Source organism: Ipomoea nil, unplaced genomic scaffold (assembly GCF_001879475.1).
Source record: "Ipomoea nil cultivar Tokyo-kokei standard unplaced genomic scaffold, Asagao_1.1 scaffold3314, whole genome shotgun sequence".
Lineage (NCBI taxonomy): Eukaryota > Viridiplantae > Streptophyta > Magnoliopsida > Solanales > Convolvulaceae > Ipomoea > Ipomoea nil.
The window spans coordinates 7220985-7293073 of NW_017619742.1; the positions used below are offsets into that span (position 1 = coordinate 7220985).

General features: G+C 38.1%; 5 protein-coding genes across 6 annotated transcripts; all 5 read left to right on the forward strand.

Moving 5' to 3' along the window:
• Window positions 1-6375: 6375 nt before the first annotated feature.
• LOC109169485 (uncharacterized mitochondrial protein AtMg00310-like) lies at window positions 6376-6915 on the forward strand. Its single transcript, XM_019318367.1, has one exon. It carries the CDS (start codon window positions 6376-6378, stop codon window positions 6913-6915), a length of 540 nt encoding a protein of 179 aa, XP_019173912.1.
• Window positions 6916-9795: 2880 nt separating this feature from the next.
• LOC109169342 (GDSL esterase/lipase At5g62930) lies at window positions 9796-12973 on the forward strand. Its single transcript, XM_019318226.1, has 6 exons — window positions 9796-9999; window positions 10205-10282; window positions 10993-11133; window positions 11390-11466; window positions 12088-12252; window positions 12482-12973. Exons 1-6 carry the CDS (start codon window positions 9901-9903, stop codon window positions 12660-12662), a joined length of 741 nt encoding a protein of 246 aa, XP_019173771.1. The 5' UTR covers window positions 9796-9900; the 3' UTR covers window positions 12663-12973.
• Window positions 12974-16046: 3073 nt separating this feature from the next.
• Window positions 16047-28051, forward strand: LOC109169323 (putative disease resistance protein RGA4). Of its 2 annotated transcripts, none has more exons than XM_019318197.1 (2): window positions 16047-19537; window positions 27975-28051. In XM_019318197.1, exon 1 carries the CDS (start codon window positions 16104-16106, stop codon window positions 19473-19475), a length of 3372 nt encoding a protein of 1123 aa, XP_019173742.1. In that variant the 5' UTR covers window positions 16047-16103; the 3' UTR covers window positions 19476-19537; window positions 27975-28051. The 2 variants fall into 2 exon arrangements, with proteins under 2 accessions (XP_019173742.1, XP_019173741.1); XM_019318196.1 differs by lacking the exon at window positions 27975-28051 and adding an exon at window positions 27869-27917 and having other exon boundaries at window positions 16047-19542.
• A 25624-nt stretch (window positions 28052-53675) lies between these two features.
• On the forward strand, window positions 53676-59572 carry LOC109169486 (transcription factor MYB98-like). Its single transcript, XM_019318368.1, has 4 exons — window positions 53676-54304; window positions 54401-54527; window positions 57473-57673; window positions 58714-59572. Exons 1-4 carry the CDS (start codon window positions 53676-53678, stop codon window positions 59083-59085), a joined length of 1329 nt encoding a protein of 442 aa, XP_019173913.1. The 3' UTR covers window positions 59086-59572.
• Window positions 59573-69652: 10080 nt separating this feature from the next.
• Window positions 69653-70189, forward strand: LOC109169487. Its single transcript, XM_019318370.1, has one exon. It carries the CDS (start codon window positions 69653-69655, stop codon window positions 70187-70189), a length of 537 nt encoding a protein of 178 aa, XP_019173915.1.
• The last annotated feature ends 1900 nt before the right edge of the window (window positions 70190-72089 follow it).

Consider the following 72089-nt stretch of genomic DNA (forward strand, 5'->3'; position numbering starts at 1 on the left):
GCGTTTAGGCGTGTGGGCAGTTCTAGGTGTCTCCTAAGTCCCTTATTTATATATTTAGGAGTCCTAATTAGGAACTAATATTATAGGCTTGCTAATTCTATTCCTTTTGGAACTAAGGATTGGGTTTAGGGATAAGGGTCCATGGTCCATAGTGGACCATATTAATTAATTAAAGGGAATCCTAATCGTAGTCTGAATAGTAAAAGGCCTACTTCCTTTATTCCTAATAGATAACTAGGTCTAGGATTCCTAATTAGAATCTGAATAGTAAAGGGTTTACTTTCTTTATTCCTAATAGGCTTAGGACTCTAATTTAGGCAAGGGTCCATGGTTCATGGTGGACCTTTATTAATTAATTAAAGGAAACCTAACCGAATTAAATCATATTTAATTATTATTAACGGGATTAATTTAATAATTAATCCGGGATTGAAGGCCGTAACACGGGGTGTTACATGAATCCCCTGGGAATAATTTCGTGTAATATAACTATGGGTGGTAAGGGTTCTAATTGTTTTCTAATCCCCTATTTATAGAGTTAGGAATCATAATCGAAGTCTGAATAGTAAAGACCTACATTCTATTCCTAATATGTATATAGGTCTAGGATTCCTAATTAGAATCTGAGTAGTAAATGCCTACTATCTTTATTTCTAATAGGTCTAGGATTCCTAATTAGAATCTAAATAGTGGAAGGTCCACTCTCTTTATTCCTAATAGGCTTAAGACTTTAGTTTAGGCAAGGGTCTACGATCCATGGTGGACCACATTAATTAATTAAAGGGAATCCTAACCAAATTAAATCCTTTTTAATTATTATTAACGGAATTAATTAAATAATTAATCCAGGATTAAAGGCCGTAACTAGGGGTGTTGCACTAACCATCATAATTCAAAACACTAAGGAAGCTAACATTAAAGTATGGCGATGTCATGCCACATCTAGGCCATCGAACCTAGATGCACAGGCTAAAAATATAATTAATCATTCAACAGTCATCAATATCCAAAAGGCTCACAGGCCAACATCTAAGTACTAAAAGGAAAGAATGCTAAGACTAGGTAGTTGGCTCCAACTAGCGCACTCTTGAACTGCCTAATCTGTACTTGAAATCATTTTAAATAACCGTTAACGATAATGCTAAGTAACCTCACTCCAATGTGTAAAGATACATAGATATACATTTAGTACTTAAAATAGTTTTGAGACTTGTGAATACATAAGTATATCTCTAATCAACTCTAATTAGTAAAATCACGAGGAATGGACTCAAGACCAAACCACACAAGAGATATACTCAACAGTACACAATACACCACAAGATCGATAGAATGAACTGAATCAACGAGATAACGATAAAGGATCAAGAATAAAGATCAAGGTAAGACAATCATAGCAAGCAACAAAGATAGTTCTCATCAAGGTTATGCAATCAACATAAATCTCAAGTTACCAAGTCCGCAAAGGACACAATCAACAAGTATACATCACGGAGTCAATCCCAATGACTCGAATAAATGGTGAATCAGTGTGGAGGGTTCAAAGTCAGCAAGTAACATAAGAGGTGCACTCAAGGTCATCGCAACGACCCTATTGTGGTAAACCACCATCTCAAAAGATTCCGCAGAGTCATCGCAACGACTCAACAGGATATAATCGTCGTTTCGCGGGGTCAAAGACCCTTGGAGATAGCAATAAATCCTTAAGTGTATACACCCCTATTGGAACCTCCAACCCCCAATAAGTAGAAATAGGTCTGACAACCTAGATTCGTTTCGACAGGTTGTCCGTAAAACCAACATCCCGAATCTGTAAGAAATCCCCACACTGTCCACCGTTCCAACTCAATCATCACAACACGAGTTCAATACACAAGAAATCATAAGAGATCAAACAAAGGAATAGATTTCACAAGAAGTGTATTCAACAACGAATAAGCTCAATAGATAGCTCAATTCATGGAATTCTCAAGAATATAAGATACAACAAGAGTACAAGCTCACAACAATAGTTCAAACGGATATCAAGAGAGATTACAAGAAGGGTGTAACACCCCGTGTTACGGCCTTTAACCCTGGATTAATTATTTAATTAATCCCGCTAATAATAATTAAATATGATTAATTATGTTAGGTTCCCCTTTAATTAATTAATAGGGTCCACCATGAACCATGGACCCTTGCCTAAATTAGAGGCTTAAAGCCTATTAGGAATAAAGATAGTAAACCTTTTACTATTCAGATCCTAATTGGGAATCCTAGACCTAGTTATCTATTAGGAATAAAGGATGAAGGCCTTTTACTATTCAGATCGTGATTAGGATCCGCTTTAATTAATATGGACCCTTATCCCTAAAGCAAGTCCCTGAGTCTTATAAGGAATAGAATTAGTAAACCCATACCATTCAGGCCCTAATTAGGAGTCTTAAAAATATAAATAGGGAACTTAGGAGACACCTAGAACTGCCCACACGCCTAAACGCCCCATCGCCCCAGGAGAGCTACAAGAATTCCCTTAGAAGAAATCAAGAAAGCAAGAAAGCTTAAAGAAAGATCCTTCATAGCCAAGGAATTAGTTAAGGCTAAGAGGTAATCCATGTCTCAACAAAACCTATTTTCATAGCTATGATTTCCCCTTAGGGTTTCCCCCATATTGTTGTAAATGGCGATTGATGATGATTATTATTGATGTCGATATAATGATTCCGTGAGGAATCTTGATAATCTTGATATTGGGAGGTTCTTGATAATTATGATGTTCTTGATGATCAATTGGGGCTTTGATGATTATGTGTTGTTCTTGATGATTATGATGTTTTTGATGATTAATTGGTATCCTTGATGATTATGTGTTGTTCCTACCGAATCTTGCAATTAGAAGACGAATTGTATTCGTGATTGATATAAAAGTGATTAGAACCCTAGGTTGTATCGTATGATATTATTCTTGGATTATCGGGTGGGGAAATCGCATGTTTGGGTGTTGATTATGATTAGAAAAGCATGATAGGTTATGTGCCGTTCGTTTATCGTATTTGATCTGTTAATTGTCTATGTGTTGTCGTTGATTACGTTGAAAAGTGTCTAAGCATGGTTTCGGGTTCCACAATGGTTCCCGGGACGAAAAGTGGTGAAAAGAGTCAGTGGGGGGTAGGTGGGGGGTAGGGGACCCACCACCTACCCGCGGCAATTCGGGCAGCTCCGGCAGCGGGCAGCCGGCGGGCGGGCAGCTGCCCGCCGGGCACCCGCTGCCCGGAACAGTGATGGCCGGCGGGCAGCCGGCGGGTGGACCCCCACCCACCGGCTACCCGCTGGAATCTTTCCCCCTCGGGACCCCGGCTTCCCTGTTTGATGTTTCCCCGATCCCTGTGGTGTCCCAACGGACCCCGTTTGTCGTGCCTATGTCTAGTTTGATATTTCGGGTACCGTTCGTAGGTTTATGAGTCTATTATATTGCATGCTAGTTGAATTGGTATCCCGTTGACCTAGGTGGAAGAAGTATGAACCCCTTAGGACTATTCTTAGTACGTGATGGATCACGCATAAGGTTGTTATACGCTTTATTCCCCTTCCCAATGTGTAATGTGGGTTGCATGTGCTTGCTACGTGTTATGTGTGCGTGTTATCCCAATTCGGTTGCGATCGGATTGGTTATCCTGAGCTGCGGTTCAGAAGCCGGCTACAGTCAGATGGGAATTCCTGGCTATAGTCGGATGACGGTATCCTGGGCTGCGGTCCAGAAGCTGGTTGTAGTCAGACGGGAATTCCTGGCTTCAATCAGGTGACATCTTTCCTGAGCTGCGGTTCAGAGGCTGGCTGTAGTCAGATGGGAATTCCTGGCTACAGTCAGGTAACACACACTCTTGGGCTGCGGTCCACTGTTTGGTTGCGATCAAACATTATGATGAGCTGCGGTTCATCGGTCGGTTGCGATCGACCCCTCCGTGTTGCGATACGGGGCAGGGTGCTGCGGGGCCGTGTCAGAGCTATATGCGCTGACCCTCATGTATGGGCATGCGATTAGTCCTGTGGCGCCAGCAAAGTGTGCTATGTGTTGTGATACGGATAAGCTGTGATTATGAGTATCTTGGAGAAATGTGACTGTGGGATTTGTGTTGGGGATTGATTATGATGGGTGGTGATCATTGTTTATGCTTTGCCTTATCTGCCTTATCTGTTGTGAACTGCATATGCTCGTTATAACTGTGCTCGTGTCTGGCCTTATCTGTCGAGTCATTCCCGGTCTTAAAGCTAGTGTTCGTAGGATATATCTTCATGCTCAAAATAGTTTTCGTATATCTATATATATCTCTATATGTATTGTATTTCAACGCGTTGGTGTGGGTTACCAGCATCTCTCGCTGAACAGATATATTTGGCTTTCAGGCACAGAGGATTAGAGCACTGGAGCGCGCTAGAACTGGAGCGTAGAAGTAGTATAGTTTCCCTTTCGGCCTGCGTGCCATGTTATGCACTTATATTTCAGAGGATAGTAGTTAGACAGCCTGTGCACCTGGGTTCTCTAGCCCAGGTGTGGCATAGCACCCCGTACACTTATGTTACGCTTTGGGATTTAATGAGATTTTACCTTTATTATTGAGTTTTAAATGTCTTGAAAATCAGGGGTGTTACAAAGGGTATTCCAAAGACAAAGGTTCAACGACAACGGATTCCAACAAAGTGTCACAACGAATAGATAAGCTCACGTTATCAACTCAATCAAGAATCAAGCAAAGGCTATCACAAGGAATTATACTAGCATCAAGAAACAACATGCTAATACACAAGTCAAAGAGTAATCACAAGGATTCATATGAACATCATAAACTTTGTCAAATAATCCAACGAATAGCAAAATTAGATATTGATCACGATTCAAGACTCCAAATCCTAACCATTGGGTTCATAATACACCGCTCTAGACTTATGAAATATCAATAAATACTCACAAACACACGGGGAACAACAAATCAAGGAATCAACAAAACGTACCAGTGGGCGGTTCGGGTGGGGCCTAAAGTGCTCGCCAAAAGTACCCACGGGGAACAAGGAACCGACGGGGGGTTCTGGCGGGTGGCAAACTGCTCGCCAGATGTACCCGTTAGTACCGAAACTGGAGAAAATTTCAACTTCGGGAAAAATTCTAAGAATGTGCAATCCATGTCCAAATACATCAATACACTCATCAACAACAAGCTCTAAAATGAACAAAAACACAAGAATATGCTCATACAACACAAGAACATCAAGAATACACATTGTATAGTTTAAAGTAGGTTTTCATGGACATAGGGTTACCTCTTTAGCTTTGCAAAACCTCAAAGCAACACCACAAACTCCTCTAGATCATCCTAGCATCTCACCAACCACTTGATCTTCATCAAAACCCACAAAAACCCAACATAGAATAAGATGAAGATTTAGAAGAATAAGGAAATAGAGTAGGAAGAGGTGTGAGAACTTAGATCTTACCATTCATAAGCTTTGTAAGATAGAAAGATGGAATCTTGGTCTTGATTTCTTGATTAGAAAATGAAGAACAATTTTGGTAAGGTAGAGGGAGGAAAATGGCGTGAGAATGAGTAGGGAAGAGAGAGGGTGGAAATGTGTAAGTCTTATCTAGGTTATGTAGTAAAGATGAAGTGTAGTGTATATATGTATTCATATGTATATAATGTAGGGTTGCAAGACTTAGTTAATGGGTTTTATTATATGGGTGGGCTTTGTATAGATATAATAATATTTATGTGGACTTGGGCTAGAAGAACTAATATATATATATAAATTTTATACAAGGATTATTTATATAAGAAAGTCCATATCTAGGACTCATCTATATATATTTATATAAGTAAGGCTTAGTATTATTTGGGCTCAAAGAAATTAATAGGCTAGGCTAAATCAAATTCATTAGGCTAGAATTATAGAAGAATTGGGCTTTTCAAATAAAAGGATTAATCCCCCACTTAGAAAATAATCGTAGGAGTAAATTCGGGACTTCTAGAATAACATCTGTTATTTGCTGACAACTGTTTTCTTTTCCTTCGTGCAAATAATGTGGAAAACCTTCATATGAAAGAGGTCCTAGATAAATACGTTATTGCCTCGGGGCAACAGATAAATTTTGAAAAATCTCTTGTGTGCTTTAGTACGAATGTGACACAACAGTGTAGACGGGAGGAGGTAAGTATTCTTGGATTGAGTCAAGGTGATACAACGAGCAAATATCTTGGCTTGCCATCATTGGTAGATCGGAATAAGAAGACGATTCTTGGTTTCCTTAAGGACAGAATCTTGAGCCGGGTTCGCAGTTGGAACTCAAAATTTCTTTCTCGGGATGACCGTGAAGTTCTACTAAAAAATGTACTCCAAGCGATGTCGTGTTATGCCATGATGGTTTTCTTACTGTCGGGGGGTTTATGCAAAGATATCGAATATGTCCTAAACAAATATTGGTGGTCTGGCTCCACTACTAAAGGGAAGGGCGTTAAATGGAAATCATGGAATGGGCTGTGTGCACCAAAGAAAAAAGGAGGCTTAGGCTTCAGATGCATAAGAGAGATGAATTTGGCCCTATTAGGCAAGCAGGTATGGCGTTTACTCACGAGACCTGAATCTCTTGTCACAAAGGTGTATAAGTGTCGTTATTATCCTATATGCTCTTTGTTTGAGGCCACTGCTGGTAGTAACCCATCCTTTGTCTGGCGGGGGTTGCTTGAAGCTCTGGATGCAAGGAAGTCGGGGTGTTATAGGAGTATTGGTGATGGCAGAAGTACTATAATCGGACGTGACCCTTGGCTGCCTTGTGCCGAGAATTCATATGTCACGACTGATCTGCATGATTCGATTAAGGACGTTCTTGTTTCTTCCCTACTAAATGTGCAGGGTTCTAACTGGGATGAAGAGTGCTTTTAAGATACATTCAATGAGCACGATGCAACGGTTATCCTTAATATCCCGGTAAGTCAGCGCAAACCTTCTAATGCTTGGGTTTGGATAGGGGACCGTAAGGGAGTTTACACAGTTAAATCTTGTTATAGAAAGTTGAGGGGCGAATTTCAGGAGGATAGACCATGGCGTCTGATATGGAATTTGCAGGTACCTCCAAAAGTGAAGATTTTTTGTTGGCAATTAGCTATGTCAATTCTTCCCACTTGCGAAGCACTGAACTCAAAGCACGTTGCATGTAGCCTGCTATGTCATTTGTGCGGTGCAGTGGGGGAGACGACCAAGCATTTATTCATGGAGTGTCCCATTATTAAATCAGTCTGGACCTCCATGGGACTGGCAGTATCATCTTTCGCCCAAGGTAACATCACAGGGTGGTTTTTTGCATTATTGTCTACGTTGAATGATGATTAAAATGCATGTTTGTAATGGTTTGTTGGGGCTTATGGGGCAGCAGAAATGAGCGTGTGTGGAAGGGTAAGCCTTTTGAATGTATGGCAGTGGTTAACTATGCAATTAGCTTCTGGAAAAATTGGATGGGAGCGAATGAGATGGGGAATGATTATGTGGCGCCGAATGTTGCTGTTTCTCGTTGGCAAGCACCGTCACCGGGTCGACTGAAGTTGAATATGGATGCAGCATTTGATGAAGGTAATAACTTAGGGTGTGTTTGGAAACCTGGAAAATGAGTTCTGGAAATCATTTTCCAAGTTTTCACTGTTTGGATGTGCCTGGAAAATCAAGTCAACGGAAATCATTTTCCGTTGACTTTGGAAAATAGGCTTGTTTTGGAGGAAAATGACTTCCCCTTTTTTTGGGGGGAAGTCATTTTCCAACTTTTACACCAACATCACACCATCACCAACATCATCAACACCATACCACCACCACCACCACCACCACCACCATACCACCGCAACCACCGTCGCCGCCACCACCACCACCGTGCCACCGCTGCCGCCACCACCACCATACCACCGCAACCACCACCACCAGATCACACCACCACCGCCACCACCACGACCATACCACCGCTGCCACCACCACCACCACCATACCACCGTCGCCGCCACCACCACCACCACCATACCACCGTCGCCGCCACCACCACTACCACTATACCACCGCAACCATCGTCGCCGCCACCACCACCATACCACCGCAACCACCGTCGCCGCCACAACCACCACCACCACCATACCACCGCAACCACCACCAACATCACACCACCGCCGCCACCACCACGACCATACCACCGCAACCACCGTCGCCGCCACCACCACCACCACCATACCACTACAACCACCGTCACCACACCACCACCACCACCACTACTACCACCAGTTATTATTATTATTATTATTATTATTATTATTATTATTATTATTATTATTATTATTATTATTATTATTATTATTATTATATAACAAATAACACCACTACCACCACCATAATATTTTTGATATATTATTAGTTTTTTTTTATTATATTTAAAATTATTATTATTATTATTATATATTATTATATATGTTGTAATATTCTAAATAAAATAATTAAAATGTTTAATTATACAATTCTACTCATTTTCCAGAAAATGAACCAAACACACAAAAACAGTTTTCCAGAATACAACCAAACACTGGAAAGGAAAATGTTTTCCGGAAAATGACTCATTTTCCAGAAAACATTTTCCAGAAGTCATTTTCCTGCTTTCCAAACGGACCCTTAATGGGAATGGGATGGATTTCACGTGACCACGGTGGCCGATTCTTGGCTGCTGGAGGTTTGTCCATGCCAGGTCAATATTTTGTTGAAGTGGCAAAGGCAATGTGCATCCGGGAGGCCCTTAGTTGGTTAAAGGGAACCGGAATGGGAGATGTGGATGTTGAGACAGACTCCCAGCTAGTTTATTTTGCTTTACGTTCGGACTCTTTTCATTCTTGGGTTGGCTTTACTATTGATGATGTCAAAGAAGTGGCATCCAATATAGATGGTGTTGACTTCTGTTTTGCTAAACAATCTGCAAATTGTGCTGCCCACATTGTTGCACGGAAGCCGTTTCTATGTCAGGTTGTGGGGAATGGTTTGATAATCCTCCTTATTTTCTTATTGATTGTATTCATTCTGAATTAATGCATGAAGTTCTTATTTATAAAAAATAAATAAATAAATAAATATTAGAATCATTTATCAAGATGAAGAGAGTTCATACCTCCTAATATAATATATTTAAAACTTAAAATAACACAATGGAAAAAATGTAACTTTAGTCCTTCAATTATTTTTTGCTAGTTGTTTTAGTCCCTAACTTTTTACTATTGCAATATGCACCCCTAATTTTTCAAAAAAGTTACAATTTTAACCCCTGAAACAACAAAACTATTACACTCTATTAAAATTTTACTTAATACATGTGTATTTTATTACTTTTTAATATTTCTTTTTTAATTATAATATTATTTATTCTCGATATTCCATTTGTAAAATAAATAACATGATTTTAACTGGGTTGTGTAGGAAAATAGGGAAGGTGTACCACAATTGAAAAGGAAAAATTTACGAAAGAATGTTGTTACTTTTTTATTTTGCAGATTAAATGCCAAAATTAACAATGTTATAAAGAACAAATAATCAAATATAATAAAATTTTAAAATAAATATGTATTAAGTAAAATTTAATAGAGTTTAATAGTTTTGTTGTTTCCGAAATTACAAATATAATTTTTTTAAAAAATTAAGAGTATATATTGTAACAGTAAAAAGTTAAGAACTAAACTGCTATCAAGAAATAATTGTGGGACTATAATTGTATTTTTCCCATACACTAGTTACGAGTTATAACAGCACCATTTATTGTTGAACGGCAACAAATCGTCAGGAGGGAAGTTTATCGGGTGAGTTAAACACTTGAACCCAGCCGTCAAGGGAGTGATCTGTGGAGAACGAACAAAAATGAGGCCTCAGATAATACTATTCGGGGACTCCATCACTGAGCAATCCTTCAGATCAGGAGGATGGGGTGCTGCTCTTGCCAACAATTACTCTCGCAAGGTCAATTCTCTCTTCCCATTTTCATTCTTTCACATCTCTGAATAATATATATATATATATATATATATATATATATATATATATATATATATATATATATATATATATATATATATATATATATATATATATATATATATATATATATATATATATCGCTTTTGTTATGCATTTGATTCTTGAATGTATATCTCTGTATGTATAGGCTGATATTCTGAATCGTGGGTACGGTGGATACAACACTAGGTGGGCTTTGCTCTTGATGCATCACCTCTTCCCTCTGGTAATTATACTCTAATTTCCCAATTTGTTTTTAAAGAAAATAATTTCCTAGACCTTTACTGACTATTGTAGACTATTGTATGTATTCGTTCATGTGTATATTCTAATAAAATTTGGTGGTTGGAGATTCTGTTAGTACTTTGATCATCTCAATATGTGCTGCTTTTAATTTCTGTGGTAAATAAATTTGATCATCTTTATACTTTTGGAGTTTTCAAGGACTCTACTGAAAACTCCAAAAGTATAAAATGAAGAGATGGTTGGAGATTCTCTGTTAGTACTTTGATCATCTTTATACTTTTGGAGTTTTCAAGGACTCTATTGGTTAGAGTGGTTAGAGATAGTGTCATTATGGGATCAAGAAAATTCAGATTTTGAAAATCTGGAGAGAGAGAGAGAGAGAGAGAGAGAGAGAGAGAGAGAGAGAGGCTCTGTGATTTTAAGTCTATGATTGTGGAGATGGATCCAAAACTTTGCCCCTTTGTGTGCTGTGGGGGTATGGGGAGCAGGGGGATGTGTATATCTATAATTATGCATGATAGACTGAATGAAGAGAAGCGGTAAGTGCAATCTGAGGAAGAATTGGCCAATAGGCAATTCTCGGCAATCATTATGAGTCTTGAAATAATAACAACTAACAATAATAATTTCATGGTTAAGATTTGAGGTCAATCTTGGGCTTTAATTGATGGTTTCGTTGGCTTGTTGCAGCAATCTATCCAGTATCCTGCTGTTACCACTATTTTCTTTGGGGCAAATGACGCAGCGGTTTCTGGGAGGACAAGTGAAAGGCAGCATGTGCCTCTTGAGGAATACAAAGAAAATTTAAGAAAAATGGTTCAACACCTCAAGGTTCTAATTTTATTCTTCAGAAACACCATTTTACTAGATGCTACTCTTTTCAAAGCCATTGTTTGGTAAATAGAATGAATTATGGGAATCTCTATGTAGTTCCTATTTCTGTTTCATCTTGCTTTTATGCATTTGTTCATCTTTCTTGTTTGATGCTAATTATGTTCATGACCCCCCAAATTCAAGTCCTATATGTATACTTTGAAACCGTCAAGTAATTTGTCTATTTCTCACTGGTCTTCACAAACATTCACAGAAATGCTCACCCACCATGGTACTTGTGCTTATAACTCCACCACCAGTTGATGAGGAAGGCCGCTTAGAATTTGCTAGGTATGAACCATTTTAAGTTGATATGTAAATTCTCAATAATTAATGCAGTTGCTTTTCTTGATTTATTATTTTATCTGATAGAAATATAAACTCATTCACATGAGTTTCAACTACCTACTTGGAATGTTTATCAATGCCTTCCTATGACACTATAACATCATAGACTTGTCCAAAAAAAAAAAAAAAACAATGCCAGTATAACATCTTTTAGCTGTTTTGGTCACTTAGCACTAGTGTGCATCTATATTTCCTTAATTTTGTGTCCCGCATCTATTTATTTTTATTTATAGTCTCTCTTCAACTATAAACAGCTGCAATAATAACTATGTTAAGAATGGAGTTAATATCCAAAATGGTCCCCCAACTGTCATAATTCCCATATTGGTCCTTGATTATTAATTTACACAAAATGGTTGCTTAACTATGCAAAATTTTACTCACTTTAGTCCTCTGTTATACTGAGGACTAGATTGAGTCCTATGTGGAAGTAGTCTAAATAAAATGAGAGGGAGTATTTACAACAAAAGCTTTAACCTGCATATTTTCAGCATTGATACCTAAGGGAAATGAGCCTACCAATCAATGTTATTCCTAAAAATAGTTTTCTAATTTTCCAAGCAGGTCTTTATATGGCGACAAAGCAACGGAATTGTCAGAAAGGACAAATGAAGTGGCAGGAGAGTATGCAAAGCAGTGTGTTGAATTAGCCAGGGAGTTGGGTCTCCCGTCAATAAATCTATGGTCCATAATGCAGGAAACAGAGGGTTGGCAGAAGAAATTCTTAAGGTCAGTGGTTATACGTACTTCTTTAAACATGTATAGACAAACAGTTCATGTTCAATAAGAAATTCAGTGAAGGGTAAGGGTTAACGGTCTTCTGGTTTAGTGATAATTGTCTTTCAAAATGAGAATATTTCTACTTTTGATTCTTTTATCTGGACCTGAAACCTGGCTGTGAAGTGTGAACTATGATGCACCTATTAACTTGACACACCAACTTTTCGCCATTTTGCAGTGATGGTTTGCACCTTACGCCAGATGGCAATGCTGTTGTCTACGATAAACTTGAGAAAGTTCTCAGTGAATCTTGGTTCTCTGCTGCACAGTTGCCCTATGATGTTCCTCACCACTCTGAAATTGATGGAAAGAATCCAGGGAAAGCTTTCCAGATACAATGTCCAGGACTACAACAATAAACTTCTCTAGAGGAGGTTGCGGGTTTCCATCGTCACTCAAAAGAAAAAACAATAAACTTCTCTAGAGGATTGATCTTCAACATGTCTGTGCCTGTTTGCAATAATCTTGTGATATTTCTTGAGCTGGTGCAATGTAATTGCAAAGCAGAGCGACAGTGCAAAAACTTCATTTCAATTGAGATCATCATTTGTTATCTTTTCTGAAAATTTTTCCAGCACAATCTGAATGCTGGTGTGCTCTCATGGGATGGAAAATATTGTGTATTCAAAACCAATTTGAAGTTTTAATTACACCATTCTTTTGTTTTTAATTAGTTTAAATTTCGTTGATTTTGAAAAGTTATTTTTAAAACTATTTTTTTTTATGGCAATATGGAATTTAAGATTGAGGTATAGTGACATATAGATACCCTACCAAAAAAAATAGTGACATATAGATAATACTCTGTCTGATACGATTAATACTACGTAATACTTAACTAAGTTATTTATAATCCAATTTCTTATAATATTAGTTTTTTACGCGCGATTGGGATAATGCCCGATTTTTTTTAATTTTAAATAAGTACTTTAAAGTATATCAAGGTAAGATTATATTGGAATTGTTCATGCATAGATAATTGAATGTTAAATTTACATATTTAAATAGGTAATTCTAAATTTATAAATGCAACATAATATAGTCAAGATTGATTATATTGTCAATAAAATAATTGTACAGGTATGGTTGAAACCAAATACGGGACATAAACATTAGGGCATAAAATATTAAATATATACTAATATTGAAGAGCTAAGTACTGATTACCAAACAAGGACATTGCGAGGTAGTTTCCCACTTCAATTTGTTGTATGATTTGAATACTCTTTTTATCAATAAATCCTCAAGTAGTTAATATGATTGGCTATATTATATTTTTTTATTATTTTTTATTTTTTTAAACAATTATTATTATTATTATTATTATTATTATTATTATTATTATTATTATTATTATTATTATTATTAAATATATGTATACACTTAGGTCATTTTACATGTTAATCTAAACAGCTAATTTTTTCAAATATCTTTTTATCAACCGTTGATATAATTCGCTGGTCAAATCTGCTAATATAATCCGCTAACTGCTGATTGTCAAACAAGGACATTGCGAGATATTCTCACTTCAATTTGTTGTGTGATTTGAATGATCTCTTTGTCAACAAATCTCTCAAGTAGTTAATATGATTGACTTTGTTAATTATATTTTTTAAAAAAATTTCATGGTATTAATAAAATACTTAGTAAATAAATATATAGCATTATTTTGTATTATAACTTTGATATTTAATTTAAAAATAGTGCACAAAAAAAGATAATAGACAATGTAGTGAATATAATCAATTGATGAATTTGAATGTAAAGAATTTTTACATTGGAGAAAAATAAAGACAATATAACTAATAAAATTATTTCTCTTAATTAATTTATTGATAATGAATAATTTTTTTTAATAAAAACATTGTAGGGACAATGTAGCGAATATAATCAATTGATGATGAATTTGAATGTAAAGAATTTTTATATTGGAGAAAAATAAAGACAATATAACTAATGGAATTAGTTCTCTTATTTTTTTTGAAAGCTATTGGTTCTATTACATTGTAGTATCTGTTCATATACTTTCTCAACCTACTAAAACACAAAGAACCTACTAAAACTTAAGGAAAAGTTAAAATCTGATCAATCTGAGCAATTCATTTGATTAAAAAATTTTACCGCCATTTTTTCTACCTATTATAGGCCTAACTCTCTTGGGCTCTTATTAGTATAGTAGATTTAGTTTATTATTAGTATAAAATTTATGTATTTAAGAATTACACTAAAAATCATTAAATATAAAAATTAAATTTAAAAGAAAAAAAATATTAAATAAAATAAGTAAAGAAACAAAAGTTAATTTAAATAATAAAAAATGGCATTTAAAATCAGAACAAATGCTATATTGTAATAAAATCAATAGTACTACTAAAACAAATAAAAAATTTTCTTTAAAATCAATAATAGAATAAAGTGTTCTTTAAAATTAGTAACAGAATAGGAAAATATGAAAATAGTTTCTTATATATTAGGTTTCCTAGCGTTAGACTAATCTTAAGGCCCGAGAACGATCTTATCTTCAATAAACCCCAATTCTCAGGAGGAGATAAATCGTGAATCATCCCGTAGTCTTTAATTTTTCACCACTTGTATACTTTATGCACAAACAATTTTCAAACGATCATGATCTCCAAATTACCCTCCGTTCTCAGTGAAATTCGAGGCCAAGTTTAATTGACTTTGAACAGACTTTGAACAATCAGTGACACTTTGAAGTTTGAACAATCAGTGTACACTGAATCTAACTTGTATACGTTAAGTTTTCTAATGTTAGATTAATCTACTGCTTAAGAGTCGTAGAAGGAAGTAAATCACATCATATGAAGAGGTAAATTGCAAATTGTCTTATTAGTCTCTAAATTTCATCCCCTACTTGTATACTCAGTGTACAAGGAGTCTTTAACGAGTTACAAATTGTCGGGTGATTTTTTCAGTGAGGAGAGAATTAAGACCGGGATTCGAGATCAGGAAATTGGTAAGGTGGGTTACGGGGGAGGGAATATCGTCTTTTTGGAAGACGATATATGGGAGACGGAATGTCGTCTTTGGGAAAGACGATATACCTTTTCCATTAATTTTTTGCAAAAAGTGGAGTAAATACGGTAAATACTGTATTTACTCCACCTACCCGTATGTACAATGATGCCAAGATTCCCATGCTGCGAAATTTGACCTAATCCAATTTCAATGCGGTGAAGATTCTCAAAATTTGACCTAATCTAATTTCCAGCCATCCCACAAGCTGAGGCTATAGCTCCTTTATTGCGAAATAAAAAAAATAAAAAAGAATCTGTATTTTGTTGTGTATAATTCTATATATCTGTATTTCGTTGTGTATAATTGTATATAGTTGATATTTTATTTTTTTTTCGTATAAATTAATGTCGCCATTGCTGAAGACACTTTTCTTGTTATTGAATGTCGCCTTTATCAAAGACACTTTCCTTATTTTGTATCCCAGCTCAGAGATATCCCTATTTCAAAATCCGTGCAAATCCTTTTTCTCGACGAGTAAATGATTCCAAATTGTCTTAGCAATCCTTAAATTTCACCCCTTACCTATTAATTTTGTGCACAAAGAGTCTTTAACCGGTCAAGGTTTCCAATCACCCTAAGTCCTAAGTTCTCACTCTCAGTGGGATTCAACGCCAATCTTAGTTGACTTTGAACCATCAGTCTGTTCACTTTTCACTTCTTATCAACGCCAATTTAGTGGACACTGAATACTCTGATCACTTGTTTCACTTCAGCTTTACATACATATCTGCTACAGTCTTTATGCACCAGGAAAACAGAAGATGGCAGAAGCAGTTCTTATAAGCGTCGTTGCAGAGGGAGTTCTGAGCAAGCTATTTTCCCTTGCCGCAGAAGAGCTATGCTCCCTTTGGGGCTTCAAGGAAAGCCTCAAAAACCTCGCTCAAAACCTAGAGATGATCCAAGCATTGATGATTGATGCAGAGAACAAGCAATCAGATTCCAGGGCAGTACGGCTTTGGCTCAAGAAGCTCACGGCTGTCGCATTTGATGCCGATAATGTTTTGGATGAGTTCGCCTACGAAATTCTGAGAATCAAAGCCATAAGCGAGAACAAGGTTCGGGATTTCTTCACTCTTTCTAACCCACTTTTACTTCGTGTCCAATTCGCTCAAAAGGTCAAGATTATTGATAGGAATGTTGAGAAGCTTTATAAAGAATCGAATGATATAGGGCTCAGGGTAATTGAGGGTTTGGGTAGGGATTCTGAAGCTCAATTATTGAGGAAAACTGATCCTTGTGTTGTTGAATCAGAAGTTGTGGGTAGGGCTAGTGATGCTGCCAAGATTGTAGACATGTTAATCAGTTCTGATAATCAAAGAGATTTAGCTGTGATTAGCATAGTGGGAATGCCTGGGCTGGGAAAAACAACCTTAGCTCAACTTGTTTACAAAAATGATTCTGTGGTGAGAAATTTCGATCACAGGATGTGGGTTTGTGTATCTGATGATTTTGATGTTGATAGGCTCTTGGTTGAGATGGTGCAGTCTCTCACCCTAACCAGTTTCGAGGTCTCGAACAGGGAGGCGATCGTGAAAAAGCTGCAACAGAATTTGAACGGGAAGAAGTATTTATTGGTTCTTGATGATATCTGGAATGAAGATAAGTGTAAATGGGATAGTATGAGGAGGTGTTTGATGGAAATCGGTGGTTCTAGAGGGAGCAGGATAATGATAACCACTCGGAGTGAAGAAGTTGTTACAGCAATGCAGTCGTTTTTAGCCCACAGGCTGGAAGTGTTGCCGGATGAGGATGGATGGTCACTGTTTACGCAAATAACATTTTCGAGTGGAGGGGCGGAGGAGACTCCGGGGTTGAGGGCTATTGGTAGAAGAATTTTGCAAAGATGTCGTGGTGTGCCATTGGCTATAAAGACATTGGGAGGTTTATTGTACTCTAGGAATAGCGAAAGCGAGTGGTCCATGATAGAGAACAGCGTGATGTGGAGTTCATCCAAGAGAATGGATGGAGTACTATCAACATTGATGTTGAGTTACAAACACTTGCCCTCGTTATCCTTGAAGCAATGCTTTGCATATTGCGCAATTTTTCAAAAAGATTTTATAATGGAAAGGGATAAATTGATTCAACTTTGGATGGCGCAGGGGTGGATTAAGGGTTCTAAAGAAGACCAGATAGAGATGGAGGAAGTGGGAAATAACTTTTTCAATATATTGCTGAGAAATTCGTTGTTCCAAGATGTCGAGAAGGATGAATATGGTAATGTCAGAACTTGCAAGATGCACGATCTGGTGCATGATCTTGCATTGCACGTATCAAAACACTTCTGCTTAAATGTGGATCCTAGAGATATGAATGATGATATCGAGACTGTACATTTATCACTAATTTGCAGAGAAGGGGTTAAATTGAATGTTCCAAAGGGTCCTCTTCTCAACCTAAGAACTCTGTATATAACGGCAGGTTTTAATGCAGACATTTTGACGAGTGCTAAGCATCTTCGCGTTTTGATTTTAGACGGTTTTGGAATTAAAGAATTGCCAAGTTCGGTAGGAAAGTTGAAACATCTAAGATGCCTTGACATCTCAAAGACTTCCATCAAGAGATTACCAAATACCATCACGCAGCTTTACAATTTGCAGACACTGCGATTGAATATCTTGGAGGAGTTGCCACGAGATTTTCATCGTCTTGTTAATTTGAGGCATTTTTATATGGAAGACATTCGTGACAACAGGCGGCCTTGTTTATTTCTCGGGATAGGGAAGTTGGTTTCTCTCCAGACATTACCTTTCTTTGTTGTGAGTTCTGACAGTCGATGCCAGATTAGTGACCTGGGATGCTTGCCCAACCTGAAAGGTCACTTAAACATTTACAGCGTCGAGAATGTCAAAAATTACAATGCAGCACGAGAAGCAAAGTTGTACGAGAAAGAGAATATTCATACCTTACAGATCCGTTGGCATCCATTGGATCGAAGAAGGAAAGAGTTCGTTGATGAAGGAGTATTAGAGGGCCTTGAGCCGCACTTCAATTTGAGAGACTTGACAATCGAGAGCTTTAAGGGTGCAAGGTTTCCATCGTGGCTTGTGGAAAATAAACTACAGAACCTAATGAAGATAACATTGTGGGATTGCAACTGGTGTGAACAAATTCCTACACTTGGACACCTTCCCAGTCTAAGGATTGTTTCAATAACCGGGATGCACAGTGTGAAAAAGATCGGCCCGGAGTTCTACTGTCAGACAAATATTGATCGCAAAAGCAGTAGTGTTACCTTATTCCCATCCCTAAGAGAACTCACTTTGAGTGGAATGGCAATGCTAACCCAATGGTCTGAAGCAAAATTACCACCAGCTTCACGAATGAAGGCGTTTCCTCACCTGGAAATATTGAAAATCGAGGGGTGCCCAGAACTGTCAAGTCTACCAGAAATGAACGGCCTGACATCTCTTCGTTACTTATCCTTTGTGAGATGTGATAAACTGGCTTCTTTACCAGAGCGGCTGGGAAGTTTGGGTCTTCTCGAGGAACTAGAAATAAGGAAGTGCTCGAATCTGGCTGCATTGCCCGATGTAACTGGCCTACAATCTCTGCGCAAGCTAGATATTTCAGTGTGTGAGAAGTTGATTGTGTTACCAACTGGTTTGGAACACTGCAAAGCACTCGAGAACTTGTGCATTCGTCAGTGCCCATCTTTGTTCCCCGAGGGTCTGTCTCAGCTTGTTCACCTCAAGGAACTAAGGATAGGCCATTTCTCACGCGAGCTCGATTCTTTCCCATGGCCATCGACACCCTCTGGGGCAACTCCTTTTGCATCTTTAGTCTCCCTAACACTGTATGGATGGGCAAGGCTCAAATCTCTGCCCAACCAACTCAAAGAACTCTCAGCTTTGAAGCATCTGTCCATAAGAGAATTTGGGGTGGAGACTCTTCCTGACTGGCTTCGTTGCCTCTCATCTCTTCAATCAGTCTGCTTTACATTATGTGCAAATCTTGCTTATCTGCCCTCCGTGGAAGCGATGCAATGTCTCAACAATTTAGAGGCGTTTGAAATTATTGTTTGCCCTCTTCTGGAAGAAAGATGTTTCGAAGGGAGCCGCCCGGAGTGGCACAAGATTTCCCACATTGCTAAGATCAGGACAAATTACCAGACCATTCAATGCCTCTATTAGACTTGCTTCCATGGCAATTGGCTCAAGCTTCTTGTTATCTCACTCTTAACATCTGTTTAGCCCAGTTATTTTATTTTATTTTTTTATTTTTTATTTTTTTGGAGTACTAGTGACCCTGTTACAATATAGTATCGGCAAATTAAGCTGTGGAACATAACTGTGAATATATAGTTCAAAAATTATAAACATAGAGTTATGAACATAGAGTTCTATAATTATGAACATAGAGTTCTGTAATTGTGAATATAAAGTTCAATAATTGTAAATATGAAGTTCAAAAATTATGGACATAGAGTTTTATAATTATGAACATAGAGCTTTGTAATTTACATCTACATATACAATTCTAATAAGAGTCAATAATGTTAGGCCCTTAATTAGAACAAAAAAAAAATGCATGTAGTATTGTTTCTTAAAATGAATGATTCATATTATTTTGATTTTAATATTTTTTTAAAATAATTTTTCCTTATTTACCATCTATTATATTATTTTCACCCCTTAAATAACTTAAATTCCGTTAGTATAAACTTTAGTAATGGAAGATTCCGTTAACTATTTATAATTTTTAACTTACTCATTAATTTCTATAAGAAAAGTCTTAGGGGGGTGTATTCAATCATGACTTTCATAGAGTTTTAAAGACTTTTATGAACTTTAAAAGTTTGGAGGTATTCAATTCAAACTTTTAGAGAGTCTTTAAAGGTCAGGCGGTATTCAATCAAGATTTTTAAAGAGTCTTTAAAAGTCGGGTGGTATTCGATTAAGACTTTTAAAGAGTTTTTTAAAAGTCACGTGGTATTCAAAAAGTTATGAACTTTAGTAGACTTTTTAATTTTAAGACTTTTGTAGACTTTGATAGACTTTTCCTTCTCAAATATAAATAGTTGAAATCCAACCATCAACCCCAAGATTTCAAATTTTCTTTCTAACAACTTTGAATGTTTTCTCTCTCTATTTAAACTTTATTTTTTTCTCCCTATTTAAACTCTATAAACCTATCTAAATTCAATAAAAATTATTTTTTTCTTCATTATCCTATATTTTTAAACTCTACCAATTTCTCTCTCTCTCTCTCTCTCTCTCTCTCTCTCTCTCTCTCTCTCTCTCTCTCTCTCTCTCATAAACTTTATAATCTTCATCTAAAAATTCGAAATAATATTATTTTTACTTCATTATTACTTGTTTATATTGATTTTTATTTTTTATTTTTATAAATTTTTTATCCCGAACTTTCTCTAATTCTCCTTAAATACATGAACAAAGCAAATTTTTCATCGTCAAATTTTAGTATATGTTTCATAATATTCATATAAATACTTGTATATTTTGATTTTATTATTTTTATGTTTATATTCGTAATATATATATATTTTTTCCTTTTTTTTAATAACAAGTTACTACGTATTGCGAATTACTATTCGCAACAACAATTTGGAGTTGCAAACAGTAGCACCTTGTTGTTGTTTGCAGTCTCAAATTGCTATTGCAAATAATAGTTCTTTGCGTGATGCCTAGCTAGCAATATATCAAGGATAATTATATATATATATATATATATATATATATATATATATATATATATATATATATATATATATATATATATATATATATATTATTAATATTAGATTTTTTTATTTTATGCAACTTGTAATTATATTTTTAAATATTTTATTTGATAAGTCTTTTATTATAAATTTTGTTGTCTAATATTGTTATGAATTTTTAATGAAATAGTTTTTTTTTGTTGATGTTTATTAATAATATATATAAGTAATTAGTGTTAGTAATATAATTAATTGTTGTTTTATCTTATACTATATGATTGTATTTCTAGTGGTTGAGATTTAGTCTAATTGTCTAGCCTACAGGATAGGAGAATAATGTGTAGACTTTAGTATAGTTAGACTCTCTCTGTAATTCAGTTCTATCATTTCAGATTACTGTTATCTCATCTGGTATCAGTTGCGATAGGTTAGCCCGTTTTCTTTCAAACAATCCCGACAATTGAGATGTGGACTAACTCCTCAGAACGGACCATCACCACCGTCCCTGCCGGTGCTCCGCCGTCGGTCAATACTCTCACGGCGGCGCATCACTTCGTTTCTACTCGGCTCACCATGCGGAATTACTTGTTTTGGCGCACCCAGGTGGTTCCATTCTTGCGTGGGCAGGGACTACTCGGTTTCGTTGATGGCTCCAAGCCATGTCCGGCCGCTACCATCACCATTGCTCCGGAATCCGGCAACTCCGCCGTGACCACGACAACCACCGCCCCGAACCCTGATTATGAAGCGTGGATACAACAGGATCAAGCTATCCTATCCACGATCATCTCGTCCCTTTCCGACGAGGTGATGCATCTAGCCGTTGGACGAGACACCTCCCGTGAGGTGTGCGATTCCCTTGCGTCTACGCTAGCTTCCACGATGAGAGCGCGGTGCCTAAGTTTGCTGGGGCAGTTTCAAACCCTCCGTCAAGGCCCAGGTTCACCGGCCGACTATCTAGGCCGTTGCAAGGTGATTGCCGAATCCCTCTCGCTTGCTGGCAGGCCTCTGTCGAATGAAGAACAGATTCTCTATGTTCTTCGCGGCCTACGCTCGGAGTTCCGAACCATGGCGAATTCCCTCACTGCAACCGGCGCACCCGTGACTCTGACGCAGCTCTCCGACTTTCTCCAAGCCCAGGAGTTCATTCACGAAGATGATTTTGCGGTGGGTGACTCTTCTGGAGGAGGCGGTGCACCGGCCGCATTCTACGCTGGGCGTGGACGTAACGGCGGCGAGCAGTCGCATAACAACCGCGGGAGAGGGAGGCAGAACCGTGGTGGCAGAGGCGGTGGCGGAAGGCAGGGCCGTGGTGGCGGACCGAGGTGCCAAATATGCAGATCGCACGGCCACACTGCGCTTTATTGCTACAAACGCTACGCGGATCGCCCTGCTGGTCATGCAAACGTTGCTGTTTCCGGCGAGTCCACCGTGCATGGTGCGGACGTGTGGTATCCGGACACCGGAGCATCATCGCATGCCACTCCGGACGAGCAGATGTTGAATCACTCCGACACGTATACCGGCGGGGATGTTCTAAAAATTGGCAACGGTACAGGTTTGGACGTTTCTCGTATTGGACACACGGTTATCCCATCTAATTCTAAGTCTTTGTCAATGTCCAATATTCTGTGTGTTCCCAATTTAACGTTACCGTTATTATCCGTGTATCGTTTTACAAATGAAAACGATGTTTACTTTGAGTTTCACAAAAATCTGTTTTATGTGAAGGATTGCAAAACTCAAGTGGTTCTTCTTAAAGGGTCTACCTCGGGAGGACTGTACAAGTTATTGGTTCCCCAGTCATCACCTTGTGCTTTCCTGTCTGCGCGTGCGTCCACCGAAGTCTGGCACCAACGCCTTGGTCATCCCCACAATCAAGCCTTGCAAAGAGTCCTAAAACACTGTCCGGTGGTCAACAATAAAACTAGTTTGTCAAAAGTTTGTACTTCGTGTCAATTAGGAAAATCCTCACGATTTCCTTTAAATAGAGTTTTGAGCACTAGTAATAATATATTGGATTTGATTTATACGGACATATGGGGTCCGTCTCCTGTAATTAGTGCGTCAGGATACCGCTACTTTGTACTGTTTGTGGATGACCACTCCCGCTTTTCCTGGTTTTATCCGTTAAGGCTAAAATCGGATATATATAAAATTTTTGAAGTGTTCCGGGCGATGGTAGAACGTCAATTTTCCCGTTCTATCATCGTCATCCAGTCTGATCTAGGGGGTGAATACCGCCGCCTTCACAAAGTTTTTGAGTCTCTCGGGATTATCCACTGCCAATCATGTGCCTACACACATGAGCAAAACGGGCGAGTTGAGCGCCGGAATAGACACATCGTCGAAACCGGCTTAGCACTTCTTGCTGAAAGCTCAACCCCTTCAATCTACTGGGACTGTGCGTTTGAAACTGCAACGTACTTGATTAATTCTCTACCATCTTCCGCTATAAACAATCAGAGTCCTTACTATCGACTATATAAAACTCAACCACCATACACTTTCTTTCGTGTATTCGGGTGTCGCTGCTATCCCTATCTACGACCTTATAATCGGCATAAGATGGAATACCGGTCGATGCCCTGTGTCTTCTTAGGTTACCCAGTTTCCTATAGGGGATACCGTTGTCTTGATCCAATTACGGGAAAAGTCTTTATCTGTCGGCATGTCCGATTTGACGAATCCATATTTCCCTTTGCTATGCAGTCTGATGAACAGGTTGCTGCTAGCCCATCAACTCCACCTTGGGGATCCGGGCCAATAGTTGTGGGTTCACAGTCCGTGCCCACTGCTGTGGAGTTGCCTTTAGCACAAGAGCCGAGGCCATTAGCTATTGCGGCTCCGCCAAATTCACCCACCAATGCCAGGACAGAACCACCGGCTAGGCGGGCCAAAGGCACTCGAAGGCGGGTCCAGGCTATTGTACCACATGTCATGCGCACGAGGCGCCAAACACAAGGCCGGGGCGAAGAGTTCTACGCCCTAACTGCATCCACCGACCCAACTTGTTACTCACAAGCTGTGGGTCACCCAGAGTGGCGTGAGGCCATGGACCAAGAGTTCAATGCCCTCCTACATAATAGCACCTGGGAGCTCATACCGGCTACACCGGATATGAACATCATCGGCTGCAAGTGGGTTTTTCGCACTAAGCGTAAAGCCGATGGCTCGATAGAACGCTATAAAGCACGTCTTGTTGCTAAGGGGTTCAATCAAGTTGCGGGCGAAGACATCTTTGACACTTTTAGCCCGGTGGTTAAACCAACCACTGTTCGCATATTATTTTCCCTTGCTCTCTCTCACAGGTGGACTATGCGACAACTTGACGTTCACAATGCCTTCCTCAATGGCCATCTTTCAGAAACAGTATACATGAAACAACCCCCCGGCTACGAAGATCCAACGCATCCTGATCATGTGTGCCGACTCCAGCGCTCACTATACGGGTTAAAACAGGCTCCGCGTGCATGGTTCAAACGGCTCCACGACTTTCTCATCACTACTGGGTTTCGAGCCTCTAAAACAGATGTCTCACTTTTTCACTACACTACGGGTTCGTCACGTGTCTTTCTCCTAGTGTACGTAGATGACATCATCATGCTGGGCAACGACACGGGTCTAGTCACCACATTGCTGCACCGACTCTCCGCGACATTCAAGATTAGAGATCTTGGACAACCCCGGTTCTTCCTAGGTATTGAAACACTACCAGTTGGGGACACCTTGGTTCTTTCTCAACGTAGATACATGAAGGATATTCTCATACGCTCCGGAATGACGGACTGTAAAGCTTTGGCCACTCCAGCAGCAGTCACGAAACCGGTCGCTCCCTCGTCAGATCCGTTTGAGAATCCCACACAATACCGCAGGATTGTAGGGGCCTTGCAGTATTTGACTATCACCCGTCCAGATCTTGCCTACTCCGTCAACAAGTTGTGTCAGTTTATGCATACACCGACTATTGAACATTGGACTTTGCTTAAACGGGTCCTACGGTACATAAAGGGCACACAGGACCTAGGGTTACGACTTACACCTTCGGCTTCCTCAGATCTACATGCCTACTCTGACTCAGATTGGGCTGGGTGCCCAATAGACCGTAAGTCTACCAGTGGCTACGCTGTGTTCTTAGGTGACAATCTAGTCTCTTGGGTCTCGCGCAAGCAGCGCACCGTGGCTCGGTCCTCGACAGAAGCTGAATACAAGGGTCTTGCAGATGTCTCAGCTGAAGTGACATGGGTTATTTCCTTACTCCGTGAGCTTGGGTTACATTCAGGTACTCCTGCAACGCTATGGTGTGACAATCTGGGAGCCACCTACCTAGCGGCCAATCCAGTTTTTCATGCTCGCACGAAGCACGTGGAGATCGACTACCACTTCGTTCGTGACAAAGTTGCAAGTGGTGATTTCCTAGTTAACTTTGTTTCCACCAAGGAACAGCTTGCGGATATCTTCACCAAACCGCTACCGGCCCCACGCTATCAGCTGCTTCGAGACAAGCTCAATGTTGTTTCCCTCCAACCTTGTGCTTGAGGGGGTGTGTTAGTAATATAATTAATTGTTGTTTTATCTTATACTATATGATTGTATTTCTAGTGGATGAGATTTAGTCTAATTGTCTAGCCTACAGGATAGGAGAATAATGTGTAGACTTTAGTATAGTTAGACTCTCTCTGTAATTCAGTTCTATCATTTCAGATTACTGTTATCTCATCATTAGCATATAAGTCTCAGCATACTATGGATAAAAATAATAATATTGAGAATGTTGATGTGGGTGAAGAACTATATAATAAGAAGAATTTTATGATATATTATAAATGTTTTGTAAGAAAATTGTAAATGATAAGAATCAAAATCATTGAAAGTTTGTAAGGATGTATTAAATTTAGAATTTCAATGACTTTTGTAGACTTTTTAAAATAAAAAGTTGATAAAAGTCTATGAATGTTTTTTATATAAACTTTTACAGAGTCTTATAAAGTTTTAAAAAGTTTTGAACGACTCTATGAAAGTCAATCAAAGTTTATTAAAATCTATCATTTTAAAATTCTTTAAAACTCTACAAAAGTCATGATTGAATACACCCCCCTTAGGTTCGAACTCCATCTCAATTAGAGTTGACATAATTGTTAAACATATACTACGAATATGTTAAAATGTATTAAAAAATATATAATATAAAATTTAACATAAACTTCGGTCAAATAATTAGTCCGACTAAATACATAACATTGAAAGTTAAGCGATATACATAGATAAATTCAGTGATAAAGAGATGAAGAGAGAGTGGATTATCTTTCCTCGCTCTACGGCTGCGGCAGAGGGTAGACAGGATGAGCGTTTGCAGGAGCGAGGAGCGGAGCAAGAGGAAGGGTACTGAGGCAACAAGGAGCTTATATGGAATGGCTGAAATCCATGAAGAGTATCTACAAATCGTGCATTGAGGAGCTCGAAACGGAGAAGATCAAAGAGAAAGTGACGGAGGAGGTGGCGCGGCTGATGCGGGAGATGGAGCCCATCTCTGAGATCGCCTTGGCTTTGTTCAATTTTGCTGTGCTTGTTGTGCTTCTCACGATCTCCTTCCTCCTCCTAACTCCGGCGGAGGACGATCCCCGGCCCTCCTTTTGTCGATTTTGCTGTGCTTGTTGTGCTTCTCCTTACTGCCATTCAATTTCATTAAAACTACAAATTTGCCACCGCCAACTTCAATTGACAGAAGCTGTTAAATTTAACATTGTAAGTTTGCTATTAGTAAGAAGAATGAGGGTATATTAGGATTTTAATTTGGTGATGTACAATTAAATGAGCATAAAGTATGATCTTGTAGAGCATATTGTTGTACCGACATTTTTTTAGTTCCAGTTAAGGGTCTAACAATATTCGCTCTTATTAAAATTGTAGATTGTAGATATCAAAGTTATAATACAAAATATGTTATATATATGTATTTACCAAGTATTTTATACAAATATAATAAATATTAATATTTTGTTCAATACTTTCACATGATAACCTGCGACACACATCTCACAACGTATGAAACATGTAGGGGAAAAACTACCACTACCAAATATCAATAGGTGCTTGTAAGTTAAAGAATTAATAGTACAACTAAGATCTCATCATATACACAAGACAAATCTAAAGCTTCCTACACCATAATCTCATTGCACGATGAATCCATCTATGCTACTATCAGTAACCCAATTGCATATGACACACTACAAATAAAATATATAAAAAAGGGACATGTATTGAAGATGAAGACAATGACAATGTTACCCAAAAGAGAATTAAGAAAAATTAAAGAAATTTAAAACAAAAGTAGTATTTATTTAGACTATCGTTTTTAGACTAAGTATTTAGACTATCGTTATTACAAAGGTGCAAACATTTATTTTAGTGACAATATAATCAATCTCTCATATATTATCTTGCATTTATATACTTTAAATTACCGATTTAAATAAACAAATCCAATATTTATTTACCTATGCATGAACATCTTCGATATAATATTGCATTGATATACTTTGAAATTCTTATTTAAAAATAATCATTGGGCATTAGGCCATTCGCGCTGAGCACGCGTAAAACAACTACTTGTGAATATAGAATTCAATAATTGTGAATATGAAATTCAAAAATTATGAACATAGAGTTTTATAATTATGAACCTAGAACCGTGTTCACCTTGTAAGGTGATCATGGTTCCACAACATAACAATTGTGTAGTATCTATCTATACATACTTTTTTAACTTATTGAAAAACAAAGAGTCACTGCTCCTACAACGGTTTGAACCTGTAACCTCCTATTTGGGAGAGCCTATATTATTTAAGAAGTAATACTACATCATTACATGCACCTTTTTTTTTTTTTTTTTTTTTTTTTTTTTTTTCATTTAAGTAAATAAAAAAAGAAGAGAAAATGGATATGTTCCGGGCTGACTCTAAACAAGTGCAAATTGAGCGACTGCACAATATTTTTAATTTGTAGGGACCCAATTGTATATTTGGTTATCTATACTATTAATAAAAATAAATTCTTTCATTTTAACTTTCCACCCAAAATAATCATATACTATTAAAGTTTATTTAATATTGTAAAATAGTGTAATACAATTCTTAATAAAATATATTGTTTAAAATTTCTATTCCTATTCAACACTATTATTCCGTCACTACTCCAATTCGTATAAAAAAGCAAAACCTCCCCATAATACTTGTGAATCTGCAAATATAAACAACAATACTTGTGTTTGCGTAATATGGTAAAATAGTGTAATACAATTCCTAATACAATATATTGTTTCCTACTTTCCTATTCGTACTACAATTCTACGTTAAAATTCCTATTCATAATACAATACAACAATATTAAAATTCATATTCCTATTCAACAATACTATTCCATCACTACTCCAATTCGTATAAAAAAAAAAGCAAATTGAAACCTCCTCATAATACTTTCGAATCTGTAAATTATAAACAATAATACTTTTCTTTCGATTCTTCAAATCGTGAACAACAGTATTGTTCTTTTACTAATGGGGTCTGTTTTTATCTCTGCTTCCGACCTATCCCCCAAGACGAGAAAAAATTGTATAAAGTTTTGGCTAATGCGTTGTTATTTGTCCGGAGAATATCCACGTTCCACAGTCAACCAACAAACACCGGAGTGCTTATTAAAGAGAAACTTTCTTTCAAAATTAATTTAAAGGCGTTAGTAACTTAAAAGGAAAAAAATGAAGGGTATAATTATAAATATTTTTTTAGTGTATAATAAAAATCAATGTTACAAAACACGCTAGGCGCCCCCTAGGCGCCGATTAATCGGCGACTAGGCGCCGATTTTTATTTTTATTTTTTATTATTATTTTTTTATTTTTTTAATTAAAAATAAAATTTAAAATTTAAAATTTTTAAAATTTAGTAATAAAACATAAGGTTTCTATAGTTATTTCTTAGAAATTATTTACGAAAGTGGTTGTAAAAGTGTTCAAAAGATTTTTTAAACCATCTAAATACATAAAAAACTAAAATTAAGAGCTAAAGAAGCATTTTTTTGAGAAATTAGTGGACCAAACCACCTATTTAATGAAAAAATACGCGATTTGAAAAAAAAAATTGTCCAAATTGGACAACCGAGTCAAAAGTTATGCCTTCCGAAACTTTTCCGACATTTTCAAAAAAAAAAAAAAAAAAAACCCGCCGAACCGGCCGGTTAGGCGGTCTAGGCGGCCGGCCGCGGAGGAGGCTGCGGAGGCCGTTCCTCGCGGCGGCGCAATGGCGCCTAGCGCCTAGGCGCGATTTTTGCAACATTGATAAAAATCACAATGTACAAATTATCACTGTAACATGTTATACTAACACACTTTTTATTTTTATAGAGACCCTACCCACATTAGTATTTAATTATTGAGTTAAATCCATTTTTGGTCCTACATTTATTGCACGTTGGATACATTTTGCCCGCTTTTATTAATTTTGCCACATTTTATCCAGACTTAATAAAAGTTGGACACTTTTAGTACATCGTTCAAATTGGCGTTAAGTCTCTGTGAAATTAAAGGGCATTTTTGTCATTTTAGTGGTCTTCTTCATCAGTCCTGATCTGAAAGGCAAGCACATGTGCCAAAAAATAAACCTCCCCAACGGAGATGAAATTATCCTAGAAACAAGAAAACTATAGCAAAAAACAAGAAAATAAATACTGTAGAAAAATATTGTGTTGAGAATGGCTATGGTGCTGTGTTGATCGTCGATAAGGGCCACACTACTGGACTCGCCGATCCGACAATCTTCTCCGCCGTTCTCTCCCTCCTCCGTACCAACCGCCTCCCGTCCACCGGCCAGACGTTCTCAAATCAGGAGCTCATCAACGAAGCACTCTATTACGGCATCGAGTCATAACTCATATATGTTCTTGCTCCGATTCAACTTAGCGAAATTGACGCTTCACTGTTTACCACCATTAAACCGTCCTCCGACAGTGTCGTATCGGACTTCAACGCCACCGACTCCTATGGATCAGTTTGGATTGCTCAAGGTGGTCGGATATTGCAACGATGGGGTCGGAATTTGAACATTGGGTAACAGCCCAGGAACATTTCAGTGTTCATAATCCAAGCCCAAATGTGTTGCCCTTCTCAGAAACAGGGCAATGGAAAAAAGATGAAAATGCTTCTACGTTTGGCTCGGACATCCGTCGTCGCCGTGCGCCACTTCTCGGCGGCTGCGACGAAGCCCACGGCTGCAGGAGGCGACAGCGGAAGTCCCACGACCACGAGTAAGGGCGGCAGAGACACTCTGGGTGGAGGTTTCTAAGTCTCGTGTACGCTAAGCGTAGTGTAGTCATTACTATACGGGAGTGAAAGGAGGAGGGCCATGCCGTCCGCAAATACGAGCTCAACCGCGTAGTAAAGGAGCTCCGGAAGCTCTGGCGCTACAAACACGTCGTCGAGGTATTGCTTCTGTAACCCAAACATAAATTCAAAATTTTTAAAAAAATTCTTTAAATTTGGATCGCTAGTCTCTTTGTTAATTCATCGATATATGCATTTATGTTGCTCAATATGTTATATAATGCTTCATTTCTGCTGAATGCAAAGGATTTTTGTGGACTCGGTTTGCTGGTGATCTTGGAGTAGATGAAGAATGAATCTACATTTTATGTGTCTGTTGTTTTGTTTCAACGAAGAAATACTGATGAAGACAATACTGTAACTCAGCTAATATGGGGTAATACTGATAAAGAATTGACATGAAAGGACAAAATTGCCCTTCTATTTCACAGATGTTTAACGCCAAAAGTAAGGGTGGACTAAAAGTGTCCAACTTTTATTAAGTCTGGACAAAATGTGACAAAATTAATAAAAACGGGCAAATTGTGTCCAATGCGCAATAAATGAAGGACCAAAAGTGAATTTAACTCTTAATTATTTATATATTTAAGTAGAAATATTAATGAGCAAATACAAATTTTAGTCTCACGAGTATTAGCAAAATGATAGTTTTGGTCCATATGTTTAATTCCTTTAAATTTTCATCCACGACTATTGTTTTAGTGTCAAAATTTATCATGTCGGTCACTCCTCCTTTTAAGACATGCCGAAATCTGAAATTTGTAAGGGTATTTTCGTCCTTATCAACTTAAGATCCCATTTTGAGCATGAATAAAGGGATTTAAGCTAGCGCTGGGCACTTCGGTTCGGGTTACCCGAACCGAAGTACCGATCGGTACTCAGTTTAGGTAACCCGATCGGTTTATATATATATATATATATATATATATATATATATATATATATATATATATATATATATATATATATATGTTGGAAAAATTAGCTTAAAATGGCATATTAAGTGGCTATTTTGTGGTACAATTATCAGTGGGGTCTACTTCCCATTTGGGTCGGGTCAAAGTGGATTCGGGTTCTTCGTAGTGAGACGAAGAGATTGATATATTGTACGCTCAAAACGGATAATGGGTGAATGAGATATTGATTCTCAAAGTAGACCCATTTGAGTTGGGAAATGAAGGGAAAATAGTGGACTTTGTCCCACATTGGTTTGGAAACAAGATTTGCCCCCCTTATATACATGAGCTCTTTTGAAGCTTGTAGAATTGTATAGCATAGAGGCTCTCTCGCGTGGGGGGGGGGGGGGGGAGGGGAGTGCAAATCAAAATCTAACTAGAGGAGATCGAAAAGGCTTGATTCAAGCCCGAGCTCGCGTGCGCCGGCACCTGCGGGCACGAATGTCGTCTGAAAATTGGCTGGCCTTGCGGGCTAAGTTATGCCAAACTTCGGTATCATTTTCCAACTGGTATAGTCACTTGGTTCGGCCAGAACCGAACCGAGAGCACCTACTCTCGTGCTATAGAGGAGCAAGAGAGGCAACACGAGAGCACAACTCTCGTGCATCTGTAACCACGAGAGTAGTGCACTCTCGGGTTGCACCACAGCGCGCACGAGAGATGTACTCTCGTGTTGCCTGGTTCGTGTGCTCTCGTGTGAACCTGCACCCCAACGGTCTGAAACCCGAAAGTTCAGCCTGTTGTACAGATTAAACTCATCTGTTACGGAATTAATACTGTTTAATTCCAATTTTAACTTCTGAGTTTAATCCTACTTAGTGGGTGACCGTTACAGGTGTTATACAATTGGTTTAATACCAATTAAAGGCCATGTTGAATGCTATCCCTTCCAACATCCCTATATAAAGAGAGGTAGAGCAGTAGCTTTTTAACACAGTACAACAAAACGAAAGGAATTCCAGTAGCTTTCAGCTTCTCAAAACTCTGCTTCTACTCTCTTCTTTACCAACTAGTGTTCTCTACTTTGCTTTGTTTGCTGGGTTCCTTGTTTATTAGGTGCTTAAACAAGGAATCGTAGCACGTTTTATCCTGGGAAACCTAGGCTACAACGCTCCTAGCACTTGTGGGAGGTAGCAAATAAGGTTTTAAGGAAAAGAACATTGTGTTCGAACTCGTGCTAAACTATATCCAAACATTCTACCTTTTCCTTCCCAGTTTTCTGTTTTTCCCATATAATATTAATCTTTCCGTAGGATTATTATTATTTTGGGATTTTCCACCTTATTACCCAACAATATATGTATATATATATATATATATATATATATATATATATATATATATATATATATAATGTACTCTTGGTCACCAAGTTATTGTTAGAAATCAAGAGCTTTGCCCATTAAGCTATAGGCACATTTATGGCAATGCTTACATTTGTATGTTAATAAAGGTATACATTTTTTTATTAAATGTTGTACACTTCAATTGTAATGGACAAAATTGTCCCTACTACATTCTTGTTAGACTAAAATACCCTTATACCGTTATAACACCGTTACTATTTAATTCTAAAACTTTCATAATTCTATCATTATTATCATACACCTATATCTAATTATCTATGATATCTTTTTCCTATTCTTTAATATTATTTTATTAAAATCATTATATAATTACTTTAATTGTTGATTATATTTTAATTAAATTTCTATGAATAGTAAATCATATATGTGTGTATATATATAGGCACGCACACACACCAATATATGTGACCAGGTACTAGATTAGTATTATAGATATTTTATTTATTTATTGTAAAAACAAAGTATAAATTATATCAAAATTGTTTACATTATTAATAACCAAAATATAAATTTTGTTCATCTCTATAGTTTTCAAATACGATGATTAAAATTTACTACTTTAAGGAATTGCGAAATATGATTTGAACTATAATTTGTAATTATTTACATTTATCAATTTTTTAATGTTGTGCATAAATTTTCGCGCATCACGCATACAAAATGCTAGTATTATATATAAATATTATAATAATTAATAATTTCAAGTCCTCATATCTCAACTCTAAGTCGTAAGTCTCAACATTTGGTGTTTTAATAATTCTTATTTTTTCAAATATTAACTATGGATGGATGATTCTTCATCTTGTCATCAATAAAACTCTTTAAGTGGCACTCCAAGTGAGCCAACTGAACAATCAGTCAGGCAAAAAAGGAAACGTTCTAATAATGGACTTCCACCAAAACAGAACCGAATACCGAACCGAACCGAAACCGAACTTTTCAAACCGAAACCGAAACTGAACCAAACTCTATTTTTAAATCGAATTGTTTAATTTTTTTTAAAACCAAAAAATCGAAACCGAAACCGAAACCCGAAGTGCCTAGCTCTAATTTAAGCACTAAGGCCGATCTCAATTTGCAGTTCTCCTCCTCATTCTACCTTAATTTGAGGAGGAGAACTGCAAATTGAGATCTATCTTAGAGCTTAAATCCCTTTATTTCTGATGAAATTGGGATCTCAATTTGAAAAGGACGAAAATACCCTTAATAATTTCATATTTCACCATGTCTTAAACGAAGGGGTGACAACGTAATGAATTTTGGCACTAAAACAATAGTCATGGATGAAAATTGGTACAAAAACAATAGTCGTGGATGAAAATTGGTAGGAATTAAACATGTGGACCAAAACTGTCATTTTGCTAATAGTCGTGGGACCAAAATTGATATTTACTCCAATATTAATTGTCTATTTTTATATTAAAGTGTAAGGAGCAAACTGAGGGCATGAATAGTGATGGATATATTATGCTCGGAGCGAGGTGACGGACCCGGATCACCTCAGCCCAAGATATCACGAACCCGGGACACCTCGGCCCAAGGCACCACGGACCCGGGACACCTCGGCCCAAGGTACCATGGACCCGGGATACCTCGGCCCAAGGCACCACGTCCCAAGCCACCTCGGCCAAGGCACTTGGGCCGTGGTCACCTCGGCCCAAGGAGCTCGGGCCTCAAAGGGCTAGGCTAGGCCGAGCCGAGCTCAGGGTTTTAGGGGGACGCGGGCGCGCTTTGGACCCGGTCCCGAGCTAGGACGCAGTTAAAGCGCCAGATCCAACCACTCCCCGGTTTAGGGGGAGCGGTTGGGGGTTTGTTGCATATAAAAACCCCTCACCTTGTCCTAACAAGGGACGCCTTATCATTTTCTTACACACTTGGTCCTGAACTATCGTTGTAATAGCCTGACTATTATTATAATACAATCTACGGTCTTCACGGCCTTACGACATTGTATGGCTTACCTATTTATTTGTTATTTACATTCTTATCCGGATTTAGTGATTCGGGTCCGCCCCGGGTTAATTAAATCCATCATTGGTGCTCTTGTTGAGAGTTGCTGTACCAGCTCAAGCGTGTTCTTTATCCGTTGATCCACCACGATCAGCTACCATGGCAAGATCGAGATCCAACTCTCGCCATAGCAACGGTTCCCGCAGCACCTAGCTCGTCGCAACCGGGAATGGCCCCAACAAGGCCCCTAGCCTCCAACTGACTGTCTCCAGCAGGTCGGGAGGGGACTTGAGAGATCACCTCACCAACCATCGCAGCAGTGGTGTGCCAGCTTCCGCCGCCCCTCCTCCGAATCTCGTCCCGCTACAGGAGGGGCGGTTGCCCTTTAAAAATCCTTTGCGACATTGGCTTACCTCGCAGAGGGTCTTCAAGGAGGTACGCAAGACAGTCCGCCCCTCCTCCGAATCTCGCCTCGCTACAGGAGGGTGCGATTTCCCTTTAACAATCCTCTGGACTTTGGCTCAACTCGCAGAGGGTCCCCAAGGAGGTACGCAAGACAGTCCACCCCTCCTCCAAATCTCACCCCGCTATAGGAGGGGGCGGTTACCCTTTAACAATCCTCTGCGACTTTAGCTCACCTCGCAGAGGGTCCCCAAGGAGGTGCGCACGACGGTCTGGAGGCTACACAAAGGACGTCGACCCCGCCTCCACCTCCCTCAAGGGGGCACACCGGTCCAAGCAATCAGCCACCCCGGGCACTCAACAGTCAAATCGAAGAGGAGGTCAACTCGCCCCGGCCATCGGATACGCGAGGAGGGGGTGACATCCGCCAAGTTCGCCATCGAGAGGGCGATAGAGAGAGGTCGACCCATGCTAAGCCCGCGTTGGAGAGGCTGGGCAAACGCGTGTCAGCCCAAGATAGGTTGGGCCTAAGGCCAACCCCCAACGCACCACAAGCGGAGGAATCATGTCCCCGAAGGTCGCCGAGCCGTGGCTTTCGAGCCCCGCCGTGGCAATAATTGTTTTCACGTAGATCGCCGAGCCGCGGGCCCCGAGCACCACTGCGACGCGAGTAGGCCTCCCGAGATGAGAGGTCTGGAGAAACGAATGGTCGAGCTCCAAGCACCCATCGTGACGAGGTCGAGCAGCTCCGTTAGCGAATGAACGAGCTTCCGGAGGGGATGGTCGCGCTCCAACAAGCTACCACCTTGTCGACCCGCCCCATTGAGGGGCTCTAAGGAGGTTTCCGAACCCTCCTGCTCGGCCCCGACATCTCTCGAGGGGTGCCTACATTTACCCCACCCCTCCATAGGGGGCGTGATAGGTCGACCACTCGGCTTCCCCAAACCCCAGGAGCTCAAATATTGACATATGTTCTTATTAACCCATGGTTGCGATCGTGCGCGCCGGCCCCGACCTTGGCATTTCCCTAACGGTAGTACAGGGGAGACGCCCCCGCTCACTACCTAATGGAAGAACCTGTTATGGGTTGCTAGCCCATTGACAAGGCCGAAGCCAAGCCGGTGGGGAGAACCTACATGGTCTTCCGTGATATACTCTACAAGAAGTCTTCTACTGACACCCTGCTACATTGCTTGTTCCCCAACGAGGCGATGTCAGTCATAGAGGAGATCCACAAATGGACCTACTCGGCCCACCGGTCCGTCCCCTCTAATGATGTTTTAAGAGGTGGACCGTCACCTCCAACGATGTTTTAAGAGGTGGAGCGTCCCCTCCAAAGATATTGCAAGAGGTGGTCGTCCTCTCCAATGATGTTTCAAGAGGTGGAACGTTTCCTCCAACGATGTTTTAAGAAGTGGAGTGTCTCCTCCAAAGATGTTGCAAGAGGTGGTCCGTCTTCTCCAATGATGTTTCAAGAGGTGGAACGTCTCCTCCAACGATGTTTTAAGAGGTGGAGCGTCCCCTCCAAAGATATTGCAAGAGGTGGTTCGTCTTCTCCAATGATGTTTTAAGAGGTGGACCGTCCCCTCCAACGATGTTGTAAGAGGTGGATCGTCCCCTCCAATGGTATTGTAAGAGGTGGTTCATCCCCTATATCGGTGTTTTAAGAGGTGGTACATCCCCTCTAATGATGTTTGAAGAGGTGGATCGTCCCCTACAACGATGTTATAAGAGGTGGACAATCCCCTCCAACGGTGTTTTAAGAGGTGGTTCATCCCCTCCAACAATGTTTTAAGAGGTAGTCTGTCCCCTACGGGGGGGGGGGGGGGGTGGTACTTACCCGACCTCTCCAACCAAACCTAAGAGGGCACGAGGTCCAACCTTGTGTACCAACCCCAGCGGTGGAGCCCAAATACTTGGTGTCGAATGACCCAGGTGGAGCGGCTATAGTACCTTAAGGAGGCACGAGGTCCGACATCGCGTACCAACCACGACAGAGGAGCCCAAATACTTGGTGTCGAATGACCCAGGTGGAGAGGTTATAGTACCCTAAGGGAGCACGAGGTCCGACCTCGCGTACCAACCCCGATTGAGGAGCCCAAATACTTAGTGTCGAACGACCCAGGTGGATCGGCTATAGTACCCTAAGGGGGCACGAGGTCCGACCTCGCGTACAAACCCCGACGGAAGGGCCTGATGGCTTAGTCCAACAGGATTTGGCTCAAGCGGCTAGCGCACCCTAAGGGGGCACGAGGTTTGACCTTGCGTACCAACACCGACGGAAGGGCCCGGTGGCTTAGTCCAGCAGGACTTGGCTCAAGCGGCAAGCGCACCCTAAGGGGGCACGAGGTATGACCTCGCGTACCAACCCCGACAGAAAAACCCAGTGGCTTTGTCCAACAGGACATGGCTCAAGCGGCTAACGTACCTTAAGGGGGCACGAGGTCGGACCTCGCGTACCAACCCCGACGGAAGAGCCCGGTGGCTTAGTCCTAGGGGACTTGGCTCGAGTGGCTAATATAAGGCATTTTGTTAAAAAAAAAAAAAAAAAAAAAAAAAAAAAACCTACGGCACCTCGGCTACAGCCGAGGTCTAGCACTTCGGCCGCAGCCGATGTACAAAACCTCGGGTGCTGCCAAGGTCCAGCACCTCGGCCGCTATCGAGGTCTAGCAGCCGAGGTGCGAAACCTCAACAGTTGCCGAGGTCTAGCGCCTCGGCCAAGGCCGAGTTGGCTGGGGCCTAGTACAACGACCACTGCTGGCACAAGCCGAGGCCTTGCGCCTCGATATCAAACCAAGGTCTAGCACCTCGGCAGTGGCCGAGACCTTGCAACCGGGGTCGAAAACACGGACTGGGAACGAGGATGGTGTCGCGAAGCTTCGAAATCAACAAAACATAGGGAGATGATTGTTCTTTCAAAACGTCAAGTCTGGTACATCACCAAGACGGTTCACCTCGGCCAAACGTCTCAGCTCAGCCCAAGACAATTCACCTCACCCAAACGTCTCACCTCGGCCTAAGACGTCTCGCGTCAGCCTAAGACGTCTCACCTCGGCCCAAGACGTCTCACCTCGGTCCAAGGCGCCTAGGTCTATAGCGAGCTCGGCCTAGTACGCCTCGGCACAAGGCACCTCGGCTACAATGGGCTCGGCTGTGGTAAGCTTGGCCACGTTGCGCATGTAGGTCGGGTCGGGACATTTACTCTCTTTCGTTGCCGACTTCTCCAACGAAGAGAGTGGGGGACTCATGATGGATATATTATGCGCGGAGCAAACTGACCCTGGGGAGTGGAGTAAGAAGTTGGAGCGGCCAAAGACGGTTCACCTCGCCCCAAGACGTCCCACCTCGGCCCAAGGCGCCTAGGTCCATACCGAGCTTGGCTTTGTACGCCTCGACACAAGGCACCTCAGCCTAGGACGCCTCGGCTACAATGGGCTCGGCCGTGGTGAACTCGGCCACGTTGCGCATGGAGGTTGGGTCGGGACATTTACTCTCTTTCGTTGTTGACTTCTCCAACGAAGAGAGTGGGGGACTCATGATGGATATATTATGCTCGGAGCGAATCGAACCGAGGCGACGGACCCGGAGCACCTCAGCCCAAGGCATCACGGACCCAGGACACCTCGGCCCAAGGCACCACGGACCCGGGACACCTCGGTCCAAGGCACCACGGACCTCGGATACCTCGGCCCAAGACACCACGACCCAAGCCACCTCGGCCAAGGCACTTGGGCCGTGGTAACCTCGGCCCAAGGAGCTCGGCCATGGGCTAGGCTCAGGCCGTAATGAACTCGACCAGGCCGAGCTTGGGCCTCAAAGGGCTCGGCTAGGCCGAGCCGAGCTCGGGGTTTTAGGGGGGCGCGGGCGCTCTTTGGACCCGGCCTCGAGCTAGGACGCGGTCAAAGCGCCAGATCCAACCACCCCCCGGTTTATGGGGAGCGGTTGGGGGTTTGTTGCATATAAAAACCTCTCACATTGTCTTAAAAAGGGACACTTAATCATTTTCTTACGCACTTGGTACTAAACTATCGTTGTAATAGCCCGACTATTATTATAATCACTGTTGCAAAAATCGCGCCTAGGCGCTAGGCGGTGGACCTCCTAGGCGCCCGCCTAGGCATTCTAGGCGCCCGCCTAGGCGCTCTAGGCGGTCCCCAGGCGCCTAACGATTTTTTCAACATTGATTATAATACAATCTACGGTCTTCACGGCCTTACGACATCGTATGGCTTACCTATTTATTTGTTATTTACATTCTTATCCGGATTTAGTGATTCGGGTCCACCCCGGGTTAATTAAATCCATCAAATAGTATAACGAGTATCATAATGATTGTAACTTTCGAGATGCGCAAAAATAATAATATGAGAGTTAATTCCACTAGAGGTCCCTTGTCTTTGGTGGCAATTCCAAATTTAGTTTCAAATTATCGGTTTTGCCATTTAACATCCCAGACTATTATTTTTTGGACACTTTTAGTTCTTTTCATTAATTTTTCTATTTTTAGTAAGGGCATTTTTGTCTCTTCATATTTTTCTTTTGTTATTTTTCTGATTTGAACCGATTTAATTGGTTTATGACTTTACTAAAAATCGGTTGAAAAATATGGTTACTAAAAATTAGAAAGTTACCTAAAGCTCTAAACTAATTAAACCGGTTGAAATCAAAAAAAATAACAAAAGAAAAATATGAAAAGACAAAAATTAAATGTCCTTACTAAAAAAATAAAAATAGGAAAAGTCATGAAAATGACTAAAAGTGTCTAAAAAACAATAGTCTGGGATGTTAAATGGCAAAAACGATAGTCTGGGACTAAATTTGGAATTGCCACAAAAAACAAGAGACATGTAATGGAATTAACTCAATAATATAATGCAAATGTCGGACGTTAAAACAAATTAATTAAAAATAAGAGTAGTTCGAGTATTTTAAAATGATATCTATAGTAATAGCTATGCTCAAAATACTTGAAAATAGCTAACATTATAGTACTGAGTTGACTCAAAATAATGGTAATGATTATTAAAAATTGTAGAATAACCTTTACATTTTATTATATACAAATTTTGATTTATTTGTTGTTTTAAATTATTGGTTTACTCCAATTAATGTGTTAATTATTATGTACTTATTTGATTTTATTATTTCTCAAATATATTGCAGTGGTTAGCAAACCAAATAATATATATGAAACTAATATATAAGATTTAATATTACAAATAGGAGATGCATGACAATTTATATCCTACACCACGGCGCGCGTTGCACTATGCGCCCAGATGCAAAATGACGTCGTTTTAATTATTATTTTCTTTTGAAATTTCCCGCCCTAGTGAATGGCAGTAGTTTTTTCTTTAAAAAAAAACCCGCTGTTCAAGAATGTACATAATGTTCTACTAGAATACACATAATGTTATACATGAATGTACATAATTATATAACAAAATATACATACTCTTTTTAAAAGATAATACACATAATCTAACATAATACATAATAAACATAAACTTTTAACATAATACACATCAACTCTTAACATAATATACACAAATTTTCTGATTCGGATGTACATAATTGTATAAAAAGAATGTACATAATTGTATAAAAAATACACATAACTGTATGAACCAATACACATAACGTTGTGAACAAATACACATAACGTTGTGAACAAATACACATAATCTTAGCAACTTCCTACCGCGCCTCCCAACACTACCCCAAAACGACGCCGTTTTGGGAGGCTCGCGGCGCACAGTGCTATGTGCGCCGTGGTGTAGGATATAACGATTGGAGATGCCTTCATAGTTGTGTAAAGTACGAATCATTCTATGCGAATTATCTAAATATTGAGTTATTTAATATCATTCTATGTTTGTTTTTGTATTGCAAACAATTGTTGGTTCTTCACCATTTAATCCAGTTCATCCGAGATTTAATGGTGAGCAAATTTATATTTTTAATAGCCTACGCACCTATTTTCTTCTGTATAAAATGCAGTCATAAATTTTCTTTCCTCAATATAAATAACTAGAGTAACTGGTAATGAAGCATTGTTTGTTGGATTTATGGTTTGCTCTCCATCAACACCTATTAATACACCCAGAAAAGGTACTACTATTCAAAAATATAATATAACATAATAGGTTAAATTATATGTAAATTTTGATTTATTTGTTCGGTTAAATTGTTGCAGTTAATGTTCGTCAAAATCCATTCAAAGATAATACTGTGGATACTAGAGAAACATCATTAAGTGTAATCACAAATGATATATGTTATATTCAAATTATCCTGTTTCTCAATTGTACTGTTCAATTATTTTATATATTCAAATAAGTTAAACTTATTTTATATATTCAGTAATTGTTTTATTTTTACGTATTAATATTATTTTGTCTTTATTTGATGCAATTATTTGTTTTGTAAAAAATTGCAGTTGCTAGCAGCAAGTTTATATGAATTAAATAGTACAATTGAGCCCTTCACACCTTTGATTGTTGTCGCAGATGGTAAGAATTTTCTCTATTTGTTCACTACCTATTTCTTCATTTGTTGTATATGATAAATGTGTTATTATATATGCTTGAATAAAAACAAATTCTATGCGATCAATGTGATGTTATATATGTTTGAATAAAATAAATTGCAGTTGATAAGCATAACATGTTTTCACCGTCCAATGAATGTTCATTGAATATGCCAAATATGTCAACTTCAACGTCTTCATCACGCCAACCATTAGCTGATGTTACGAACGGTAATTTATACTTCAATGTTCATGAATTTTGCCTTTTGTTATTCCAGTATGTTTAAAACTTTTTTCATTACTAAAAAACAATTTTAAAAATTCATTGTATTTTATTAAAGTGGAAAGAGAATTGCATCGTCGACGTAATCGTGTTTCGTGGTCAATTGTAAGAAATTCCAGTAGGTCATCGTCACAAACAAATGGGAGGAATTTAAACATGAATTTCAAATATGTCGAGTCTCAAAATAATGGATATGGTCAGTTTTCTTTCCTTTAAATACAAAGGTTTGTTCTGTTCATATTTTTCACAATATAAATAATGTGTGTTAATTGTAAGCTGTTTACATTGCTAGATTGTTATTTTGACCTTGGAGATGCGGCTCATTCGTGTAATTATTGTGGGGCTTTATTTTGGTGGTAAAAGCGCTCAAATCAAAATGTAACACGCGCATTGCCAAAATACACAGTGTTGCTATGAGGGCAAAACCCAATTTCCTCGCATGAAGGATCCTCCTCATGTGTTCCAGAGCCTATACTTTGGTGATACTGTGCTTCACTTCCTCAGTAATATTCGAAGGTATAACAACATGTTCTGCTTTACATCTCTGGGCGGTAGAGTCGATAGGTCACTCAACACCGGTAACGCTCCTCTAGTGTTTAGGATTAGTGGTCAAAATTGTCACTGGATTGGAAGCTTGGTTCCAACAGAAGGGTTGACGCCAAAATTTGCGCAACTATATATTTACGACACAGATAATGAGATTAACAATCGCATCAATTTTGTCAGGTAAAATAACAAATACATACTTTCTTATGTTCGCATTCCACCTAGATATTCAACTATTATTTATCTATTCCCATTTTTTTTTCTATACAAAGGGGATAGTAACTCAGGGGATATCAATGAAGAGATTATTGTCGAATTAAAGAACATGCTAGACCAAAATAATGTCTTCGTCAACTGCTTCAGAATGGCAAGAATTGAGATCCAGTCTAACCCAATTGTTGATGTTAAGATGAATTTAATAGGCATGCGGAACAAAGATGGAAGGACCTATAATTTACTTACCACTCATAAGGTAGCTGCACTTATTGTCTAGGATCTGGACCCATCAACGGGTGATGTAGACATATTGATCGAGACCAGGACTAGGCAGTTGATGAGAATAAGCCAATTGAACCCTGCATATCAGCCGTTACAATACCCTTTGTTGTTCCCCTTCGACGAAGATGGTTATCGTGAAGATATTATATTCTCTGATGCATGACACCAACATCATCCTGGTGGAAGGATAAGAATTAACCCCAAAGAGTATTTCTCATTTTATATACATAAGAAGGTAAATGAGAAGCATATACATTCTTGTATTCTAGGAGGTTATTCCAACAATTCTTGGTTGATGCATGTACAATGATCGAATCTGCACGCTTGATCTACATTAGAAGTCATCAAAAGGTGTTGTGTTGTGAAGTTTATCAGGGGTTGAGCGATGCGTTGACAAGAGGGGAATTAGACCCCACAGTTCGGGGTAAAAGAATAATACTCTCATCATCATTCACAAGTGGAGCTAGGTATATGATTCAGAAGTATCAAGATGCAATGACAATATGCAAACACATTGGTTATCCACACATTCATTACATTCACCAACAACCCAAAGTGGCCTGAGATTGAGCGGTATGTTGCATACCGTGGCCTTAAACCAGAGGATAGACTTGACATTGTTTGTCGCGTGTTTAAGATGAAACTTGATGCGATGAATGAAGACATCAAAACAGACAAGTTGTTTGGTGAGATATATGTGGAGGTATTTGAAAATCATACATATTTGAATTTGCCATCATCAATTCTAATTTCCCTTTATAAACTTCAATTGTTCATTTTTGGATTCTCTTTGCAGTTATTTACACAGTTGAATTTAAAAAAAGAGGACCCCCTCATGCGCATATCTTGCTATTTTGCCAAAAGAATGAATAGGGCAAATTCTGCGAACGTAATTGACGCCCTGATCTCAGCTGAAATACCAGACCCAAATACTGATGTTGAATACCATGACGCAGTCAACGAATTCTTGTTACACAGACCTTGTGGAGAGCTCTAGAAGAATTCGATGTGCATGGTAGATGGTAAATATTCAAAGTATTTTCCAAAAAAACATATTACTCATACAATTTTGGATAAAAATTGTTACCCGATCTACAAAAAGCGTGATAATGTGCATACAAAACTATCAGTTAACATTTACTATCACTATCTAATAATTATTAAGATAATATTAATATTAAGATCTGAATTCTGATAAAGAAATTGAAATCCTATATGAATCATTATGCTTTAGAATAAAAATATTATTTTAAGGGGGCGTTTGGTTCGGGTCATCTTAGATTACTTAGGTAATCTGGGTCTGGTAATGTTATATTACCTTGTTTGGTTCAAGTTATGGAATTACCATGTAATATTATATTACCTGAAAGCTGATGTGGCGGTAATGTTTCAAGGTAATATGATTACCCCCATTTTTTTAAAGTAATCTTAGATTACCTTGAATTATTCCAACGTTACCCTTGTTAACTAATCCTTATATTATAATAATAATAATAATAATAATAATAATAATAATAATAATAATAATAACAATAAATAAATAAATAATAATAATAATAATAATAATGAAATTAATATATATTTATATAATCAAATATACATATGTGTATATTTATATATTTAATTTTTTTAATATTTAAGCTTTGATATACATTCATAGATATAAATAAATATACAGATATTATATATATATATATATATATATATATATATATATATATATATATATATATTACTGAGGACATTATTGTAAATTGATCCATATAACCTAAAATATAACCCTGAACCAAACAAGGTAATATTATATTACACCCTCCAAACCAAACACAAATTTAAAAGTCTAATTCTATATTCGTCTAGTTTAGGAATAGCTAAGAATAAAAAATATTAAGAAAAAAAATATAAAATATATAGTTAATAACCAAGATTCCCAAGGTTTATTGCTATTGAATTCCGGTGTGTTTGGTTCTTAGATTTGCACACCAGAAATGAGAATTAAAATTATAGGTAGTGTTTGGTTGTCTACTTTTAAAAATACAATTATGAGATTTGATTACCCTTCAATTAAAAACAAGTATTATTTCATCTTATTGGTAATTTGGTTTTTAAGTTTGAATTAGTGCTTTTAGATTTTTGTTTTAATTTTTTTTTGGTTTATATTGATACTTTGGATGTCATTATATTATGATCAATGGCCTTAATTTTTTATTTTTATATTTTTAAAACTTTTACTTTTATTCCCATTATACGATTATATATAATCAAACATCAATATTGGTAATCATTCCAATTCCACCTTCTTTACCAAACATACAGCATGATTTCACCAAAACTCATTACTATTAGTCTATTACAAAGTATTTGATTCTCATTCCAATTCCGATTCCGATTCTCACGGCAATCGAATTAATAATTAATTTTTAAAATTTGACAGAAACATAGTTGTCAGTATGTCTAAATGAATCCTTCTCTTTTTGTCAAGATTAAAACTTTTCTTTTTTTAAGGTTGTCAAGATTAAAACATAATTGTACAAAATTAAAATTTCAAAACTTTAATTACTTTTTTTTTTTTTTTTTTGTTAAAGTACCTATGAGGTCCCTGTACTATAACGTTTTGTTCAATTTAGTCCTTATATTTTTATTTTGTTTAATTTAGTCTATGTACTTTTAAAAGTGGTATAATTGAGGACAATAGTTAACGGTGTTAATATTATCGTTAACTTAGGTTACGTGGCGGTGACGATATTTATATTCCTAAACTTATATTATTTTATAAATATTTAAAATTAATTATTTTTACCACCAATATATTAAAGAGAAAAGGGTCAAATAGGCCCTCAAACTTTAGCTTAAAAGTCAATTAGGCCCCTAAACTTTTTAAAGGTGCAATTACACCCATCAACAATTTATTTAAGTGCAATGAAGCCCAAAAACAAATTAATGACCTGCTATCACAGGTCATTAGGGTTCAGGCCACCTTCCGGCGAATTTTCCGGCAAAAAAAAAAAAAAAAAAAAAAAAGTGACCGGCGAAATTTTCGACAAAAGAAGTGACCGGTGAAATTTTCGGCAAATCTGGGTCGGTTGCTGGTCACATTTTTTTTGTCGAAAATTTCGCCGGAAGGTGACCTGAACCCTAATGACCTGTGATAGCAGGTCATTAACTTGTTTTTGGGCTTCATTGCACCTAAATGAATTGTTGAGGGGGGGTAATTGTACCTTTAAAAAGTTTAGGGGCCTAATTGACTTTTAAGCTAAAGTTCGAGGGCCTATTTGACCCTTTTCCCTATATTAAATTAATATGTCCAAAATAAATAATTACAATCATGTTCCTAATGAGATTTGGACAATTGTCTTTAGTTTTATCACCTTTTAAAATACAGGGACTAAATTAAACAGAATAAAGGTACAAACTAAGGACTAAATTGAACAAAACATTATAGTACAGAGACTTCATATGTACTTTAACATACTTTCTTTTAGTTATATCTTGCGCTTTTGTTAAAAGTTATAAAGCCTATATTTGACTTTTTTCAAAGAAATAAAACACTAGATCAAATCAAGTAATTTATATTTAATTTATTTTTTGATACATCTTATGCAGAGGAAGAGGTGTAATTTAGTATTTTAACTAACATTATTATCGACAAACCATCCTTTTTATTGAGAGAGAAAAATTGGTTACCAATAAAAGAAAATATAATAATTTCATGAAAAATTCCTTGGAAATGCTAAAAGGAAAATAAAATAAAAGAATTATTTTCATATTTCCCTACGTACAAGCAAGTTTAATGATAAATAATAAATTAATAAAAATATATTTATCAGAAATATTTTTTTAAAAAAATATTTACAGTCACAAATAAAAGGAAAAAATGGAGGAAGGAAAATTCAAAAAAAAAAAATCAAAGTATAAAAAATAAAATAAAATAAATTCTTTAAAAAACTTTAATTTAATTCTAATATATGAGCCAGGCCCATAACCCATAAAAATTATTATTTTTGTTCATCTTTCTTCATGCAAAAGGAAATTATGAGATTGAAGTACTAATAAGTAGTAAATAAATAATAGAAATTAACATTTAATTTCTTTATTAGGTTCTTGTATCTAGCTCCTGCAAATTTTACAATTAAGATCACCATAAATGACAAGTAGTAATTTCTCAATTTAATGCAAGCAAGAGAGAGATCAGTTACAGAAAAATAATCTCAATCATTTAATACATCAAGCTACTTTTATTTATTTATTTATCTTTATAAAAATAAAACCAAAATATATTTCTGCAAATACTTGGTGGTTGAAAAAAATTCAAACCTCTATAACATGTGATAATTATATTTAAACTTTAAAATTTAATAATTAAATATCAAATATATATATATATATATATATATATATATATATATATATATATATATATATATATATATATATATATATATATATATATATATATATATATATATATATAATCAAGATCATCAAATAAGAATTAAACTTTCCTTAAAAGTGTGGACTAATCTAATTCGTTCATTTGGGAAGACCAATAGCTAGAAAATAAAGGAAATTGATCTTCACTACTACAGAAATAACATTTAACATCTAACATATAATGTTGGTTATTCCAAAATTGACGTTAAATGTCAATAAATTAAATAAAAAAATAATTTATATTATTTTTTACATAGGTTATTGCAATAACCGATGTTATATGTTTATCTTTTTGTTAAATTGAACATTTAACGTCGATTCTAGAGAAAATCGATGTTATATGCTCATTAATTTTTTTTTTTTAAATTATACATATAAAGTCGATTTTTACTCATTTTTCTTTATTTTTCTATCATTAGATCTACTAGAGAATGTTTTTTTTTTTTTTTTGGAAAGTTAATTGGTTGGTCTAATTTGAAATTTTAAGTTGTATGAAGCTAATATTTTGATACATGTTTTATAAATGATGTTAAGGTGTAACTTTTTAAATAATTTGTGTGTCAAGTGTCAACTAGTAGCAAATTGTTTTCAAAAAAAAAAAAACAAAAAAAAAAACTAGTAGCTAATTATGCAAAGTCGGATTAGATCTTGTGCCTAATATTATGATTTTATATAATTTTCACAATATCCACAGATATTTCATATTTAGTTCTAAATTGTCAAATTTTAAGGCTATGTCGAAATATAAGTGGTATACATAATTAGATATAATTGTCACAATACATGAATATTTTATTTTAAATTATCAAAATTTAAACGTTTGGAAATCATTCTTATAAGACATGAAGTTATACAGGTTTGAATTTATTTTTATTTTTTTACTAATAAGTCTTTCACATAAAAAAAATAATAAATAAATAAATAAAAGACACATATTTCCTTCAAAAAAAAATAAAAAAGACACATATATATGAGCATAAAATTGATTATACTATTTTTAAAACAAGTGTTTGCATATTTCTCTGCATTATGTGAATTTAATAGAAGTATAAACTACTATCGAAACAAACAAAGAGTTATTTATACTAAACTTTTTGCTTCAAATGTTATATCAAATTATGTAACTCGTAACAAATATTGTAATCGCATTCACTGAATATTCATACATTAATTATTTGTAATTTTCTTACAAAGTTAAATCAAATGATGTTATATAGAGAGAGAGTCGAGTTCAGGTGCGTCCGCACCAATAATTATACAAATATACACTATCTATGTTAGGAAATGCACAACAAAAAGTATGCACAAGTTAGGTATGCATCACAAAAAACGCACCATTAGGTATGAATAAAAGTACCACACAGTGTTATGTTCGAAAATACACCATTAGGGGTGGGAAGTTATATGGTACGGTTTATTTTTTTGGGTGCGCTGTGTATTTTTTGATGTATTATTCATTTCATTGTTGTGTATTTTCCTACTCTATTGTTGCCTTTTGTTAACATTATTGGTGTATTCTTCAAACGGCCGCACAAGAGGGCGCGGCCGCATTTGGGCAAACTTCTATATATATATATATATATATATATATATATATATATATATATATATATATATATATATATATATATATATATATATATATATATATATATATATATATATATATATATATATCTGTGTGTGTGTGTGTGTGTGCGCGCGCGCGTGCGTGCGTGCGTGCGTGCGTGTGTGTGTGTTCAAATGCGGCGTTGCTCTTCCGTGCAGTCGTGCAGATATATCATAATCATAGGATGAGCTCAGATCAGACGGATAGAAATGAATGAAGAGCGGAAAAAATGCAAGGGCAATTTTGTGATTTTATCGACTATGTATGTTTCGGTGGTTCATTAAGTGCTGGTGTATGGTACACTTATGAGTGCTCGGTGGTACATTATGTGATGCTATGTGATGCACCACCAACTGACTGAAAATTATTCAAAGGGATAAAATGTGGTGGCATTTAAGTAATTTTGTGTACCATGTGTAGTTCAGTGGTGCACTAGGTGCTGATGCATGTGTGATGCATGTATGAGTGCTATGTGGTGCACTGATGAGTGCTCCGTGGTGCACTGACGAGTGCTCTGTGGTGCACCACCAAAAAGGGAAAAACGTGGTGAGTTCAATAGACCCGTTGAGTAGTACTGTTGGACTAACGAGTCTATTGAACCTATCGACAGGCTACCACCCCCATTGAGTGTTGCAATACTAAGTGCACTACTAATCAAGTGCACCATGTATCACTCAAAAGTGCACCACACACTAGCACGTAGTGCACCGCCGAAATATACATGGTACAGTGCAAGAAATTACAAAATTACCCGTGCGTATGTTCTCTTCTTCATTGATTTCTATTAGTTTAATCTTAGCTCATCCTATGATTCTGATATGTCCATACGACCGCACGGGAGAGCACCGCCCACTAAAGCATGGACATAAGCTAAAAATGGCGCACCTTAAGTGATAGAAACACACACCTTAAGTGTCAGATCTTAAGCACAAACTCACGCACATTAAGTACAAAACCCGCACACATTAAGCACAACCTCACGCACATTAAGCACAAAACCCATGCACTTTAAATATTAACTCACAGACTTTAAGTTTCAACAACTACTGACATTAAGCACAAACTCACGCACATTAAGTACAAAACTCACGCACATTAAGCACAACCTCACGTACATTAAGCACAAATCCCACGCACTTTAAATATTAACTCACAGACCTTAAGTTTCAACAACTAGTGACATTAATCACTAACCTCACACACATTAAGCACAAACCCTACGCACATTAATCACAAACTCCACTCACATTAAGAACAAATCTCACGCACCTTAAGCACAAAAGTCCACACTTTAAGTTTTAACAATTACTCACGTTAAGCACAACCCCACGCACATTAAGCACAAAACTCACGCACCTTACGCATCTTATATACAAAACTCACACACATTAATCATAGATCCGCTCACCTTAATTTTGACCTAGATGCAAAAATTACAAAATTGCCACCGCATTTTGTTTTAAAAAAATTTTGGCAATCCTAGACGTTGATTTAAGCGAGATGAATGACCCAGATTAAACCGCACAACCGCACCTGGGCACCCTAACCGCACTAGAACCTATATATATATATATATATATATATATATATATATATATATAATATATATATATATATATATATATATATATATATATATATATATATATATATATATATATATATATATATATATATATATATATATATATATATATAGAAGTGTATTCAAATGAGGACAACTATATTATAGAAGAATATGAAGACAGATGTAGTCATCTACCATTAGTATGTATGTCGTGTGCATGGCCGAATGTAGTCATGTGCCAGTAGTCTGTATGTCGTGTGCATGACCGGATATATATATATATATATATATATATATATATATATATATATATATATATATATATATATATACATATATATATATATAGAAGTGTATTCAAATGAGGACAACTATATTATAGAAGAATGTGAGGACAGATGTAGTCGTCTGCCATTAGTATGTATGTCGTGTGCATGGCCGAATGTAGTCGTGTGCCAGTAGTCTGTATGTCGTGTGCATGTCCGGATGTAGTCTTGTGCCATAATTTGTATGTCGTGTGCATAAATTTGTTAATTAATAGAGTCTGGGTTCGAAACCTGATGTTTACATGTATGCTAGTGTGTCATTGTGTATTAAATTGTGTGCATGATACTAATTTGTCGTGTGCCCATTATCTGTCCGCACAGTCCTCTATATATTGCTGCCCAGGGGAGAACTAAGAACTAATTGAAGCTTTCTATCTGGAAAGATCTAATGCATTAGAAGCAATTTAAAAAAAAAAAAACGTATTGACATTTTTGTAAATAGCTCAAATTTTGAAGTTCAGGTAACGTGTGCAAGTGTTCAAGTAAAATGTGTAAGTAACATCACTATAAAGTGAAACTTGTACACTATAGAGTGCAAGTAATTAACTTTAACATTTGGTGAAACTTTTACCAAACCAACATTTGGTGAAATTAATAATAACGTTATATGCACTTAATATTGTTGAACTCTATGGTGTTATTAAGTGCATTCCATAATATTATTACTTGCACTTAAAGTTTCACTTAACGTTATTTGCGCCTTTTTTGCCTCTTTCACTTTTTTAAAGTCATTAGATCTTTTCAGATGGACGACTCTAATTGGTTCCTAGTTTTATCATGCGCCACTGTTCTTATTATTTGATCCGAATCTCCCCCAACCCACCCCCACACAGACACCATTACTTAGCTTTATAGAATTCTTCTTAAAATAGTAAATTTCCACTATTCACCACAAAATTATAAGATTGGCACTATACATTCCATATAAATATAAATGGAAAATAAAAACGGAATGTAGGATGATAATTAGGTAATTAATTAATTTAGGCATCATCACCAATGTTAAAAATCAGATTATTAAAATATTAACCATAAATTATACTATTTTAATCCTTTTAATTCCTTGGCAATTTTTTCATTTAATTTTTTTCTGTTTTTAAACTTTAGCACCTATTCTCATATATGTATTTACCTTAATTAAGAAGTTAAGATCAGAGTGGGTAATTATGTTGGGTAAATGTTAGACTGTTAGTCAACTATATTTTTCGTTGACTGTTAGTCAACTACTATATTTTTAGTGTTTGGCTAATTTCTTGCTTATCACTTTCACCTGGTTAATGCCAATTTGACCCACTTAATGCAAATATTGACCATTTTCCTTCAATTAAAAAAAAAAAACCATTTATCCTTGGCAACACCTCTTTGTTCAATTGACCTCTTTTGTGTGATTTGCAGACTATTACACACATGACCGAGATTTATTCAATGCACACCCTCAAGTAGTTACACATCAAAATTTAATTAATTATATTTAGAGTTAAGTTATTATCAATACTGTATTTAAAAGAAATTATTCAAACAATTTGCTAAATTAAAATCCAAAGACTATTCTGTTTAGTATTGTCATATTCTCTTTTTAATATTTAATTCCTCATGTAACACTGGCCTATAATTCATTTTTAAATGTATTTGATTAATAAATTAATTAAAATCTTAATTTGTGCTGGGGTCAATTAATTTATGAATAAAAAATGTCAAATATAAAAACTTTTAATATCACATTCAAGGTAATTTTTAAAAAATTCTTTTTATAAAAATACTTATTGAGATAACTATACCCAAAGGAAACCCCATTGTCATTGGGCAAACCACATTCCCGTGCAATAATTCACAAATCACAGAACTCGTGACCTTCTAATACGATAATCATATTTCATCCAACCAACCACCCCTTTCGGAGCTGATTTAATTAACTTTGAGAGATGTGTTGCTACATATAAGGCAAAATCGATCCATTTAGAGGAAATTCTATTTTTTTACAATTTAGTTTTAAGAAAAAAAAAATTAAATAGGGTAAAATGAATTATTAACCTTAAATAAATGTGTCTGTATTTTATCTTGACTAAATTGGTGATAAAATTCATCTCTTTCTAACTTTAGAATATTATATTGTAGAAATTACCTTTTAGTTCAATACACAAGTAGAACATTTACATAGGAATCCTTTCAATTCATCGAGAGATAAATTTAAGAAGGAAAAATAGTAATATAAGTATATCCAATTTAAATTAATAAATATTTTTATAATACATTTATAGTTATAAAATATTTAATTTATTTTTTAGAATTATTATTTATTTTTCAACACCCCTTTTCAATTTAGTATTTATTTGGAATAACTAAATAAATTGACTTAAAAATAAGTTTTTTTTTAATAAAAAAAAAATCAATTGTAAAAATATTTATAAAGGGATTTTCTCCCTCATTTGATTATAAACAATTTAGTAAGCAATCTAATACAAATAAATTGAGAGTAGTCATTTTTATTTGAGTCAACGCCTTTTTAATAAATAAATTTATATTCGCGTATCATATTTCATGATTTTTTTTTTTTTAAATTTTGTAAATGTACCAAGTAATCTCGAATGACACACAATCACACACAACCGTTAGATTGAACAAATGACTAGATGGCTGAGATGAATTCATACACATTAAATGTCTCTCTCTCCATATTTACTATTGGTATTATGCTATAAAAGGCATAAAAGGAGGTGATATAGAGAGCTAGAAATGAGAGATTGAGACCACCATTGCATTTCTTCTAATCTTCTTCTTCTTCTTTCTCCTCCTCTTGAGCTCGTCTCCAATGGAGTTCGACAGCAACTCGACTCATGTGAGCCATGCCCTCCAACCCTTTCCCATGTCAACCAACTATTTCAAATCCGAATTCGATGATGTTTTCCACACAGACTCAAAGGCGGTCTATAACTTTCAAGATTTACACCCCTTTGATCATCATTTCTCATCGTCATCAACCTCACCCCTTGTTGGACCATCACCAATCTCCTTCTACCCTGATCTCGCCATCCAAATGAACGGCTTCGATCCTTTTGATCCATTCTCCAATGACAACTCCCCAGCATCTCACCACAACAACCTCAATCTCTTCAAACCCTCTCAAGAACACAGCGAAATTGCCCATAACAACAACAATGGTGGCGCTGTCGTTGGAGGATACTTGAGCTACCCCAACCCCAAAACCTTGAGCTTTCATCATGATTTGAAGCCTACAAACGTTGTTGTCCCCGATGAGAGTTCTTGCATTTCTGCCAACCCAGGTTTTCGCAAAGAAACCAGTGGGAGAAAGAGGAGCAGTAGGGCTCATCAAACCACTGATAACAATAATAATGGTGCATCTGCTTCCATGAAAAAGCACTCTAAAGGTAGAAAGAAAACCAAATCATCCAAAGGGCAATGGACTGTTGAAGAAGACAGGTAATCAAAGGGAGAAATAATCACCATTGTTATTATTGTATGTGTGAGAATTTTTATTTTTTTTATTTTTTAATGATTTTAATTAATTTGTTGCAGGCTATTGATTCAGCTGGTAGAGAAGCATGGAGTTCGGAAATGGTCTCACATTGCTCAGCTGTTGAAAGGGAGAATAGGGAAGCAGTGCAGGGAGAGATGGCATAACCATTTGAGGCCTAATATCAAAGTAATTAATTATAAATTCCTTATTTTATTTAATTTCTTTTTTTACTCTTTTCTATGATATGTTTTCCATATTATACATTCTCATATTTTATATGCATACATATCACCTCTGCTTGATTGATTTTTCTTTCTCTTCCTGGGTAGTTTCTCTATTTGAACATAAAATGTTAACATTTTCTTCATCTTATTTCTCAAAACTAATTTTTATTATCACCTTTAAGTAATATATATTCATCACAATTACACTGAATTTTATCCAAGACCAAGTCAATAAGGGGCAAGAGGTGGCTCAAAATATATATCCCCATTGTTTTCCTCAAAACTTTTAACCTATGTACAAATTATATTATTCCTTTGAATTTTAAACAGTTAAATTAATTTCATAATTCCACTTATTTATTTAGGGTTGATGGGGGGCACTGGGTTGGTTAGATGCCCAAGAAATGATTAAGTTTGTGTTATCACTATACAACATATGTGGAGGGGTCGTTAGCCAGGTTAGGGTGTGTAGTTGATCGTTTGGAGTGAGTAATGCACAACCAAATGGATCAATTGAGTTGTGTGGCTGAGCACTTGGGCAAGTCATGAACTCATGATTAGCCAGCCTAGTCAACCTAGCTAAGACAAGACAGATAGTGGGTATGTGTGGCCGATGAGGGATGGAGAGGTTAACGTGATCACATTGTAGCCGATTGGAGTGGGAGTGGTTATGAACAATTAAGTTGGACAATTGGTTATGACAAAGTTAGCAATGCACGATATTGCAAAAGGAGGAAACAAACACGAGAAGATGGAGAGGTGGTGAGATGTGGCTCCAATATAATATTGTTATATAAATTATTTGAGTGTAAAGGGAAACAGGTATTTTCTAGACTAGTTCATATCACTTTTGCAGCAAAAAGGACGATATTATATTGTAACCCATCAATCTCTTCATTAATTGGGATGATAGACAATAGGTTGGTTAGATTCCCAAGAAATGGTTAATTTTGTGTTATCACTAAAGGGCATAGGTGGATGGGTGGGTAGCCTGGGTATGTAGTTGATCACTTGGGTTAGGTAATACATAACCAAATGGAACAATTGAGTTGTGTGGCTAAGCATTTGGGCAGACCACGATTAGCCAGCCTGGTCAACCTAGCTAAGACAAGGCACTTGGCGGGTGTATGTGACCAATGAGGGGTGAGGAGGTTGATGTGATCACATGGTACATTGGTAGCCAATTGGAGTGAGAGGGGTTATGAACAATTAAGTTGGCAATTGGTTAGGACAAAGTATGTAATACGCTATATTTTAGAAAAAGGAAACAAAAACGAGAAGACAAAGAAGTGGTGAGATGTGGCTCCAATATAATATAATATTGCTATATAAATTGTCAGGATGTAAAGGGCGAGAGGGATTTTCTAGGCTAGTTCATATGACTTTTGTAGTAAAAAATACATTGTAATCGAACAATCTTTTCATTATATGGGATGTTGGATAGTAGGCTGGTTAGATGCCCAAGAAATGGTTAGGTTTGCATTATCACTAAAGGGCATAAGTGGATGGGTGGTTAGCCAGGGTGTGTAATTGATCGCCTAGGGGTGAGTAATGCATAACCAAATGGAATAGTTGAGCTGTGTGGTTGAGCAATTGAGCAAGCCATAATTATCCAGCATGGTTAGCCTAGCTAAGCGTGGTTAGCCAGGGTGTGTACTTGATCGCCTAAGGGTGAGTAATGCATAACCAAATGGAACAGTTGAGCTATGTGGCAGAGCAATTGGACAAGCCACGATTAGCCAGTGTGGTCAGCCTAGCTAAGACAAGGCACTTGGTGTGTATATGTGACTCATCAGTGGGGAGATTGATGTGATCAAATGGTAGCCAATTGGAGTGAGAGGAGTTATGTACAATTAAGTTAGGAAATTAGTTAGGACAAAGTTGGTATTACATGATATTGAAGAAGGAGGAAACAAACACAAAAAGACATAGAGGTAGTGAGATGTGGCTCCAATATAATATTGCTATGTAAATTGTCTGAATGTAAAGGGCGAGAGTGATTTTCTAGACTAGTACATATGACTTTTGCAGTAGAAAGGACATTATAACTCAACAATCTCTTCATTATTTGGGATAATGGAGAATAGGCTGGTTAGATGCCTAAGAAATGGTTAGGTTTGTGTTATCACTAAAGGGCATAGGTGGAGAGGTGGTTAACCAAGGTGTGTAGTTAATCGCCTAGTGTGAGTAATGCATAGCCAAATGGAACAGTTGAGTTGTATGGTTGAGCACTTGGGCATGCAAGCCACGATTAGCCAGCTTGGTCAGCCTAGCTAAGACAAGGCAACTCGATGGGTATGTGTGGCCAATGAGGGTTGGGGAGATTGACATGATTACATGGTAGCCAATTCGAGTGGGAGTGGTTATGATTATGAATAGTTAAATTATTGGGAGGAAATTGGATAGGACAAAATTAGCAATGTGAGTGTTACACGATGCAACAAAAAGGGGGTAAACATATGTGAGAAGTCAAAGGAGGTATGGTGGGAGGAAGTGGCTCCAATTTTGCTTTACAAATCGCATGAAAGTAAAGGGCACGAGGGATTTTCTAAAATAGTTCATATGACTTTTGTAGTAGAAATGACATTGCAACGTAACAATCCAATTATTATCCAATTCAAAAAACAACTCAAGGTCAAACGAATACTTAGCTATCTAGCATCTCATTTTACTCATTATTCCTGTCATTCTTCTTTATTTTTTGTACATTTCTTACCCAATTTGTGTTGGACTTGAAAATGAAGAAACCATAATAAAAATTTTATATGCTTAAATATGGAAAAGAAATTATTTGACCATATATATATATATATATATATATATATATATATATATATATATATATATATATATATATATATATATATATATATATATATATATATTACTGTATATGGGTGCATGCAGAAGGACGTATGGAGTGAGGAGGAAGATGAGATCCTGATCAAAGCTCACGTAGAAGTTGGGAACAAATGGGCAGAAATCGCGAAACGCCTCCCCGGAAGAACTGAAAACTCCATCAAGAACCACTGGAACGCCACCAAGCGAAGGCAATTCTCCCGCCGAAAGTGCCGCACAAAGTGGCCCAGACCTAGCTCTCTCTTGCAGGTAAACTTTACTTTCCCATCCAATAATATAAATATCAATTCTTATACTATGGACTACGGTCCACCTTACATTATAAATCTTAGTCTAAAAAAAACATTAAAATTATTTACTTATTGTAGTATATTACTTATTTACTATTCATTGGTCAAATCAATTTATTCTTTTTACTTATTTTATTTATTATTTTTATTAAATTTAATTTTTTGTGTTTAATAGTATTTTAATATAATTTTTAAATATATAAATTTTATATACTAATACTAAATTTAATATTATAAAAATTGAATTAAAAATAACTCTAGTAAAATTTGGTTAACCGAATCAGACACATAAAATGTGACAAAAGAGAGTATGTACTTTCAGTTAATAAATTTATTTATATACTACAATTAACATATTATGTATATTCACTTAACATATTATGTGTATGTAATTAATGAATTATGTACATGCAATTAACTTATTATGTGTCTTTAAGTTTTTTATATGTATATAATCCGAACTGCAGTTATATAATATATTAATTGCAAACACATATATAATGCGAATATCTTTTTAGAGCAGGATCCACAATGTAATGTGGACATTGGTCTATGGTATAATTTGCGGCAAATTATGTTGTGGAACCGTGTCCACCTTGGAAGATGGACACCGTTCTAAAACTGTTAATAATTATGAATATATATTTCAAAAATTATGAACATATAGTTATATAATTATGAACATAGAGTTGTGAACATAATTATGTATATATAGTTCTGTAATTATGAATATAGAGATTCAATAATTTTAAATATGAAATTAAAAAATTATGAATATATAGCTTTATAATTATGAACATATAGTTCAGTAATTATGAACATAGAGTTCTGTAATTGTGAATATAGAGTTTAATAATTATGAATATGAAATTAAAAAATTATGAACATATAGTTAAGTAATTATGAACATAAAACCGTGTCCACCTTGCAATGCGGACACGGTTTCACTGCATAACGATTTGATAATTTGCCTATATATATATATGTTATTTTACACAGAACTACATTAAGACCGTCCTGAACTCAGAGAAAAACGGTGGCGCGGGGGCCAACCGGAGGAACTCGTCAACCAACGCTGAGGCATCCACGATGGCGGTGGTGGTGGCGCCTCCGCCACCACCGCCGCCACCGAAGGCGGAGCCCATGGAGTACTGCAGCGGGGACCGTTTAGTCTCGGACTATGATTTCGCATTGGATGAGAAGTTGTTTGGTGGAAATGGGATTGAGTCTTTCATTGAAGATATTCCAGGTGGGCCTCTGGAATTGGATGAGAAGTATATGGAGGAGATGGCTTATGACATGCCTCCGATGATGTTTGGTGAACCAAAGGAGCTTGATCTAATGGACATGATCTCTCATGTCAATCTCTGATCTGATCATCCTTATTGGGAACAACCCTTAATTGCTATACTTTAATATTTACATCCCTTCAAAGCTATATGATATAAAAATTCTAAGGTGTTTGACACATATGTTATATTATACCCGATACAAACATGTAAATTTAGTAGATTGTATCTAATACTGTCAGTATTAGTATTAATATGCTATATCTGTTCCGTGATTGTATCGGGTATAATATGGCATAGTAGGGTTCCCTTAAAATATGTTAGGGAATTTATACCTATCTATATAAATATACATACAAAACATTGTATGTGATATACTGTGATATGACTTGAGGATAAAAGAAACTGTTATAACTTTAATAAAACTTTTGAGTATTTGATATGATGGATTTCTTGGCCATGTTTATCATTGCATTCTTGTTCATTTACTTTAATAAAGTTTATCATTCCATAAAGTTTTTTACATAATTTGCTATAAAAGTTTACAATATATTAATGACTTTTTACTACAATATTGATGTTGATGTAAAGGTAAAACGATGAGGATAATATGTTCTGTATTCAATGAATGTAAATGTACAGAGAGAATATAAGAGTACACAAGAGAAACCTAACACAACTCAACTACTAAATGATATAGATTCCTAATACTCCCCCTCAAGCACAGGGTTGACGGGAGACGACATTGAGCTTGTAACGCAAGAAGGAGAACCGAGGACCGGAAAGAGCCTTAGTGAAAACATCCGCGAGCTGGTCCTTGGTAGAAATGAAACTAACCAGCAACTCCTTCTTGGCCACCTTGTCACGAACAAAATAGTAGTCAATCTCGACATGCTTCGTACGGGCATGGAAGACCGGATTGACACAGAAGTAAGTAGCACCTAAGTTGTCACACCAAAGAGTCGGTGGAGAACCCGAGGACACCCCAAGCTCACGCAGCAAAGAAGCCAACCAAGTAACCTCCGCCGACACATCAGCCAGAGCCTTGTACTCAGCCTCAGTAGATGAACGCGCCACAGTGTGCTGAATTGCCACCCAGAAAGACAGCAAAACCACATGTGGACTTCCGATCGTCCGAATCACCAGCCCAATCTGAGTCCGAGAAAGCATGCAAAGCAGTAGACAAAGACTTACGAAGGTACAAACCATAGTGCATAGTACCTTTAACGTAGCATAGGACACGCTTAAGCCAACTCCAATGCTCAGTAGTTGGAGAGTGCATATGCTGGCAGAGCCTGTTAACAACAAACGACAGGTCCAGACGAGTAACTGTAAGATACTGCAATGCCCCTGCAAGACTGCGATAATGCGTGAGATCAGCATAAGGAACATCCGAACCCTCAGAAGAACGAGCCAGAGAAGCCGGTGTGGCTAATGACTTGCAATTGACCATGCCAGCGCGTTTCAGAATATCCTGCATGTACCGTTGTTGAGACAACAAAAGACCATCACGCCACGGCACAGTTTCAATACCCAGGAAAAAAGACGGAGCACCCATATCACGTATCTTGAATTCTGAAGCCAACTGCGCAAGAAGACCAACAACTCGCGAGGAATCTGAGCCCATGACCAGAATGTCATCCACATACACTAGCACGTAAAGATGAACACAGTCATGAGTATAAATAAACAAGGAAACATCAGTCTTAGACGGAGTGAAACCAACAGAAATCAAGAAAGAGTGCAGGCGATTAAACCACGCCCGAGGAGCCTGCTTAAGACCGTACAAGGATCGCTGTAACAAACACACATGCCCAGGGGCAGCCTTGTCCTCATAACCCGGAGGCTGCTTCATGTATACCGTCTCAGCGAGCGTTCCATTCAAAAAAGCGTTGTGGACGTCAAGCTGCCGGATCGTCCACCCACGCGAAACAGCCAAAGACAATAAAATCCGGACTGTAGTCGGTTTAACCACCGGGCTAAACGTCTCAAAGAAATCCTCCCCGGCTACCCGATTAAAGTCTTTGGCAACCAAACGTGCCTTATGACGCTCGATCGAACCATCCGCCTTGCGCTTGGTTCGGAACACCCACTTGCAACCAACAACGTTCATACCAGGCGTGCACGGAACCAGGCGCCAAGTATTATTCTGCAACAGGGCATTGAACTCCAAGTCCATGGCCTCACGCCATTCAGGAAACTGCACCGCCTGAGAATAACACGTCGGTTCAGGCATATCCAAAGCAAAGAGCAAAGCAACATGCTCAGTCGGTCCTCGACTACGTGTAGCCATCACATGTGACTGAGGCAGCACCGGCTTAGGTGCCCGACGACGTGGACGAGCAGACCGCCCCGCCAACGCCACATCAACCGGAGCCGGATCCGACACCGTGCGAGAATCCGAAGCCTGGGAATCATCAACAACACCCGGCACATCAACCTGGTCAGGAGGCTCATCAGAAACATGCCCCACATACTCAGCCAGGACCTTGACGGCACCAACCCCCCACAGGGAGACCACACCAGAACCTGAAACCTACGCAGGCACAGAAGCAGCAAACGGTTAAACGGTTTCATCAAACTGCACATGGCGGCAAACGAAAACCTTATTGTTAGACAAATCCAGACAACGATAGCCACGAAACGAGGGCGGATAACCCAAGAAAACACACGGTGTGGACCGAAACTGCAATTTATGACGATTGTATGGACGCAAAAGAGGAAAACAGAGACACCCAAAGACACGCAAAAAAGAATAAGAAGGATTAGAACGATGAAGCCGAAAATGCGGGCTATCATCTTTCAACACACGAGTGGGCATCCTGTTAATGAGATAAATAGCGGTCTCAAAAGCGTAGTCCCAATAACGAGATGGAACAGACGCCTGAGCCAACAAAGCAAGACCAGTTTCGACTATATGACGGTGCCTACGTTCTACCTGACCATTTTGCTCGTGGGTATACGCACAGGACTGCCGATGATTAATACCAAGAGAGGTAAACATTTTATGGAGACGTTTATACTCTCCCCCTAAATCGGACTGAATAGCAACAATTTTACGATTATAAGAACGTTCTACCAGAACACGAAACTGATCAAAAATAGCATACACATCCGTTTTAGCACGCATGGGATAGTATCAAATATGACGGGTATAATCATCAACAAATAAGACAAAATATCGAAGCCATTGACAGACAAAAAAGGCGTTGGGCCCCAAATATCAGTATAAACTAACTGTAATACATGTGATGTAGCCGTAGCAACACGCGGCAAAGGAAATCGAGATGACTTGCCTAGCATACAAGCATTACAAAGACTCGAATTATTACTAAGACTAGTACTAGGCGAACAAAGACGCAAAATTTGACGCAGAACACGATCATGAGGGTGACCCAGCCGACTATGCCAAATAGAAGAGGACGCACGAGAAGCAACAAAAGCAGCGGGACTCGAACGGGAGACCGGTCACGAATAAAGACCATCCGAGGCCAGCCCCTTATACAGGACCACCTTGGTGGTACGATCCTTCACAAGAAAATAGTCCGAGTGAAACTCAACAAATATAGAATTATCTTTAGCAAAGCGCTGAACAGATAACAGAGACGCAGACAAACCAGGAACGAACAGAACATCAGATAAATTAAATAAACAACTAGAAGAGGCTACCGAAGCCGAACCAGTACCAACAATAGGTAAAGAGTTACCGTTTCCAACCCGGAGCGTGTCAGGTCCAGAATAGGGAGCCGCAGCAGACATCAAGGAAGGATCCGGTGTAGCGTGGTTGGACGCACCCGTATCGGGAAACCACTGCTGAGAGCCCACCGAGCCCGAATCCTCCACCGGAAAAGCAACATGAGCCTGCGGCCCGGGAGCATCCGAATAACGTCGAAAACAAGTCAGCGCCGAATGACCGGACCCGTTACAAATTTGGCATCGCACACCACCACCATGACCGCGGCCACCGTGCCGATTGCGGTCACCACGCCGCCACGGCCACCGCGCTGCTCCCCGGAACGACCACCGCGCTGGGCAGCCATGGCAACCGGAGCAGCAGCCAACTCGTCGGGATCCTCCGCGCATATAAACGCCTGCGAAACCAGAAAATCAGAGAGCTCAGAAAGAGCGAGAGGCGGACCTCTCGTCAAAGACGCCACCAATGGCCGGTACTCAGCGCGCAACCCGCGGAAGATGAACATGTTTTGGTCCTCCAAGGTCACCGGTCGTCCGGCCAAAGCCAAGTCCTCCACCAAGACGCGAGCACGGCCGAGGTAATCGGTGATGGACGAATCCCCCTGCCGCAGCGACTGCAACTGCCCAGAAAGCCGGAGCGCACGAGCACGGGTTGTCGACCCCAACTCTCGCTCAACCAACTGCTATAGCTGCCGGGACGTCGTCACTCCAACAGCAAGGTGCATCATCTCGTCTGAAAGTGAGGAAATCAGTAGCGAGAGCACCGCCTTATCCTGGCGAAGCCAAGCGACACGAGAAGCAGAGGACACGCCGGAACCGCCACCAGCGCACCCTCGGCAGACACAGCCGACGTGGTCTCTGGCGGACACGACGCAGAGCCATCCACAAATCCAAGCAATCCCTGACCATCAAGAAACGGCAGCAACTGCGTCCGCCAGAATAGGTAATTTCAGGACGTCAGTTTAATCGAAACGAAGTTGTGGGCGGAAGAGAATGACACATTCGACTGAAGAGGAGCCGAAAGCGTAGCCTCGGAGACAGTCCGTTCGAACGAAACACCAACAGATCCGTCATCAGTACCGAGGGCCGCCATAAGAAATGACCGTGAAACTCTTGATACCAGATGAGGATAATATGTTCTGTATTCAATGAATGTAAACGTACAGAGAGAATATAAGAGTACACAAGAGAAGACCTAACACAACTCAACTACTAAATGATATAGACTCCTAATAAAAACCAGCCCCAATTAGTCCAGCAAGCCCTATGCCAATCATTGTTCCATAGATCATGGTATACAATTGTGTGGACCATAAATATAATGTACATTTTTAATATATTAAATGTACATTATTTGTGTACTAAAGGTACATTATTTGAGTACTGATGGTACATTATTTTGTAACTATCAAATAATGTAAATTCAATACATAAATAATGTAAAATCATTGTTTTGGTCGCTCAATTATTTTGTAATTGTCAATTTAGTCCTTATTTTTCAATTTGAACAAATTTGATCATCGAATTGTTTAAAACTTTATCAATTAAATCTGACCACTGAGTATTGTTCCATCATTCAGCCGTTTGTTTACCTTAGCTTATTTGAGTGGCCATTTTAGTCTTTTCGAACTACCCCTTTTTATCACCCCGTCGAGTGGGCCTCTCCCGGCTGTTGAAGAAGCAACATCCTTATTGTTGAATGTCATATAACCATAAGGAAGTCTTTTTCGAGGTAATTTCACACTCTTAGAATATTCAATTAAGTATTCTCATGACTCAAGAATAGCTAATAAGAGCCAATTCATCAAACACTTGGTGTCCTTAACATCCCACACTTTTTTTTTTTTTTTTCAAAGGTGAAGCATGGTTAATTAACTCCTTGAGCTTAGATTAGGTTACCATCACTTCCTAATCATAGCTCAATCATGTCATCAAAGTGCAAGTCTGAATCCTCGTACTCAACTAATTCAAAGTCATAAAACCAAACACCTAACCTACATTCGCATCCTCCTACAATTAAACTACTCACACATGGTTATGAAAAGAACAAAGCAAAGCACAAGAATCATCACACAATTAATTATCAAAGCACAAGAATCAAAATCACAATTCAAAGTATTGAACACAAAAACATCAAAGTAAGAAAACTTAGCTATTGATGATGATCTTGCTACTTGAAGTCTTCAATCCTTACTCGGAAATGTAAACTGAACTTTAATATTGAGTCTAACTAGGAATTCAAATGCAAATTGGAAATAATGTAAAGTGTTCTAGGTTCAAGAACATGAGAGAACTTCCTATTCTAAGGTCTAACTCTGACTAACTACCTAGACTAATTGATTGCCAAGAGTCATTAGATTCTCCAAATATATAGGTTGTTGAAAATAGGCGACGACACGATCTCTTGCATGAGCGTACACCCCCTTGTACACGTTTAGGCATACATTTTGAAAATGTTGACACGAGGCCTTGCATGAGCATGCATACTCTCGCGGCACCAGAAACAATGTGCAAATGGTGCTGACATGAGCTCCTTGAGCGTGCACACCTCATGGCAGCAGAAATGGTTACATTCTATTTTGCTCCATTTTGTGCAAAATACCCTTGAATTAGTCCTATTTTTCTTCAAAACATAAACGTGCTCAAAATTAGACCTTAAATTAAACACAATTTATAACATATTAGGCCTAAAGCCAATTCAAACTCAAATTAGCTTCAAAATACCGCCTAAATAACGTCGCATTCGATAATTATCACTTTCCTACTAGTCTCTTTAGAAAAATCAATGTACAAATTGTTAGGAAGATTTTCTAGTTGTTGTGCATGAACTACAGGTTCCTCCACCCCGTCAAATTCTACTTTTGGAACTACATTCATTTCATATGCTAAGTCATCAATTATTGGTTCATCCAATTCAAATGCACTCTCAATATATTCACTATCAATATATTTATACTCTTGTTCCCACTATTTACAATCCTTATATTGCCCCTCACCTAAACCCTCTCCATGAAACCCCCAAACTTTCATTGGATCAAATAAATCAACTTTATTTATTACATCCCAAGCTACAGACTCTTACGCTAACTCTATTAATGTAACACCCCGTGTTTTACCCTTTAAATCCGAATTAATTATTTAATTAATCCCGTCGAGAATGATTAAAGAGGATCTAATTTGGTCAGGATCCCTTAATTAATTAATGTGGTCCACGGAGGATCGTGGACCCTTACCTATATTAAAGGCCTTTAAGCCTGTTAAAAATAAAGGAAGTGGGACTTTACTATTCAGGTTCTGATTAGGATTCCTAAAACTATATAAAGGGGATAAGAAACCATTTAGAACCCTTTCCACCCATATCTCTACTACTCGAAATTCCCTAAGAAACCTAGCTAAAGATTTCCCCATCGCCAAGCTTAGGAAAGACCAATTGGAGGAAAATCTGGAAGAAGGATCTTAGGAGTTGTGAGAGATTTAATTAAAGCTAAGAGGTAACCCATGTCTTACAAAACCTATTTTCCTTGCTATCTTTTATTTATTGGCTTCTTTGATTGATTGTATGTGTGATCTTGTAATTATGCCTTGATAGAGTTTGTCTTAGGGTTTATATTGTGGTTTCTTGATAATCTTGATGTTCTTGGTATTCGCAAGTGTTTATATGCATGTTCTTGTGTTTAAGCATGTTTAAAGCTTGTCTTTAGGGTTTTATATGATGGTCTCTTGATGCCCTTGAGGTTCTTAATGCGCTTGAACAATTATGTGTTTATCCTTGAGTCTTGGCATGTTTAGGGTTCAATCGTGTTAGTCCTTGGTTTATTCTATGTGTTCAAGTCCCTATTGTTGTTGATGTGTGTTTGGGTGTGTTTGGACTTGATTTTGGGTAAAATTGATGAATTCCCAAAGGGGGAATTATGCCAAGGAGTAACGTTCGTTCCAACGGGTAGTCGGTGGAGGGGACGAACCCCCACTCGACCACCCACCGGAAAAGGCCACCGTTCCAGCAGGTGGCCGGCGGGTGGATGACCACCCGCCGGAATACCCTCTAGAACAGTGGTGCTCACCGGCGGCAGTCCGGCGGGAGGTTGTCTTCCCGCCGTACCGCCCACTAGTAGGCGGTGGGGTGTGTTGTTGGTCCCCGTTGGTCGTTTCCCCATGCCCCGTTGTATCTCGTTTGATGTTTGTGGGTCTTGTATGATGTCTTAAGTATCGTAATGTGATTGTGAGTCGTGTCTATGCATGTGGTCTAAGCTTGTATCGTGTTGTGTCAAAGTATGGTCTATAATGTTCCTTATTAGTCTTGTGGTCGTCTTGATGTCACTTGTTGTTGAGGGTCAGTATGCATGACGTGCCCTTCCCCTGATTATCCCTTGATGAAGTCGTTATCGAGTCATGTATGTTGTGTCGATATCCATGTGTGATGAAAAGATATGAGATTGGTGGAAAAGATATGTTAGCGGTTTGATGCACTGTGCGTGCTTATGTTACGGTGCTACGGTACCTTTGTTATGTAATGGCACTGCATGTGCTGAGAGATTGGTGGTCATGTTGGCGGTTATGTTGGCGGGGAGCATTGCTCCGGAGGGATAAGGCTGGTGGAGTACAGGGTGGTCTGGAGGTACAAGTTGGAACTGATATAAGGTTGGAGCGGCGTAAAGGTTGGAACATGGACATGTCTTGTTATGTGATCTTATTATTATCTGCTCTTGTTGTCTTGTCTTATGGTTATAGTTTGCATGCTTGTATCTTGGTGTAATCTTAACGTGTCGATATCTATGATATGTCATGAGTCATTATCTCGACTTTAAAGCTGGAGTTGTTTAGGACTATACCGGTCTATGTATTCCCAAGTCTCAAAATAAATTTTCCTATATTTATACTTATTGTACTCGACGGGTGGGAGTGTGTTACTTAGCATTATTCGCTAACGGTTGTTACACCGCATGTTTTTCAGGTACAGATATAGTTAGCTCGTGAGCGCGCTAGTCGGAGCGGCAGTTCCTAGTTTAGATAGTAGTTAGCTTTAGTTGATGGCCTGCGAGCCGCTTTTGTATTCAGATATTGTTATGAATTATGAATAGCTAGTTAGTAGCCTGTGCATCTAGGTTCTCAAGCTTAGATGTGGCATAGCACCCCAAAACTATTATGTTTAGCTTCCGCTCTAATTTGATATTAATGATAGATTTGCCCTTATTTCGTAAGCTTTAATTGTTTTAAATTATGCTGAAAATCGGGAGTGTTACAATTAACCCATCTGATGCATTAAAAAAACAATTAGAAGTTTATTTCCGTGTGATAGGATATATATATATATATACCTTGACACCGACCAACTGTACGTCCATGGGCGCGTTTATAGTCAGGTCAGGGTCAAGCGGTTCGGGACCCGATCCGCGGGTCAAAGTCAGAGGTGACGGGTCAAACTCGAAACGGGTCAAACCCGCCACCATGCGTATAAAAGGGTCTTTAGCCCTCAAAATTGGGGGGTTATCCTTTCTTCGAGACCAGCTCCCTCTCTCTCTCTCTCTATACATTATTTCCTCATACTTCTCTCTACAAACACAGAAGAAACATACACATTAATAAAAGAACCTTTCTATATCTCTTGTTCTGTGTTCATACCTTGCTGATACATATTATATACAGTACATACACTCTACGAGTACAACAGACTACAGAGAATTAGTACTATCACCCTGTTATACCCCAATTCCTCCCTTTTGTCCCTAAGGGTTATCAACCCCCATTGATTTATACCATGTTATAGAAATATTCAGTGATATCCCTAGCTCCCACATAAGTAGTTTTATCACCTTTTTAATCCCTCTCCATAGTTTAACTTAAGAGTAAACTCACTAGTTGACCCTCATTTATATTTATATGCAAAATTATATATCAATATCATATTAATGGCCCACTGCAACTAAATACACAATCCAACTGGAAATCCACTACACCACATCCAATACACATTTAAAAGGTAAAGAAAATGCAAACAAAACTTTAAACCATGTGGTCCACACAACAAAAATACACAATACTTCAACACATCGTACAATTATAACATAATAAAGAATTACTAACAGCATATTAAACAATACTACAATGGGGACCAAAATGCATTACAAGTCAAATTCGCACTAAAATCCATAAAGTATTCATATACTACTACTAAAGTGAAACCTATATATGCTTACAAAAAACTAAAGTACCTTCATTCCTACTTAGAGATTTGTCGAGTTATTCCATGACTTCAAGCCATATTTGTGGTCTCTTTTCTTTCAATTGCGAGGACAAGGACTCTGGCCTCTAATAGAGGATGAAGCTTTTAGTGTTAAATTGGGAGTAAAATTATGTTTGAAATTGCAAATGAGAAGGAGGTCAAATTGCTAAGGAGGACAACATTGACTTAGGGCTAATTTGGGAGTGAATGGCTTAATTGGCATGTTTGTCCCTAGTGTTTACGTTGATTTCACGATTTTACTTACAAAGAATTACGTCTAGTAAAAAAAAAACTCATTATTGATTGATTTGAAATTCAAGGACCATTGGGGGTACGTCAAGCTACCATATTCGAAATACCATTGGAGTTATAAATTACATGAATAACTTTAAGGACTGAGTTTACTATAGGCGTATAATTCATACATCATTTTCCATTTTCAAAAATTAACTTTCTTTTAGAGCAACCACAATATGGTTTTTGGGCTGGGTTTTTTCCTTCGGTAGAGGGAAGAGAGTGTGAGGTGAAGGGGAGAGAAGAGAAGAGAGAAAAGAAAAATGAAGTTGTAGGTATTGAGTATGTTAGAGTCAGTAGGGAGATTTGAATGTTTGTTAGTTTGTTAGTTTGTTAGCTCATTCCATGCTTTCCTGGGGTATAAATAACTCTGTAATACTTTCTGTTTATACATTGAATAACATTCTGAGCACTCATCTGATATAAGACTAAACAGATCTTAATGGCCAACCAAAATGAAAACCCCATTCCTTCCCCCACCACCGATGTTCCGGCGGACACCACCGCACAAACAGCCACTTTGGCCGAACACTGGAGCCCGAATATGCTCCAGCAGGCTCACCATTATGTCTCTATCAAGTTGACATCCACGAATTATCTATTCTGGAGAGCTCAGCTTGTACCCTTTCTGCGTGGACAAAATCTCTACGGATTTGTCGATGGCACAAACGCGTGCCCATCAGAGTTCATCTCCACCTCTTCGTCGACGGCGGCTCCGACACCGAATCCCCTCCACGCTATTTGGGTTCAACAGGATCAGTCTATCCTGAGTATGCTCATCTTGTCCTTAGCTGAAGAGGTAATGTATCTGGCTATAGGACACACCACCTCCAAGTTTGTGTGGGTGGCTGTCGAGACAGCGCTTGGTTCATTCTCACGAGCGAGGTCACTTAGCCTCCTCAGCCAGCTCCAGAACCTCCGACAAGAAGACATGACGCCGACGGCGTATCTTGGCAAGGCGCAGGTTCTTGTTGAATAGCTTGCTCAGACAGGTCGTCCAATTGGTCTTGACAAGCAAAACTTGCATGTATTCCGCGGTCTACGCCCAGAATACAGAGATCTGGTTGCGTCGCTGACCACGAAAAGTGCCCCACTTACCATTCCAGAGGTGGCGGATCTGCTTTCCACACACCAATATTTATTTCCAGAAGAAGCCGCCATCGACCCTTCTCCCTCAACACCAACAACCGCCACACCAGAACAACGACGTCTCTCGAAATCGCGATTGTGGTCACAGGGGCCAACGCGGTCGCGAACAAAGAGGTCGTGGGGGTGTGCACTGCCAAATTTGTGACACACCCGGCCACACCGCACTCACATGTTACCGCTGGTTTATCAGCGTCTCTGGCCAGCGGCCTGTGCAGGTGCAGTCTGCCCCTTGTAGAGTCGCCTCCCCGCATGCATACGTCGCCTATCAACAGCCTCAAGATGAACTTCAGACCGCCCCATTCGCTAATGTTTGGTATCCGGACATGGGGGCAAATGCCCATGCTACATCGCATGTTGAAGGATTGCGTCGGGGACAGTACAGGTCTGTCAATTTCAAACACAGGTTCCTTTCATATTAATTCTAAGTTACTGTAACACCCTGTGTTACGATCTTTAAATCCAGATTAATCATTTAATTAATTCCGTTAATAAATAGTTAAAAAGGATTTAATTGGGTTACAATCCCCTCAATTAATTAACGTGGTCCATGATGGATCATGGACCTTTACCTAGACTGAAGCCTTTAAGCCTGTTAGGATTAAAGAAAGTGGGCCCTTACTATTCATACTCTAATTAGGATTCCTAATTCTATAAATAGGGGATTGGAAAGTATTTATGACCATTTTCCACCCATAATCCTGTTACCCGAGAATTCCCCCTAGAAACCTAGCCAGGGAATTCCCCGTCGCCAAGCCCAGGAAGATCATTTGGAGGAAAATCTTGGAAAAGGACCTTGGGGGCTAAGGAAGATTTAATTAAGGCTAAGAGGTAACCCATGTCTTACAAAACCTATTATCCTTGCCTATATCTTATTTATTGGCTCCTTTGGATGATTGTGTGATTATGCCTTGATAGAGCTTGTCTTAGGATTTATGATATGGATTCTTTCTATTCTTGATGTTTTTGATGATCTTGTGTGGTGGTTTGCATGTTCTTGTATTTAATTATGTTTAGAACTTGTCTTTAGGTTTTATGTGATGGAGTCTTGATGTTCTTGATGCTCTTGAACAATTATGTGTTTATTCTTGAGTCTTGGAATGTTAGAGCTTATGATTAGGGTGTAAATTGTATTGTTTCTTGGCTTAGTTCTCGTTGTTCAAGTCCATATTATTTTTGATGTGTGTTCGGATGTATTTGGACTTAGTTTTGGGAGAAATTGATGGATTCCCGAGTTGGAAAAGTGCCAAGGAATGCGTGTACCAGCGGGTAGTCGGTGGAGGGACGAACCCCCACCTGACCACTCACCGGTACGGCCACCGTTCCAGCGGGTGGACGACCACTCGCCGGTGAGCCCGCTGTACGGCGTCGTCTGCCGGCGGGTGGTTGTCCACCCGCCGTACCGCCCGCTGGTACGGGTGGGTAGAGTATTGTTTTATCCCGTTTATTGTTTCCCCGTACCCTGTTGTGCCCCGTTTGATGTTTGTGAGTCTAGTTTGATGTTGTGGATACCGAATTAGGATCTGTGAGCCTTGGTTATTGCATGTGTTTTGATTTGGTATCCCGTTGGCCTAGGAGGAGGTTGTATGCTCCCTTGTGAGTCTTGTGGTTTCTTTGTTGTCATTGGACGGAGAACCTAGGATGTTCCCTGTGGGTTGTGGGTTTATATTGTGTCAGTTGTTGATAAGAGCCTATGTGTTTGTGGTGCCCTTCCTTTTGACTATCCTTCGCTG

Excerpts from the sequence above, each read along its gene's own strand:
- LOC109169485 (XM_019318367.1), top strand. The coding sequence starts at position 6,376 with ATGTCGTGTTATGCCATGATGGTTTTCTTACTGTCGGGGGGTTTATGC.
- LOC109169323 (XM_019318197.1), top strand. The coding sequence starts at position 16,104 with ATGGCAGAAGCAGTTCTTATAAGCGTCGTTGCAGAGGGAGTTCTGAGC.
- LOC109169486 (XM_019318368.1), top strand. The coding sequence starts at position 53,676 with ATGGAGTTCGACAGCAACTCGACTCATGTGAGCCATGCCCTCCAACCC. Across the intron at positions 54,528-57,472 it reads ATTTGAGGCCTAATATCAAA|AAGGACGTATGGAGTGAGGA; the intron begins GTAATTAATTAT and ends GGGTGCATGCAG. Across the intron at positions 57,674-58,713 it reads GACCTAGCTCTCTCTTGCAG|AACTACATTAAGACCGTCCT; the intron begins GTAAACTTTACT and ends TATTTTACACAG.
- LOC109169487 (XM_019318370.1), top strand. The coding sequence starts at position 69,653 with ATGGCCAACCAAAATGAAAACCCCATTCCTTCCCCCACCACCGATGTT.
- LOC109169342 (XM_019318226.1), top strand. The coding sequence starts at position 9,901 with ATGAGGCCTCAGATAATACTATTCGGGGACTCCATCACTGAGCAATCC. Across the intron at positions 10,283-10,992 it reads TGCATCACCTCTTCCCTCTG|CAATCTATCCAGTATCCTGC; the intron begins GTAATTATACTC and ends GGCTTGTTGCAG. Across the intron at positions 11,467-12,087 it reads GGCCGCTTAGAATTTGCTAG|GTCTTTATATGGCGACAAAG; the intron begins GTATGAACCATT and ends TTTTCCAAGCAG.